We start from the raw sequence: 72,089 nt of genomic DNA on the forward strand, positions 1-72,089 counted from the left end.
ACGGGCAAAGTGATGTCATCGGCCACACAAAACTACAAAAAGAAATCTAAATCTCACGCATGCACGTTGCATGGCCTCCGATGTTTGCCGAGTCTAGAGGCCTGCACCTACCACCCACTGATGCTGCCGTCGCTCACGCCCGTTCCCGCCTGCCAACTCCCGCTGCCGCCAACAGAACTCACGCCTGACTGGCCCCAGCGGCAATGGGTGGCAAAAACTCACATTCCGCCCGGGGACCGCCAAGACACGGGTGGCCCAACGCTCGCACCAAGTTCGGGGCCATTGTTATTGTCTTCAGAAGAAGCTGAAAAAAATCTAGATTTTTTGACTGTTACTGTGTTGCTGATTCTGAATTTGGATTATGTGTGTGTCTAGTGATAAGACCAATGGCATATTAGAACTATAGATTAAAGAGAAATTGCTTTCCCAACATTAATATTGCAGTCCATACAAGGCAAACACATTGAACTTTTCTCTGAATTCATTTGTAGCAGGATGTGCAGTACATGAAAGTAATATCTGCTGAGTGTTTGGTGACTAACCTGATATCCAGTACATGATGAGGATGGAATTTCCATCTACACATTGATGAGAAAAATATTTCTCTCTGACCTCTCAAACTGATTTAACTTCCTTCCCCTTCGCAAACATCTGTGGCTTGGTTTGGTTCCAGCAATCCCAGTTTCTGGGAAGAACAAAGAGGAAAGTGAGAAGAAATGTTTTCACAAAGAGGGTTAGTAGACCATGAAGTGTTTTATCGCAAGTGGCTATTGTGGCATAGATTGTGACATTGTTTGAAAGGGAACTGGATAGATATTTGAAAAGGAAGAATGTAATCAGATGTGCGGAAAAGGTAGGAAAATAGGATTACAGGAGATAATTCCATTTGCATAGTTAGCAACACTATGTTTGTTATGGGCCCAATGGCTTCGCCCAGTACTGTAATTTCTATGGGGGACAAATTGGGCTCCTTTGCACCTCCCGTTAGTGCCTCCAGGGAGCACCAATGAGGTGCAAATGGGTTTGCGTCTGGACGAGCCGAGATCAGTGCCTCCCACTAAATTTGGCGGAAGTTTAGCAGCAACAGTACGGCGTTGCGCCCCGATCTCCTGTGCCCAGAGATCGTGATTTCATTGCTGTGAGCAGCACCCCGGTAGCACCCCAGAATAAAAATTCCTTCTCGCCCCCTGGTTGTTAACAATGACAGGTTGAGCAGTTGAGTTTCAGTCAGATGTTGGCTGAAAGAGCGCTATTTAACGGCACCAGCCTCAGGTTTAATTTTAGTCGGCCAATAATGCTTCCTTGTTAGTTTCACATAGGCAGACAGGCCTTTTGACCGATTTGAGCGATTTGCAGTTGAAGGAGTGTTCTGGCTCATGAAGATTCGTGAGTTTAATTAAGGGCAGATTTGAAAGTTCTAACATTTGGATCCTTTCATGGGGGCTGTGTTGGCACTGGATATCGCCCTCCAGTGTCACCGTCGGAAGCAACTGAGGCACAGAGAAAGAGTGAAAAATGTGGCCAGAGGTAGGAGGGCCAACAGGGCTCTCAACAGGAGACCTTACCCCACTTCAGGGTATTTTGGCAGCAGTTCTCCTGCAGGAAGGCTGCACTTCAGCAAGGATGTGGTCACAGAGCTCTGCCATCTCCTGCAACCAGACCTCGAGCCTGAGACCAGGGTGAGGACGGCTCTCTCAGTGGCAGTCAAAGTCACCATCGCACTCAATTTCGATACCAGTGGATCCTTCCAGTGTGCAACATTAATATTGCAGGAGACATATCTAACCTATCACAGTTCGCCATCCATTCCTGCATCTGTGAGGTCACAGAGGCTCTCTATGGAAGGAGAAGGGACGATATTTCCTTCCCCATCACCAGAGCGATGTAACTGGAGTGTGCTTGTGGCTTTGCCAGGATAGTGGGCTTTCCCATGACGCAGGGTGCCATTGACTGCACCCACATTGCTTTGTGGGCACCGCATAACAGTCCTGAGGTGTTCCTTTACCGTAAAGGCTACGACTCATTTAATGTGCAGTTGGTGTACACATGACGAATCCTCATCATCAATACCCGCTATCCTGGCAGCAGCCACAATGCATTCACCCAGCTCCCTTTCAGCCACCACATCAAGCTCGCGGCTAGCTGGTTGGAGACAAGGGTTATACGCTCTCCGCCTGGCTCATGACTCCTCTCCGTAACCCCAACACTTGTGCCCAGCACTCATATAATGAGAGCCATGCTGCCACCAGGAACATCATTGAGCAGAGCATTGAAGTGCTAAAGCAATGGTTCCGCTGCCTTGACTGCTCGGAAGGAATCATCCAATACTCGGCTGAGTGGGTGTCCATTTTCATCATCATCTGCTGCATGCTGCTCAACTTGGCCATCATGAGAGCACAGCAATTCCCACTCGGCATAGCTCCACCACGTCAGGAGGAGGTGAAGGAGGAGGAGGAGCCCAAGGATGAGGATGAGGAGGAGGACAAGGATGAGGAGGAGGAACAGGAGCAGGAACAGCAGCGATGGAGGAGGCAACCATTCAATCGGCCTTCTGCAAGGGCGGTCCATGACCGTCTCATCAAACTTCTGTTTCAATGAATTCCAGGCCACTTCCCAGTTGCTCAGCACGTCCCATCATTACATCAATTTTTCATTCCATACCACACCCCAAAACTGAAATGAGAGAGACAACCAAATGTATAATATTCCAATAACAAATTTATCCAAAAACATTAACCACATATATACACAACAATAACATTTACTAATAATCCTTGTGCAAACCCTTACTTCCCCACTTAACACTGCCTTTTCCTATTCTACTGGTGGAGTGTCAGTGTCAGAGACTACAGCTGGCCTTGCAGGATGCATTTGACCAGCTCTGGGCCTGGAATGCCCGGTTGTAGACTGCACTACCTCAGGCTGAGCAGCAGCAGTCTGGGTTGGCTGGAAGATAGGCAGCGACAAGTGCAATGGCGGACTGGCAGTGGTGGGATCAGGAATGCTGTCATCCTGAGAGAGGACAGCAGGTTCCTGTTCCACTGATCCACTGCCATTCCCCTGGGGCAGCACCTCAGCATCCCTACCAATCTGCTGGAGCACAGATTGGTGGCGTGCTGCGACACCATGAGAACACTGGTGGACTGTGGTGGAAAAGTGACGATGGCAGCAGTCTGAGCTCACGTGGCATCAAGCTGAAACTGTATGAGAGCAGTCTGAGTTTCGCTGCCAGCAACCATTGTCTGCATTATATCACTACGACATTGCGTTGCTTCCGCCTGTGCTGCAATGGAAGCTGTCACATTGCCCATGGCACACGTCATGAGGTCTGGTTCCCCACGGTCTCTCTGGGAGTCCATCTGCACATTGGAAATAACAGGCTCCATGGTGTGCGCAGAGCTCTGTGCAATGTTGGAGGTGGACTCCTCCATGCTCCTTATCATTGCCGAGATCCTTATCATCTCAAAGTGCATGACCATCAGCCTTCTTGAGTATGCCTCCTCATTGAGGTCCTCATCTGAATCCTGTGCAGCAGAACGCCCGTGCGAACTTGCCCTTCGAGGAGCTGGCTGCTGAAGTACCATTTCCCCTTGGCCTTGCTGCAGCCTGCTCGTTCCTGGTGTATCAGCCAGTGCAGACCCCTCTATTAAGCTTGCCTTTAACATGAAAATATGTTGGCAAGTAAAATCAAGTAAAACCCAAAGCTATTTGTAAATAGATTAAGAGTAAGAAGGTAACTAGAGAAAGAGTGGGGCCCAAAAAGGTAATCTGTATGTGGATGCGGAAGAGGTGGGTATGGTTCTGAGTGAATACTTTGCATCGGTTTTCACAAAAGAGAGGGACGATGCAGACACTGCCACCAGGGAGGAAAAATGTGAAATATTAGAGAAAGAATTGAGGGGCTTAGCAGCTTTGAGAGTGGATAAATCCCCAGGCTCTGATGAAATGTATCCCAGGCTGTTAAGAGAAGCAAAGGAGGACAATCAATTTCCAATCCTCTCTGGCTGCAGATGTGGTGCCAGAGGACTGGAGGACTGCTAAGGTTGTACCGTTGTTTAAAAAGGGAGGAAGGAATAAACCGAGTAATTACAGGCTAGTCAGTCTAACCTCGATGGAGGGAAAATTATTGGATAAAATTCTGAGGAACAGGATAAACCTTAATTAAGAAAGACATGGAGTAATCAAGGACAGCCAGCATGGATTTGTTAGGGGAAGATAATGTCTGACTAAATTGATTGAATTTTTTGAAGAGTTAAAACGGAGGGTCGATGAGGGTAGTGTGTTGATGTGGTGTATATGGATTTTAGCAAGGCTTTTGATAAGGTTCCACATGGCAGACAGGTTACGAAAGTAAAAGCCAATGGAATCCAGGGCAAAGCAGCAAGTTGGGTGCAAAATTGGCTCAGAGGCAGGAAGCAAAGTGTAATGGTTGATGGGTGTTTTTGTGACTGGAATGATGTTTCCAATGGGGTTCCACAGGGATCAGTATTAGGGGCTAGACTTTCTACTTTTGTGCAGATCGCCCAAAAATGGGCATTATTTTCAGCGTTGGCTGTAATTATGGGTTTTGAGATCACCGGATTATCGGCCATTTTCAAAATCCCAACTATCCATTCTATAAAATGGGCATTACAGCAAGCGATCTGAAATGGGTGTTAGCGTTAAAATTTTTGACCTTCTGCCGTAAAGTGTCGGCATTCATAGCAATGGCATGGCAATGGTCGTTTCCACGTTTCAGGAGGTCAGGGGTCATCATTACATGCACAGAAGAGGAGAGAGAGGGAGCAGAGAGGAACTGAAAGTGTGTGTTGGTGTGGTATGTGTTTGTTTAGCTGTTTTGGGAGGCAGGAGGGAGATTTTCCAGCAGCAAAAAGAATTCAGACGGCAAATAACGTTGTTCCTACTGAGTTTTTTGTGGAAATTTTTTTTTTTACAATGGAAGGGATGGAGGGGGCGACATAGCACGTTGTGAAGATGGACGCTGACAAAAGCAGTGAGGTGGGAGAGGAACAATCAGGAGGATAAAAAAGAGTGAGGAGATTCTCGGACGAGGCAAATGCCTCCCTCCTGCAGGAGGTCGAATCACGCTGGGGTCAACTGACCCAGGGTGTGCATGGGATGCCCACAGCAAAGGTATACCAGAGGAAATGGGCCGACATAGCTGAGGTAGTCTCGTCGCTGACCAATGAGGTGCGTGAGGGCAACCAGTGCCGCAAATGTTGGAACAACCTTGTCGGATCTGCCAGAGCATTACATTTATTTACATGTACTTATATATTTATATAATTTGAATTGTAAGTGTAACGAGTGATTAAAATCAGATGTGAGGTCTTGCACTATACCAGGAATGTTTTACTCAAAGCCTGTGTTCACGGTGTACGTCTTAGAATCATAGAAACATAGAAAATAGGTGCAGGAATAGGCCATTCAGCCCTTTGAGCCTGCACCACCATTCAATAAGATCATGGCTGATGATTCACCTCAATACCTCATTCCTGCTTTCTCTCTATACCCCTTGATCCCTTTAGCCATAAGGGCCATATCTAACTCCCTCTTGAATATATCCAACGAACTGGCATCAACAACTCTCTGCGGTAGAGAATTCCACAGGTTAACAACTCTCTGAGTGAACAAGTTTCTCCTTATCTCAGTCCTAAATGGCTTACCCCGTAGCCTTAGACTGTGTCCTCTAGTTCGGGACTTCCCCAACATCGGGAACATTCTTCCTGCATCTAACCTGTCCAGTCCCATCAGAATTTTACATGTTTCTATGAGATCCTCTCTCATCCTTCTAAACTCCAGTGAATACACGTCCAGTCGATCCAGTCTCTCCTCATATGTCAGTCCTGCCATCCCGGGAATCAGTCTGGTGAACCTTCACTGCACTCCCTCAATAGCAAGAACATCCTTCCTCAGATTAAGAGACCAAAACTGAATATAATATTCCAAGTGAGGCCTCACCAAGGCCCTGTACAACTGCAGTAAGACTTCCCTGCTCCTATACTAAAATCCACTAGCTATGAAGGTCAACATGCCATTTGCCTTCTTCACCGCCTGCTGTACCTGCATGCCAACTTTCAATGACTGATGTACCATGACACCCATTCTCGTTGTACCTCCCCTTTTCCTAATCTGCCGCCATTCAGATAATATTCTGCCTTCGTGTTTTTGCCACCAAAGTGGATAACCTCACATTTATCCACATTATACTGCATCTGCCATGCATTTGCCCACTCATTTAACCTGTCCATGTCACCTGCAGCCTCTTAGTGTTCTCTTCACAGCTCACACTGCCACCCAGCTTAGTGTCATCTGCAAACTTGGAGATATTACACTCAATTCCTTCATCTAAATAATTGATGTATCTTGTAAATAGCTGGGGTCCCAGCATTGAGCCCAGAGGCACTCCACGAGTCACTGCCTGCCATTCTGAAAAGGACCCATTTATCCCGACTCTCTGCTTCCTGAACACCAACCAGTGGCTATCAAGGGAAATCAGGGATATCATTAAAGCCAAGGAAGTGGCATACAAATTGGCCAGAAATAGCAGAGAACCCGGGGACTGGGAGAAATTTAGAACTCAGCAGAGGAGGACAAAGGGTTTGATTAGGGCAGGGAAAATGGAGTACGAGAAGAAGCTTGCAGGGAACATTAAGACGGATTGCAAAAGTTTCTATCGATATGTAAAGAGAAAAAGGTTAGTAAAGACAAACGTAGGTCCCCTGCAGTCAGAATCAGGGGAAGTCATAACGGGGAACAAAGAAATGGCGGACCAATTGAACAAGTACTTTGGTTCGGTATTCACTGAGGAGGACACAAACAACCTTCCGGATATAAAAGGGGTTGGAGGGTCTAGTAAGGAGGAGGAACTGAGGGAAATCCTTATTAGTCAGGAAATTGTGTTGGGGAAATTGATGGGATTGAAGGCCGATAAATCCCCAGGGCCTGATGGACTGCATCCCAGAGTAATTAAGGAGGTGGCCTTGGAAATAGTGGATGCATTGACAGTCATTTTCCAACATTCCATTGACTCTGGATCAGTTCCTATGGAGTGGAGGGTAGCCAATGTAACCCCACTTTTTAAAAAAGGAGAGAAGAGAGAAAACAGGGAATTACAGACCGGTCAGCCTGACATCGGTAGTGGGTAAAATGATGGAATCAATTATTAAGGATGTCATAGCAGTGCATTTGGAAAGAGGTAATATGATAGGTCCAAGTCAGCATGGATTTGTGAAAGGGAAATCATGCTTGACAAATCTTCTGGAATTTTCTGAGGATGTTTCCAGTAGAGTGGACAAGGGAGAACCAGTTGATGTGGTATATTTGGACTTTCAGAAGGCTTTCGACAAGGTCCCACACAAGAGATTAATGTGCAAAGTTAAAACACATGGGATTGGGGGTAGTGTGCTGACATGGATTGAGAACTGGTTGTCAGACAGGAAGCAAAGAGTAGGAGTAAATGGGGACTTTTCAGAATGGCAGGCAGTGACTAGTGGGGTACCGCAAGGTTCTGTGCTGGGGCCCCAGCTGTTTACACTGTACATTAATGATTTAGATGAGGGGATTAAATGTAGTATCTCCAAATTTGCGGATGACACTAAGTTGGGTGGCAGTGTGAGCTGCAAGGAGGATTCTATGAGGCTGCAGAGCGACTTGGATAGGTTAGGTGAGTGGGCAAATGCATGGCAGATGAAGTATAATGTGGATAAATGTGAGGTTATCCACTTTGGTGGTAAAAACAGAGAGACAGACTATTATCTGAATGGTGACAGATTAGGAAAAGGGCAGGTGCAAAGAGACCTGGGTGTCATGGTACATCAGTCATTGAAGGTTGGCATGCAGGTACAGCAGGCGGTTAAGAAAGCAAATGGCATGTTGGCCTTCATAGCGAGGGGATTTGAGTACAAGGGCAGGGAGGTGTTGCTACAATTGTACAGGGCCTTGGCGAGGCCACACCTGCAGTATTGTGTACAGTTTTGGTCTCCTAACCTGAGGAAAGACATTCTTGCTATTGAGGGAGTGCAGCGAAGGTTCACCAGACTGATTCCCGGGATGGCGGGACTGACCTATCAAGAAAGACTGGATCAACTGGGCTTGTATTCACTGGAGTTCAGAAGAATGAGAGGGGACCTCATAGAAACGTTTAAAATTCTGACGGGGTTAGACAGGTTAGATGCAGGAAGAATGTTCCCAATGTTGGGGAAGTCCAGAACCAGGGGACACAGTCTAAAGATAAGGGGGAAGCCATTTAGGACCGAGATGAGGAGGAATTTCTTCACCCAGAGAGTGGTGAACCTGTGGAATTCTCTACCACAGAAAGCTGTTGAGGTCAATTCACTAAATATATTCAAAAAGGAGTTAGATGAAGTCCTTACTACTAGGGGAATCAAGGGGTATGGTGAGAAAGCAGGAATGGGGTACTGAAGTTGCATGTTCAGCCATGAACTCATTGAATGGCGGTGCAGGCTAGAAGGGCCGAATGGCCTACTCCTGCACCTATTTTCTATGTTTCTATGTTTCTAGTTCTCTATCCACGTCAGTACATTACCCCCAATACCATGTGCTTTAATTTTGAACACCAATCTCTTGTGTGGAACCTTGTCAAAAGCCTTTTGAAAGTCCAATACACCACATCCACTGGTTCTCCCTTGTCCACTCTACTGGTTACATCCTCAAAAAATTCTAGAAGATTTGTCAAGCATGATTTACCTTTCCTAAATCCATGCTGTCTTGGACCGATCCTGTCACTGCTTTCCAAATGCACTGCTATTTCATCTTTAATAATTGATTCCAACATTTACCCCACTACTGATGTCTATAATTACCTGTTTTCTCTCTCCCTCCTTTCTTAAAAAGTGGTGTTACATTAGCTAACCTCCAGTCCATAGGAACTGATCCAGAGGTGATAGACTGTTTGAAAATGATCACCAATGCATCCACTATTTCTAGGGCTACTTCCTTAAGTACTCTGGGATGTAGACTATCAGGCCCTGGGGATTTATCGGCCTTCAATCCCATCAATTTCCCCAACACAATTTCCTGACTAATAAGGATTTCCTTCAGTTCCTCCTTCTCACTCGACCCTCGGTCCCCTAATATTTCCAGAAGGTTATTTGTGTCTTCCTTCGTGAAGACAGAACCAAAGTATTTGTTCAACTGATCTGCCATTTCTTTGTTCCCCATTATAAATTCACCTGATTCTGACTGCAAGGCACCTACATTTGTCTTTACTAATCTTTTTCTCTTCACATATCTACAGAAGCTTTTGCAGTCAGTTTTTATGTTCGCTGCAAGCTTCCTCTCATACTCTATTTTCTTCCTCCTAATTAAACCCTTTGTCCTCCTCTGCTGAATTCTAAATTTCTCCCAGTCCTCAGGTTTGCTGCTTTTTCTGGCCAATTTATATGCCTCTTCCTTGGATTTAACACTATCCTTAATTTGCCTTGTTAGCCACGGTTGAGACACCTTCCCCGTTTTATTTTTACTCCAGAAAGGAATGTACAATTGTTGAAGTTCATCCATGTGATCTTTAAATGTTTGTCATTGCCTATCCACCGGCAACCCTTTCAGTATCATTCGCCAGTCTATTCTAGCCAATTCACCATCAAATTTACCTTTCCTTAAGTTCAGGACCCTAGTCTGTGAATTAACTGTGTCACTCTCCATCTTAATAAAGCATTCGACCATATTATGTTCACTCTTCCCCAAGGGGCCTCGCACAACAAGATTGCTAATTAGTCCTTTCTCATTACACATCACCCAGCCTAGGTTGGGCAGCCCCCCAGTTGTTTCCTCGACATATTGGTCTTGAAAACCATCCCTAATACACTCCAGGAAATCCTCCTCCACCGTATTGCTACCAGTTTGGTTAGCCCAATCTATATGTAGATTAAAGTCGCCCATGAAAACTGCTGTATCTTTATTGCACACATCCCTAATTTCTTGTTTGATGCTGTCCCCAACCTCACTACTACTGTTTGGTGGTCGGTACACAACTCCCACTAGTGTTTTCTGCCGTTTGTTATTCCGCAGCTCTACCCATACAGATTCCACATCATCCAAGCTAATGTCCTTCCTTACTATTGCATTAATTTCCTCCTGAACCAGCAACACTACCCCACCTCCTTTTCCTTTCTGTCTATCCTTCATGAATGTTGAATACCCCTGGATGTTGAGTTCCCAGCCTTGGTTACCCTGGAGCCATGTCTCCGTAATGCCAATTGTATCATATTCGTTTATTGCTGCCTGCGCAGTTAATTCATCCACCTTATTATGAATATTCCTCGCATTGAGGCACAGAGCCTTCAGGTTTGTCTTTTCAATACACTTTGCCCCTTTAGAATTTTGCTGTAATGTGGCCCTTTTTGATTTTTGCCTTGGGTTTCTCTGCCCTCCACTTTTACTTTTCTTCTTTCTATCTTTTGCTTCTGCCCCCAATCTGCTTCCCTCTGTCTCCCTGCATAGGTTCCCATCCCCCTGCCATATTAGTTTAACCCCTCCCCAACAGCACTAGCAAACACTCCCCCTAAGACATTGGTTCCGGTCCTGCCCAGGTGCAGACCGTCCAGTTTGTATTGGTCCCATCTCCCCCAGAACCGGTTCTAATGTCCCAGGAATTTGAATCCCTCCCTCCTGCACCACTCTTCAAGCCACGTATTCATCTTAGCTATTCTGCAATTCCTACTCTGACTAACATGTGGCATTGGTAGCAATCCTGAGATTACTACCTTTGAGGTCCTACCTTTTAATTTAACTCCAAGCTCCCTAAATTCAGCTTGTAGGATCTCATCCCATTTTTTACCTATATCGTTGGTACCTATATGCACCACGTCAACTGGCTGTTCACCCTCCCCCTCCAAAATATCTTTAGGTAAAGAATGATAATTTTCATAAAAACCATGATTACATCTGTCAGTTATGTGTTGTATTAGTCTCTGTGACAGTACCTAGCAATGATCTCATACAATGATCTCATGCCATGTCATTCCGGTGTTACCTTTTACAGAAGAAACTTTCAAAGAATTAAGCCGAGCAGAGGCGAATGGGTGGCGGGCCACCAGTCATCAGCGACCTCACCGACATCGAGGAGCGGGTGCTGGCACTAGTGGGGAGCCATACCCAGTCGGCCATGCAAGCAGCTGGAGAACCTGATGTGATGCCACATGAGTAAAGTATACACCATTGCGTGACGTAAATCAATAGATGCCACACCCACTCATATCTAACCAATAATATATGATAGATGAATGATAAAAGTGTTCTCTAAATAATGATGGCCTCATGAGAATCATTGTAATGCAGAATTTGGTGATGGTCATGAAATGTGATGACTGTGATGATTTTGATAGCGGTGGTACTTTTGTCATGCATATGTTGTCTGTAGCACTGGAATCACCTTGTGACCCTCGCACCCCCTTCTCCTCTAATAACCTAATTTGTGTTTTGTAGCTCAGCCAGCAGCGTGGTCCCATGCAACACCACTGAGCTCAGAAATTGGAGGTGCGTGGCTGGACTCGCCGGATGATCTTCCACCTGGTGCTGAGGAGTCCAGATTCTTGCCTGTGGAACTGCAGGGCGCCTTCTCCACGGATGAAAGTGCCGACTTTGAGGAGCCTGCATCGCTAAGCTCCATAATGCAGTCCACACCAAAGACATCTAGTGCTCTTGCTGCCATTCCCATCTCCACCGTGGAGATACCGAGCCAAAGCACCTTGCCACAGGGCACCTGAAGTGTCTCCAGGATGGTGCCAACCAAGCGGAGGTTGGTTCAACGCGGCATGTCTGTTCCACGAGTGGCAGATCTGAGCGAGGACATGGTGGACTTGTCGAGGAGGAGTGTTGACATCGGTCAGCAGATCCTACAGACAATGGGAGGCATATCCCAAAAGCTGGCCAGCATGTCCGCCACCGTAATGGAGTACATGCCGTGGATGGCGGAGACACTGGAGGTGATAGTCAGGATCAATGATGGCAGAGGCCTCCCAGTGGTCCTGGAGTGCCGCACTGCACCCCAAAGTGCCGCACCCCCATTGCCAATGACACATGAGAGCCAGGAGAAAGATCTTGCTTCTGGCTTGGAGCACATACCCACCTCGGGACGGTCCTCTCCCGTATCCATCCAACCAGCGGTTTTGCTGCCATTCCCCCCAATGAAGCAGCATTTGAGGAGCTCCTCAGCCAAGCGGCTTGGAGTCAAGAGGGGAAGGGGAAGGTGTTGCCTTCATCATAATTTTATGTTCTGTTGCTATTTTGTTGGGAGGTTTGGGGGAGGGGAGAGGGTCTCCCTTGTTGTTTTGCATTTGTGTTCGGCATTTGTGTTCTGTGTTGTTGGAAATGTGAACATTTGATTGATCTAAATTTTCTAAATTTGTTGTGGGGTGGGGTGGGCGTGGGGTGGGGTGTTTATTTACTTATAATTATGATTTCATATAAATGTTCTCATTAAATGTTTTTTATTTCACGTAACCTTGTTGGGCATTGTCTCAGATAGCTGCACCGTTGCACACTGGTGTTTCCTTAACATGAAGCAGGATAATTAAACTTAACTTGAATCAAAAATTTTAACGATCACCAAGGTGATGCACACCACTGATGTATGAGCTGCACACACAGCAGTGCTGCAGCTTTGTAAATACCACCAACGTTATTTCAAGCAAAGCGCTCATTTATGAGCTGCTGATGTAAGAGTCTTGCAGCTATGTAGCCACCACAGGCCCTTTCCTGAGGTCTAGAGGGGGGCGGGGGCATGGTTTCAGTGTCAGCCTGATGTCTGGCCCGAGGTCAGCGTCCACTTCCTCATCCTCCTCTTCCTCTCTCTCCTGAGGTGGACCGGCAGTCCCTTCTGGCAATTCTTGTACCCTCCTGATAGCCAAGTTGTGCAGCATGGAGCACACCACCACGAATAGAGCTATCTGCTCAGGGTGGTATTGTAGCTTGCCTCCTGAGTGGTCCAGGCATCGAAAGTGCTGCTTAAGCACGCCAATGGTTTTCTCGATGATAGTGCGTGTGGCTCTGTGGCTCTCGTTGTATCACTTCTCGGCTACAGTCTGGGTGTTACATAGGAGGGTCATCAGCCAGGTGGCGAGGCCATATCCTTTGTCACCAAGCATCCAGCATTGACCTTGTGGCTGACTGGTAAACATGTCAGATACAGTGCTCTCACGCAGGATGTGAGCATCATGGATGCTGCTCTGAAATTTGTCGTTCACTGCCATAATAATTTGCTGGTGGTCGACAACGAGTTGCACATTCAAGGAATAGAATCCCTTTTGGTTCCAAAAAACCTCTGCATCCTAACAAGGTGCCCGCATGGCGATGTGCGTACAGTCTATTACTCCCTGCACTTTGGGGAAGTTAGCAATTCGGTAGAATCCTAGAGCTCTCTCAGTCTGAGCCTCCCTGGTCTTAGGGAAGCTGATAAAGTCCATCCTGTGTGCATAAAGGGCTTCAGTTACCTGTCGAATGCAGCAATGTGTGCCATGCTGAGATATGGTGCAAATTTTGCCAGCTGAGGCCTGAAAGGAACATGATGCGTAGAACGTAAGTGCTGCGATAACCTTGACCTCGACGGACAGTGCGGTCCTGATGGTGCTGGCAGGCTGCACATTTCCCCTGATGAGCTGGCATATCTCACTGATAACCTCCTTGTGGAAGCTCAGTCTCCTGAGGCACATATTATCGGACAAGTTCAGGTAAGACCGCTTCTCTCTTTCAGTGCGTGGGGTGTAAGGTCTCATCCTTCTCAGCAGTCTGGCACATCTTATATTGGGCACATAATGATGTTGAATATATCTTCTGCCATCTCTAGTCTGCTGCATGTGCGTAGTCATCAAGACAGGCTGAGAAATGACAGGCCCAATTACAAAAACTATCAGTATTATACCTGTCGTTCACAAACAATAAATTTTGCCACTAAGATACCTAAACTAAATTCCAATTGTCCACAGTATGATAAGATGTTTGTTCAGATGTTCAAATCACTTTAAAAGAACTTCACAGTACATCAAAACTCCCCAGAAGTTGAAGCAGCCTTTTAAATGAAGCGACCTGCGATTTACAAAATGGCGTCCATACCGCTGTGATTAGTTCAGATGAAAGCAACTTTTTCACAGCGGTTTTTTCGGTGATAAATATTTTCGGCGATATGTGTGCGAGGCTCCGAAAGTAACGCTCGGCGATATTTTGGGCATTAGTTTCAGCCATTCTGATCTTTATGCCAAAAAAAAGTGGGCGGGCGGTATTTTTTCTCGGCCTTAAGTACATGACGAAAGTAACGCTGGGCGATAAATGAGCGATAAGTGGGCGTTACTTTCCACTTTGTGCCGAAATGAGCGATATCTGGCCGTTATACCTCATCTCAGTGTTAAAATGGATGTTAAGTGGGCAGTATCAATGCAAAAAAAGTGGAAAATCTAGCCCTTGCTTTTATGGTATATATCAATGATGTGGACTTGAATATAGAGGGTACGATTAAGAAGTTTGCAGATTACACAAAAATAGGCTGTGTGGTTGACAATGAAGAAGAAAGCTGCAGACTGCAGGAGGATATCAATGAAGTGGTCAGGTGGGCAGAACAGTGGCAAATAGAATTCAATCCGGAGAAGTGTGAGGTAATGCATTTGGGGAGGGCTAACAGGGCAAGGGAATACCCATTAAATGGTAGGACACTGAGAAGTGTAGAGGAACAAAGGGACCTTGGAGTGCATGACTACAGATCCCTGAAGGTAGCAGGCCAGGTAAATAAGATGGTGAAGAAGGCATACGGAATACTTGCCTTTATAAGTCAAGGTATAGAATACAAGAGCAGGGAGGTTATGCTTGAACTGTATAAAACAACAGCTAGAGGACTGTGTGCCGTTCTGGTCACCTCATTACAGGAAGGATGTGGTTGCACTAGAGAGAGTACAGAGGAGATTTACGAGGATGTTGCCTGGTCTGGAAAATTTTAGCTATGAGGAAAGATTGAATAGGCTGCAGTTGTTTACCTTGGAACAGAGGACGCTGAGGGGTGACCTCATAAAATTACGAGGGACTGAGATAGAGTGGATAGGAAGGACCTATTTCCTTTGGCAGTGGGGTCAACAACCAGGGGACATCGATTTAAAGTAATTGGTAAGAGGTTTAAAGGAGAAATAAGGGGAAATTTCTTCTTCCAGAGGGTGGTGGGGGTCTGGAACTCGCTGCCTGGAAGGGTGGTAGAGGCAGAAACCCTCACCACATTTAAGGGGTGCTTGGATGTGCATTTGAAGTGCTGTAACCTGCAGGGTTATGGACCAAGAGCTGGAAAGTGGGATTAGGCTGGATAGCTGTTTGTTGGCCGGCGTGGACATGATAGGCCGAAAAGGCTTCCTGCCGTGCCGTAAATTTCTATGATGATTCTATGATTCTATATCTGTGTCAATATCTGAGGTGGTGCCTGTGGGTGAGAGATGCAGTGAAGCGGTGCTTTGCTCCTCCTTCTCTTCTCCTTCCTCACTCTCAGTGGTGGGCTCATTATCTGAAAGCATAAAGGCACAAGACTTGTGTTAAGGTGAGGGCGGGGGGAGGTGAAGGAATGGAGTAAGGGATGCAAACAGTATCAGGGGCTGGAAAGTAATAATGGCTTCTGGTGTGAGAGGGAAATGGGATGAAAAAAGCAGAGGGGATGAAGATACCGTTGCTGCCCCCAACAGGTCAACGTTGCCGCCGGCCAATGAGCCACAGCACTCACTCCTCGAGGTCTGAGAGTTGCTGCAGCTGAATTTCACCCCCGCCTGTTCTCTGCTGCTCCCTCCTATTGTGGGCCATCTTGGCCTGCAAAAGAAATGAATGTGTATGAGTCAGCATGCAGCTATGTGTCTGGGCGATATGCCTGCTGTCGTTGAATAGTTGTGATTGTCGGCAAGGTGTGAGATGTGGATGTGAGTTTGTGTAGGTGTAGATGTTTGGTGGGTCAGTGGTTGGGCAGTGGTGCTTTGCACAGTGTGCACAGACAGAGGTTCAGATGCTGCTATGTAGGACCTGTTGAAGCTTGTACACACCTTGACCACCCGACTGAATGTCACTAATGGCCAAGACCTCCACTGCCATTTCCCTCCACATTGCTCTGAAGATCTGGGGTAATGGCCTCCTTCCACTGGCCAGGAACAGCGCTTCACTCCTTTGCTCTACTCCAACCATCAATGCCTCCAATGCCACGTCTTGAAAGCAACGAGCTCTTGTAAGAGGTTTTGCCCCTGGTGGATTCGAATCACCACTCTTATAACAGTTCTAAACACAGGAATTAAAGTCGTGAACAGTAATATACAGTCATAGACAGATCTTTTTGATCCTGTCATGCATGTACTTTTGGGATCACTAGTCACTAGATGGCGTCACTGTTGGAGGCCATTGGGCCGCACGTGTGTGCAGCCCAAGTATAAAAGGCCAACCATTTTGTATATTAGTCATTTTGGGCCTTAATAAAGCAGAACCAAGGTCATACCTCTTGAAGTTAAACAGTACTCAGTCTAATAGTTATTGCATACACAACATTTAGAGACGAGGCAACAAGAACCTTTGCATGTAAAAATGAGCACAATTGGATTGTTGGAGCGATTTGTGGAAGGAGAAGATTGGGCAGACTTTGTGAGCCGTTTGAGCCAGTTCTTCGTGGCCAACAAAATGGAGGAGGTCGGCGACGCAGATCGGCGCTGGGCGGTGTTCCTCACGGTTTGCGGTCCAAAAATTTCTGGTCTGATAAAGAATCTACTCCTGCCTGTGAGTCCAGCAGAGAAGACATATGAAGAATTGTGTACACTGGTACAGGACCACCTTAAGCCAGACGAAGGCATTATCATCTCGAGATACAGATTTTACACGCACGTTCGCTCAGAGGGCCAGAATGCGGCAGATTTCGTTGCTGACCTGAGACATCTAGCGGGACCGTATAAGTTCGGGGCTGTGTTGGCAGACATGCTGCGGGACTTCTTTGTACACAGAGAGTTTACTGAAGTCCGTTCCCAGAACCGCGATGTTCCAAGATGACATACTGATCACAGGTTGTGATCCGAGGAACATCTGAACAACCTGGAAGAGGTTCTACATCATCGAGACAAAGTGGGACTCCGACTGAAATGCTCAAAATGCATCTTCATGGCACCAGAGGTCAAATTCCTGGGGAGAAAAATTGCTGCTGACGGCATCAGGCCCACGGACGCGAAATACAAGACCATCAAGAATGCACACAAACCGCAGAATGTGACGAAGCTGCATTCGTTCCTGGGTCTACTTCGGTAACTTCCAACCTAACTTGAGCACCTTATTAGAACCACTGCACATGCTGCTAAGAAAAGGTGACAAATGGGTGTGGGGTGCGTCTCAAGACAGAACTTTTGAGGAAGCCACTAATCTGCTTTGCTCGAATACACAGCATGTAAACGTTTAGTATTGGCCTGTGATGCTTCGTCATACGGAGTTAGTTGCGTATTCCAACAAGCTAATGAGTCGGATAAACTTGGTAGAATTCTTTATTAAGATGGAGAGTGACACAGTTAATTTCCTGAACTTAAGGAAAGGCAACTTTGATGGTATGAGACGTGAATTGGCTAGAATAGACTGGCGAATGATACTTAAAGGGTTGACGGTGGATAGGCAATGGCAGACATTTAAATATCACATGGATGAGCTACAACAATTGTACATCCTTGTCTGGAGTAAAAATAAAATGGGGAATGTGACTCAACCGTGGCTAACAAGGGAAATTAAGGATAGTGTTAAATCCAAGGAAGAGGCATATAAATTGGCCAGAAAAAGCAGCAAACCTGAGGACTGGGAGAAATTTAGGATTCAGCAGAGGAGGACAAAGGGTTTAATTAGAAGAGGGAAAATAGAGCATGAGAGGAATCTTGCTGGGAACATAAAAACTGACTGAAAAAGCTTCGATAGATATGTGAAGAGAAAAAGATTAGTGAAGACAAACGTAAGTCCCTTGCAGTCAGATTCAGTTGAATTTATACTGGGGAACAAAGTAATGGCAGACCAGTTGAACAAATACTTTGGTTCTGTCTTCACGAAGGAAGACACAAATAACCTTCCGGAAATACTCAGGGATCGAGGGTCTGGTGAGAAGTCTGATCGACTCTGGATCAGTTCCTATGGACTGGAGGGTAGCTAATGTAACACCACTTTTTAAAAAAGGAGGGAGAGAGAAAACGGATAGTTATAGTCCAGTTAGCCTGACATCAGTAATGGGGAAAATGTTGGAATCAATTATTAAAGATGAAATAGCAGCGCATTTGAAAAGCAGTGACAGGATCGGTCCAAGTCAACATGAATTTATGAAAGGGAAATCATGTTTGACTAAGCTTCAGGAATTTTTTGAGGATGTAACTAGTAGAGTGGACAAGGGAGAACCAGTGGATGTGGTGTATTTGGATTTTCAAAAGGCTTTTGACAAGGTCTCACACATGAGATTGGTGTGCAAAATTAAAGCACATGGAATTGGGGGTAATGTACTGATGTGGATAGAGAAATGGTTGGCAGACAGGAAGCAGAGAGTCGGGATAAATGGGTCATAGACACATAGCAATATAGAAAATAGGTGCAGGAGTAGGCCATTCAGCCCTTCAGGCCTGCACCGCCATTCAATGAGTTCATGGCTGAACATGCAAATTCAGTACCCCATTCCTGCTTTCTCGCCATACCCCTTGATCCCCCCGAGTAGTAAGGATTACATCTAACTCCTTTTTGAATATATTTAATGAATTGGCCTGAACAACTTACTGTGGTAGAGAATTCCACAGGTTCACCACTCTCTGGGTGAAGAAGTTTCTCCTCATCTCGGTCCTAAATGGCTTACCCCTTATCCTTAGACTGTGACCCCTGGTTCTGGACTTCCCCAACATTGGGAACATTCTTCCTGCATCCAACCTGTCTAAACCCATCAGCATTTTAAACGTTTCTATGAGATCCCCTCTCATTCTTCTGAACTTCAGTGAATACAAGCCCAGTTGATCAAGTCTTTCTTGATATGTCAGTCCCGCCATCCCAGGAATCAGTCTGATGAACCTTCGCTGCACTCCCTCAATAGCAAGAATGTCCTTCCACAAGTTAGGGGACCAAAACTGCACACAATACTCCAGGTGTGGCCTCACCAAGGCCCTGTACAACTGTAGCAACACCTCTCTGCCCCTGTACTCAAATCCCCTCGCTATGAAGGCCAACATGCCATTTGCCTTCCATCCGCCTGCTGTACCTGCATGTCAACCTTCAATGACTGATGCACCATGACACCCAGGTCTCATTTCACCTCCCCTTTTCATAATCTGTCACCATTCAGATAATAGTCTGTCTCTCTGTTTTTATCACCAAAGTGGATAACCTCACATTTATCCGCATTATACTTCATCTGCCATGCGTTTTCCCACTCACCGAACCTATCCAAGTCACTCTGCAGCCTTATAGCATCCTCCTCACAGCTAACACTGCCACCCAAATTAGAGTCATCCGCAAATTTGGAGATACTGCATTTAATCCTCTCGTCTAAATCATTAATATACAATGTAAACAGCTGAGGCCCCAGCACAGAACCTTGCGGTACCCCACTAGTCATTGCCTGCCATTCTGAAAAGTACCCATTTACTCCTACTCTTTGCTTCCTGTCTGACAACCAGTTAAAGCACATGGGATTTGGGGTAGTGTGTTGTCATCCACGTCAGCACACTACCCCCAATCCCATGTGCTTTAACTTTGCACATTAATCTCTTGTGTGGGACCTTGTCGAAAGCCTTCTGAAAGTCCAAATACACCACATCAACTGGTTCTCCCTTGTCCACTCTACTGGAAACATCCTCAAAAAATTACAGAAGATTTGTCAAGCATAATTTCCCTTTCACAAATCCATGCTGACTTGGGCCTATCATGTCATCTCTTTCCAAATGCGCTGCTATGACATCCTTAATTATTGATTCCATCATTTTACCCACTACCGATGTCAGGCTGACCGGTCTATAATTCCCTGTTTTCTCTCCCCCTTCTTTTTTAAAAAGTGGGGTTACATTGGCTACCCTCCACTCCATAGGAACTGATCCAGAGTCTATGGAATGTTGGAAAATAACTGTCAATGCATCCGCTATTTCCAGGGCCACCTCCTTAAGTACTCTGGGATACAGACCATTAGGCCCTGGGGATTTATCGGCCTTCAATCCCATCAATTTCCCCAACACAATTTCCTGACTAATAAGGATTTCCCTCAGTTCCTCCTTCTTACTAGACCCTCTGACCCCTTTTATATCCAGAAGGTTGTTTGTGTCCTCCTTAGTGAATACCGAACCAAAGTACTTGTTCAATTGGTCTACCATTTCTTTGTTCCCCTGATTCTGACTGCAGGAGACCTATGTTTGTCTTTACTAACCTTTTTCTCTTTACATATCTATAGAAGCTTTTGCAGTCTATTTTAATGTTCCCTGCAAGCTTCCTCTCGTACTCTATTTTCCCTGCCATAATCAAAATCTTTGTCCTCCTCTGCTGAGTTCTAAATTTCTCCCAGTCCCCGGGTTCACTGCTATTTCTGGCCAACTTGTATGCCACTTCCTTGGCTTTAACACTATCCCTGATTTCCCTCGATAGCCACGGTTGAGCCACCTACCCTTTTTTATTTTTACGCCAGACAGGGATGTACAATTATTGTAGTTCATCCATGCGGTCTCTAAATGTCTGTCATTGCCCATCCACAGTCAACCCCTTCAGTATCATTCGCCAATCTATCCTAGCCAATTCACGCCTCATACCTTCAAAGTTACCCTTCTTTAAGTTCTGGACCATGGTCTCTGAATTAACTGTTTCATTCTCCATCCTAATATAGAATTCCACCATATTATGGTCACTCTTCCCCAAGGGGCCTCGCACAACGAGATTGCTAATTAATCCTCTCTCATTACACAACACCCAGTCTAAGATGGCCTCCCCCCCTAGTTGCTTCCTCAACATATTGGTCTCGAAAACCAGCCCTTATGCACTCCAGGAAATCCTCCTCCACCGTATTGCTTCCAGTTTGGTTAGCCCAATCTATATGCATATTAAAGTCACCCATGACAACTGCTGGACCTTTATTGCATGCACCCCTAATTTCCTGTTTGATGCCCTCCCCATCATCACTACTACTGTTTGGAGGTCTGTACACAACTCCCACCAACGTTTTTTACCCTTTGGTGTTCTGCAGCTCTACCCATATAGATTCCACATCATCCAAGCTAATGTTCTTCCGAACTATTGCATTAATCTGCTCTTTAACCATCCTTTTCAGAATGGCAGGCAGTGACTAGTGGGGTGCCGCAGGGCTCAGTGCTGGGACCCCAGCTATTTACAATATACATGAATGATTTAGATGAAGGAATTGAGTGTAATATCTCCAAGTTTGCAGATGACACGAAGCTGAGTGGCGGTGTGAGCTGTGAGAAGGACGCTAAGAGGCTGAAGGGTGACTTGGACAGGTTAGGTGAATGGGCAAATGCATGGCAGATGCAGTATAATGTGGATAAATGTGAGGTTATCCACTTTGGTGACAAAAACACGAAGGCAGAATATTTTCTCAATGGTGGCAGATTAGGAAAAGGGAAGGTGCAACGAGTCCTGGGTATCATGGTACATCAATCAATGAAAGTTGGCATGCAGGTACAGCAGGCAGTGAAGAAGACAAATGGAATATTGACCTTCATAACTAGGGGATTTGAATATAGGAGCAGGGAGATCTTACTGCAGTTGTACATGGCCTTGGTGAGGCCTCACCTGGAATATTGTGTTCAGTTTCGGTCTCCTAATCTGAGGATGGACATTCTTGCTATTGAGGGAGTGCAGCGAAGGTTCACCAGACTGATTCCCGGGATGGCAGGACTGACACATGAGGAGAGACTGGATCGACTGGGCCTGTATTCAATGGAGTTTAGAAGGATGAGAGAGGATCTCATAGAAACATATAAAATTCTGACCGGACTGGACAGATTAGATGCAGGAAGAATGTTCCCGATGTTGGGGAAGTCCAGAACCAGGGGACACAGTCTAAGGATAAAGGGTAGGCTATTTAGGACTGAGATGAGGAGAAACTTCTTCACTCAGAGAGTTGTCAACCTGTGGAATTCCCTACTGCAGAGAGTTGTTGATGCCATTTCATTGGATATATTCAAGAGAGAGTTTCATATGGCCCTTATGGCTAAAGGGATCAAGGGGTATGGAGAGAAAGCAGGAAAGGGATACTGACATGAATCATCAGCCATGATCTTATTGAATGGTGGTGCGGGCTCAAAGGGCTGAATGGCCTACTCCTGCACCTATTTTCTATGTTTCTATGTTTCTGTGTTAAACGTCAACCAGTCACGTATGCTTCCAATAGTTTGTATAAAGCGGAAAGAGCCTACAGCATAGAGAAAGAACCACTACCCTGTGTGTATGGAGTTAAAAAGATGCATTGTACCTATTTGGTCTTCGGTTTGAACTGGAGACAGATCACAAGCCGCTCATTGCACTGTTTTCTGAAGACAAAGGTATCAATACCAATGCTTCATCCCGCATCCAGAGGTGGGCGCTGACATTATCCGCTTTTGATTATGTCATTTGCCACAGACCTGGCACCAAGAATTGTGCTGATGCTTTGAGCCGTCTGCCGTTGCCCACACCAGAGGTGGAAGCACCACAACCGGCGGACCTATTGGTAATTATGGATGCTTTTGAGAGTGAAAGAACTCCTGTCACGGCTCAACAAGTTAAGACCTGGACCAGCCAGGACCCGATTTTATCAGTGGTGAAGAGTTGCATCCTCAAAGGTGATTGGTCTGCAATACCCAAGCAAATGTGCGAGGAGACCAAACCTTACATTTGTCACAAAGACGAACTGTCTATTCAGTTGGATTGTAGACTTTGGGGCAATCACGTTATTATGCCCAAGAAAGGGAGAGAGAAATTTGTACGTGAGCTACATAACACACATCCCAACATTGTAATGATGAAAGCGATCATCAGGTCTCATATATGGTGGCCAGGAACTGACTCTGAGCTGGAATCATATGTGCATCAGTGCAACACTTGCATGCAGCTCAGCAAAGCACCAGTGGAATCGCCGCTGAGTCTGTGGTCGTGGCTGTCCAAACCATGGTCCAGGATCCACATCGACTTTGCAGGTTCCTTCCTGGGGAAGATGCTTTTAGTTGTGGTGGATGCATATTCAAAGTGCATAGAGTGTATAATCATGTCATCCAGCATATCCACAGCTACCATTGAGAATCTCAGTGTCATGTTCGCGACACATGGTCTGCCTGACATCGTTGTTAGCGACAACGGATCGTGCTTCACCAGTCAGGAGTTTCAAGAGTTCATGTAACTCAATGGTATCAAACATGTAAGGTCAGCACCATTCAAACCTGCATCCAATGAGCAAGCAGAACGTGCTGTCCAAATCATAAAGCAGAGTATGAAGCGAGTAACCCAAGGGTCACTGCAGATCCGCCTGTGATGCATACTGCTAAGTTACAGGACTAGACCACACACGCTTACCGGGGTCTCGCCTGCTGAACTAATGATGAAGGGAGGTCTTAAGACCAAGCTATCTCTTGTACAACTTGAATAATCATGTTGAATATAGAAGACAAAGTCAGCAAGAGTATCACGATCGCACAGCTGTGTCACACGATATTACTGTAAATGATCCTGTACATGTTCTGAATTATGGTCAGGGTCCCAAGTGGATTGCTGGTACTGTCATGGCCAAGGAGGGCAGCAGAGTATTTATTATCAAGCTCAAAAATGGGCAAACATGTAGGAAACATATGGATCAGACAAAGCTGCGGCACACAGATGAACCGGAACAGTCGGAGGAAGTCACAATCGACGACCAACCAACCTACCCCCAGTCATCAGAGGACTCAGTGGTCATCAGTGAATCGATACTTTCAATCACTGACATGTTCAATGAAAATGGACTTTCAATCCCTGACATGGCCATTGCCACTCCCACCAGGTCAGCCACCCAGCCACCAGTCACAATAGACTCTGAACACTTACCCTAGGCTGGAGTTGAACTAAGATGGTCAACCCGGGAGTGTAAAACACTGGACCATCTCAATTTGTAAAGATTGTGTTAATATCTCAGAGTGGGGTATTGTTATGTATGTACTTTTGGGATCACTAGTTACTAGATGGTGTCACTGTTGGAGGCCATTGGGCTGCACGCACGTCTGTGCAGCCCAAGTATAAAAGGCCAGCCATTTTTTATATTAGTCAATTTGGGCCTTAATAAAGCAGAGCTAAGGTCATACCTCTTGGAGTTAAATAGTACTCAGTCTAACAGTAATTGCATACACAACAGGTCCCAACCGTCACAATGCTTTTATTCAAGTTAAAGCACACGTCTGCCCCCAGTAAAAACACACCCTGGTAGTGTTATACAAACAAACACAGTACAACACACTGTCTAGTCTGTCTAAACAGGCCCCTAATGCGAAGTACTCACATCTAAAACAACCTTGCTCGGATTCAAAATTGTACCACTGAAATCTGTCCAATCGAATGTGCGTATGCTTATGATCCATGAAAAAACCTTCCCACTAAAAGCCCTAAGGCTTGGTTGGGACACACAACACTCTTTCACACTCTGTGTTGGTCTTAAAGATCTGTGGGCTGTGTTAAATGCTCATCAATTACCCCTCTCACTTGTTCTCCCGATGAAGCGTATCTTCTGGGTCTTCAAGTCGAATCGCAAGGTCAGCTTCCCAGTCGAAGTAGCAAGGCTTGCTGGTGTTTCTTCCCTTCATCCCAAATGGAGTGCTCAGTCCTTGTGTGTTGAACGAATCAAGCGGGGGTAGAAGAGGGGAGGGAGAGAGAGATAGCAGCCAAAACTGCCTCTCTTATACTTGCAAAAATGCTTCTTCTCGCACCAAAAGTCCAACTGTCCTTCTCCTGAGGCTGTCCAACTCAAAAGCAAAATCAAGTCTTAGGCCTGTTCCTTTGTCAACTGGGCTGTACCTCGATGTGTGGCTCCGACAAGCCTGTGGTCAAATAGCTTTCCTTTATCTTTCGATGGCCTGAAACTCCGGCTACTTTACTTAATGTCTCACTGATTGCAAGACAAAAGGCCTGTCCATCAATCATTCCTGCCATTGATTCCTTGTCCACCTGATGATGTTTGGACCTGCCCCACGTCAGTGCTGTCTGCTCTCTGCAGTAACAGAAAATGTGTCCAAGCAATGTCCAAAACTTTACGTTTTTGCTGTCGATGTTTTTGCCGAATCTTACACTCTCTCCCTGGGAATGGGATTGGGATCAGCCATTGCCATTGGGGGATTCATTTCCACACAGTTCGCCTTCTGATCCAGGAAAGCTGAAAATGAGCAGCTGCACAATGATACAACCTCTCCTTTAAGAGCTGGAATGAGCCAGTGTGTAGGATAGAAAGATCATTGCACCTGAAATTCGGTAGTGCTCTGGTGTTAGCACCCCTATCGTATCACACTGAGGTTATTCGCGCTTGATTTAGCACTCCACTTCTTTCCTGGGATGCTAAAGCCTACTTTCAAAATTTTAAAACATAACACCCAAAACAGAAGCTGCTGAATTTCTCCCCCTCTGAGTCTATGAAATCCAATAATAGGTCACAAATCTGACATACCTCAAGTTTGGATCACAAATGTGCTGAGTTAGCTATTTTCAGCTGGGGCAGCATTGGGTTTCTCATATCGGCCTCAGCTTGTGTGCTTCTGTGGATTGGATTGAATTTGCTTGAGGTGGCCTCCACGATGAATCACTTGCTGATGCTCACTGTTTGTGCTACCAATGGCCACTTCAGAAGTGGAAGGGAGATGAGGAGAGAAGATTGAACAAAATCATTGAGCATCGGCCAAGCTGGATTGGAAATTGGGGTCGGCGAGCGGAACAGATGCTGAACTTCATGAATGAAATTACTCTTATGTTTAAGGGGGTGGAGGCTCAATTGGGATGAAGATTAGGAAAAGTGGAGTGGAGAAAGGAGGGACAGAGGGGAATGCCGAGCCAGATGATTTGATATTTGGAAATAAATAAGACTTTGAGCATCCTACTTCTGGAATCAGTTGGAGCACTGCTACTGGCCTCAAAACCCTTGGGCTAGAGGACAAACATCAGAAAAGTTGATGCAGAGGTTTGGGATTGTCTCTTAGAATGATAATTGATTTCAGCTGTGAAGCTCCCTGTTAGCATTTCCCCCCTGCTAGGCTAAACACACATTGGGGGAAAAATTGATTGGGGGCGTCAACAGCTGCGAGGCGAGACTTCCTGCGCCAGGCTAAGAAGTCCTGCCCCGACAGCTAAAGTGGGCTTACAACCCCCGAGAGGTAGTGGAGTGCAAAGTCTCATGCTCCACTTCCTCCCGGGGGCGAGACCAGGGCGCTAACTTTCACGACTTTTCCAGTGCTATGCGAAGAGGCGTGTAGCGCTGGTGGGAACACAGGGCACCCACCCTTCAATTAAAGGGGAGGGTACGCAGCGAACTCTGCATTAGGGAGAAGGGGGCACCATTACACCACTAGGGAACGAGGTGCCGTGACAACAGCCCGGCACGGAAGCGAAGTGCTGGGCTGCAATATGAAGATCAAAAGGCTAAATCGGGTATTTTTAACATTTTGAGCGCTGCACGTCCCCTTTAATTTTCGCCCCGCGAGCGGACTAAAGCCCAGTACACTCCCCTCGAAACTGTTATCAAATTTTCACTCCGGGGCGAAAACAGATCGCTACCGGCAGGAGCGGGGTGTTAGCGATGAGCGCTGCTGCTAAACTCCCGTGGAATTTCTCTGAAGTCGGTAGCAGAGCCGCGTCCGGGTGAAAAGTAATTTGTGCCCTGTTAGCTATTTGCCATTTGGCCCTCGAGGCTAACGGGAGGAGCAAACGCCCCAAATTTCTCCCTCATTAGGTTTTTACAGGAAAATCTATAGTCAGACCCCTTTAAGCATGCTCGTAAACTAGGCACTGGAGGCCTTGGTGCAAGATGTGGAGAGAAGGAGAGATATCTTGTACTGCAGGGGGGCAGGAGCCCCACCAAATAGATGTGTAGGCGGCATTGGGAAGAAGCAGCTGCGGAGGTCAATGCCAGGAGTGTAGCTCCAGGAACATGGATGCAGAGCAGGAAAGCATTTAACGATCTGACATGAGCTGTCAAAATGAGTGAATTCAAACTTCAAATGCCATATCCTTTCAGGTACAACACTAGCCTCATCCATGCCTCGATTCACCACACCCTCATCATCCACCTATCAACAATCTCTATCAATCTGTACTCAACCCGTCAATTCATATGCTTTATCTCATCATCACACTTAGCACTGTGACAAGCCTCCCAACCATAATTCACAGCTTGCACACACTGGCAACTACTCAACCATGACAGCCATATCACCCAAACATACACTCACTGATGCACTTCACTCTCTCTTGCAGGAGAAGGTGACGCATAACAGGAAGCAGCAAGAAAGAACTGGAGAAGGATAAGTGAATCTTGTGAAGGACAAGTGAACATACCAATAGTGGATAATCAAGGGGCTATAGGTAGGGAGGAACTTAATACAATCACTATCACTAATGAAGTAGTATTACGTGAAATAATGGGACTAAAGGCCCTGGACCTGATGGCTTACATCCTAGGGTCTTAAGAGAAGTGACTGCAGAGATAGTGGATGCATCTATCAAAATTCCCTGGATTCTGGGGTGGTCCCAGCAGATTTGAAAACTACAAATGTAATGCCCCTATTTAAAAAAGGAGGCAGACAAAAATCAGGAAACTATAGACCAGTTAGCCTAACATCTGTCATTTGGGAAAATGCTGGAGTCCATTATTAAGGAAGCAGTGGCGGGACATTTGGAAAAGCAGAATCAGCATGGTTTTATGAAAGGGAAATCATGTTTGACAAATTTGCTGGAGTTCTTTGAGGATGTAACGAGCAGGGTGGATAAGGGGGAACCAGTGGTATATTTGGATTTTCAGAAGGTATTTGATAAGGTGCCACATAAGAGGTTACTGCACAAGATAAAAGTTCACGGAGCTGGGGGTAATATATTAGCATGAATTGAGGATTGGCTAACTAACAGAAAACAGAGAGTCGGGATAAATGGGTCAATTTCCAGTTGGCAAACATTGACTAGTGGGGTGCCGCAGGGATTGGTGCTGGGTCCTCAACTATTTACAATCTATATTAATGACTTGGATAAAAGGACCGAGTGTAATGTAGGCAAGTTTGCTGATGATACAAAGATGGGTGGGAAAGCAAATTGTGAGGAGGACGCAAAAAATCTGCAAAGGGATTTAGGCAGGCTAAGTGAGTGGGCAAAAATTTGGCAACTGGAGTATAATGTGGGAAAATGTGAGGTTATCCATTTTGGCAGAAATAATAGAAAAGCAAAATTTAATTTAAATGGAGAAAAATTGCAAAATGCTGCAATACAGAGAGACCTGGGAGTCTTTGTGCACGAAACACAAAAGGTTAGTATGCAGGTACAGCAAGTAATCAGGAAGGCAAATGGAATGTTAGCCTTTATTGCAAGGGAGATAGAGTATAAAAGCAGAGAAGTCCTGTTACAACTATATTCGTGAGGCCACACCTGGAGTACTGCATGCAGTTTTGGTCTCCGTATTTAAGGAAGGATATACTTGCATTGGAGACTGTTCAGAGAAGGTTCACTAGGTTGATTCCGGAGATGAGAGGTTTGACTTATGACGATAGGTTGAATAAGTTTAGCTTATACACATTGGAGTTCAGAAGAATGAGAAGTGATCTTATTGAAACTTATAAGATAATGAGGGGTACAACAAGGTGGATGCAACGAGGATATTTCCACTCATAGTCTTAGAATAAGGGGCCGCCCATTTAAAACTGAGTTGAGGAGAAATTTCTTCTCTCAGAGAGTTGTAAATCTATGGAATTCTCTGCCCCAGACAGCTGGGTCATTGGATATATTTAAGACGGAGGTAGACAGGTTTTTGAGTGATAATTGAATAAAGCATTATGGGGAGTGGGCAGGGAAGTGGAGATGAGTCCATGATCAGATCAGCCATGATCTCATTGAATGGCAGAGCAGACTCAAGGGGCCAAATGGCCTACTCCTGCTCCTATTTCTTATGTTTTTATGTTCTTAATCTGCACATTTCAACCCAATGGAGGAAAAGGTGCTGGCCATCATGGGAATCACTGAGGCTGTGGCAGAAAAACTGTGCTCAATGTCAAGAAGAATGGAGGAGTCCAGCATGAACTTGGCACAGGGTTTTGCACAGAGCTTGGAGCTCATCCTGTCTAACATGGAACAGGTGGTCATCTCCATCAGCACACCTGTGGAACCCACCTTGGTGAAGCATCTGATGGACAATGTCGCAGCTTGCATTGCAGCACAAACAGCTTCCATCAAAGGTCACTAAGATCGCCTTTTTCCACCGCCGTTACTAATGCTGCCTATTACCATCTCCATAATATCGCCCGACTCCGACCCTGCCCCAGCTCATCTGCTGTTGAAACCCTCATCCATGCCATTGTTACCTCTAAACTTGACTATTCCAATGCACTCCTGACCGGCCTCCCGCATTCTACCCTCCGTAAACGTGAAGTCATCTAAAACTCTGCTGCCCGTGTCCTAACTCGCACCAAGTTACATTCAACCATCACCCCTGTGCTCGCTGACCTAAATTGGCTCCTAGTTAAGCAACGCCTCGATTTTAAAATTCTCACCTTTGTTTTCAAATCCCTCATGGCCTCGCCCACTCCCTATCTCTGTAATCTCCTCCAGCCCTACAACCCTCTGCACGCCTCCAAATCTGGTCTCTTTAACATACCCAATTATAATCGCTCCACCATTGTCAGCCGTGCCTTCAGCTTCCAACGTCCTAAGATTTGGAATTCCCTCCCTAAACCTCTCTGACTCTCTACCTCTCTTTCGTCCTTTAAGACATACATTAAAACCTACTTCTTTGTCCAAGCTTTTGGTTATCTGCCCTAATATCTCCTTATATGGTGTCCAATTTTGTTTGATAATGCTCCTGTGAAGCAGCTTGGAACGTTTTACGACATTAAAGGTGCTTTATAAATACAAGTTGTTGTTGTTTTTTGTTGTCTGAGTGCTGCAATGGAATCTCAGACTGCTGATATGCAAGTTCAGACTGATATCCTCATGGCTCTGGATACTACTGTTCAAAGTGGCTTCCAGGGCATCACAGTAGTCTGTTCTCCAGCAGACCTGTCCTCTCTCCGGATTGCAACATTTCTGCACCCACCACTGCCACTCCACCAGTGCCCTTGCTGTTGCCTGTCAGCCAGCCAGACTGCTGCAGCCGAGGCTGAGATGATGCAGTATGAAGCCAGGCCATTTCAGCCCAGAGCTGCTGGAGGTCGCCCTGCAAGGCCATCTGCAGTCTCCTCAACTGAAGGTCAGCAGCATTCTACCAGCCATGTTGCAGCCACTGGGGAAGCACTGCAGTTTAATTTTGTATGCCTAATCTAATGAGTGAATTCATAAAATTGGTTTGAATTAGCATTTTCTGGTGGTTTTAATTTTTGTGTTGTCAGAACGAGAATGATGTGATAGTCAGTGATAGAAGAAAAGTAAGTAGTGTGGGACAGTTGGTGAATGCGGAGGTGGAGTTGAGGTCATGAATAATCTAATCCCATAGAGCCCGGGATGAAAGGGATTGTCTATGTTGCCGCCTCCCTTCCCCTTCCTGTTCCTCCGCTTCCACTGGCACTTCCACCTCCTCCTCCTCCTCCTTGTCTGATAGCTGGTGGAAAGGGCTGTTCCTCATAATGACCAGGTTGCGCAGCATGCAGCATGCTACCACAAATCTTGATACCCGCTCAGCGGAAGCGTTGCTTGAGAATGCTGATGGTGTGTTCTATAATGTTCCTTGTGGTAGCATGGCTCTCATTGTATGTCTGCTATGCATGGGTGTGGGTGGGTTCCGGATCAGAGTAATGAGCAATGTGATCTGTGGATAATCCTTGTCGCCCAGTAGCCAGCCTTTGACTTGCCATGGTGGTTCAAATACAGCTGGCAGAGAGGTCTGCCGCAGAATGAAAGAATCGTGACTGCTGCCAGGAAAACGGGCATTCATCTGCATGATGTGCTGCCTGTGGTGACACACCAGCTGTACATTGAGGGTGTGTAATCCCTTTAGGGTCACGAAAATGGCAGAGTTCACATGAGGCGTACGCAAGGCAATGTGCGGCAGTCTATGGCACCCTGCACCATAGGGAAGCCTGCAATCCGAGCAAACCCTTGGGCTCGCTCCACCTCCTTGTCTCTGGCAAGAGGGAATGAGATGAAGCTGTCTCTCTTTGTACAGAGAGCCTCAGTGACCTCCCTTATGCAGCAGTGTACTGCAAAGTGTGAGATGTTGCTTATATCTCCAGCAGCAGCCTGGAAGGAGCCAGATGCATAAAAATTCAAAGCCACGGTCACCTTGGTAGCCAGAGGCAATCCGGTCCTTGCCCTGCTTTGAGGTTGGAGTTGTGGCTGCAGCAGTTGGCAGATTTCAGTCACAACCTCTTTTGTGAAGATAAGGCATCTCAAGCATGTGTTCTCACTGAAGTTGAGATAAGAGAATTACTCCCAAAAGACCCTGGGTGGATATGGCCTCCCGCTCAGAGCCCTTCTTTTCCCCTCCTCCTCCTCCTCCTCTTTTAGCAGCTTGTACTGCTCTGTGTGGCCTCTCTTCATTCTCCGTGATGTTCAATTCCAAGAGGAAGCCCTACCAGTCCACCCATGATTGGAAGCAACTTCTTTCAGCACAATATTTTATATAACAACAACTTGTATTTATATAGCACCTTTAACATAGTGAAACATCCCAAGGTGCTTCATAGGAGTATTTTGAGATAAAATATTTGACACCGAGCCACATAAGTAGAAATTAGTGCAGGTGAGCAAAAGCTTGGTCAAAGAGGTAGGTTTTAAAGAGCATCTTGAAGGAGGAAAGAGAGATAGAGAGGCGACAAGGTTTAGACAGGGAGTTCCAGAGCTTGGGGCCTAGGCGCAACTACCAATGGTTGAGTGATTATCGTCAGGGATGCTCAAGAGGGAAGTATTAGAACAGCGCAGACATCTCAGGGGGGTTGTGGAGCTGGAGGAGATTACAGAGATGGGGAAAGGTGAGGCCATGGAGGGATTTGAAAATAAGGATGAGAATTTGGAAATTGAGCCATTGCTTAACCGGAAGTCAATGTAGGTCAGCGAGCACAGGGTTCATGGGTGAGCAGGACTTGGTACGAGTTTGAACACGGGCAGCCGAGTTTTGGATCACCTCTCATTTATGTAGGGTAGAATGTGGGAGGCCAGCCAGGAGTGTGCTGGAATAGTCAAGCCTACAGATAAAAAAGGCAAGGATGAGGGTTTCAGCAGCGGATGAGCTGAGGCAAGGGCAGAGACGGGCGATGTTACAGAGGTGGAAATAGATGGTCTTAGTTATGCTGCGGATATGTGGTTGAAAGCTCATTTCAGGGTCATGTATGACACCAAGGTTGCGAACAGTTTGGTCCAGCCTCAGACAGAAATTGGAGAGAGTGATGGAGTCAGTAGCTAGGGAACAGAGTTTCTGGTGGGGACCGAAAACAATGGCTTTGGCCTTCCCAATATTCAATTGTAGTAGTGGAAGACCAGCTAGACCACTCACTGTAGAGTATTCAGACTTTAGTCAAGTATAGGAAAACTCCAAAACTGACTACAATTCCACCACCAGCTGAAGAAATAATCAGCAACTAACCTGTAAGTAGTTCATGATTCCTTTAAGTAATGCTGGAGGAGGTGGCAGGGCGGGGGGTGGGGGGGTTCCTTCATGCCGTTTAAGATTGTGTTCAGCTGTGTGATGCTAAGACAGGGCACAGGCTGGAGCGTGGCATTCAAAAATGGCAGCACTGGCATCAAATCAGCGTTACACACTCATTCACATCATCATCTTGCTGCTCTGCATGTTGCCGGCGGTCATTAGGCGCATGCGTGCAAACCCCTTTGCCAAAAGGTGTCCTGCGTACTTCCCGTCGAAAGTGTGCATGTACATCTCAGAACTCATTTTCAAATCTTATGTGGTCGTGTAGCACCTAATAAACGGGCACCACGTGTCCCAATTTACCCCCCCCCCCTCACCATGTTCAAATCTTATCCTGAATTTGACCTCTTAGAACCTGCTTATATTTGTAGATTCTTAATTTAGAAATGTGTAAGTGCCTTTAATATTGAGAAATCATAGAATCATAGAAATTTACAGTACAGAAGGAGGCATTTCAGTCCATAGTGTCCATGCCGGCCAACAAAGTGCTATCCAGCCTAATCACACTTTCCAGCTCTTGGTCCATAGCCCTGTAGATTATGGCATTTCAAGTGCACATTCAAGTACTTTTTAAATGTGGTGAGGGTTTCTGCCTCTACCACCCTTCCAGGCAGTGAATCCTAGACCCCCACCACCCTCTGGGTGAAGAAATTTCCCCTCAAAGCCCATCTGAACTTCCTACCAATTACTTTAAATCTACGTCCCCTGGTTGTTGACCCTTCTGCTAAGGGAAATAGGCCCTTCCTATTCAATCCACCTCGGCCCCTCATAATTTTTTGCACTTCAATTAAGTCTCCCCTGTAAGGTTTACACATTTTCACAAAAGGCACAGGAAGAGGCCAGGAACTAAAAATTGTTTAAAGAAGCCTTTGGGACTGCTTGGGCAGGAGAAACAGGGTGCCAGCCTGGGGCAGGTGGTGACTCATCACTAATTAATGCAATTTCTGCTGTCAGGAGCTAGACCTGATCAAACATCGAGCCAAAGGGTTTGATACAATCAAGCTGAGGAGCCCCTGGATTGATTAGCCGGGGTGGGGGGGGGGGGGGGGGCGGGGGGGGGGAAACAAGTTCCTTATGGAGACTACAAGTCAATGAAAAATCAGGAGAACAAAGGATCCCACAAGGCGTGCATTTTTGGATAATGGGGCACTTGGGCCAAACTTTCCACAATGGCCCTCAACGCCCGATTGCCCACTGAGAAGGATCGCTAGCGCTCGGTGAAAAAAACGGGCGAGAATTTCCATTTTGAGGGTAAAGGTGAGTGGAACTGATTGCCCGGCGAAAAAATAGGCATTGCACACTCATTCTTGGCGGTTTTCTCGGCGGGTAAGTGCAAAGTTAGCCAAATGGGCGGTCGTTACCGGAATGGACGGTAAGTACAAAAATTTAAGCCGAGGCTACGGTTGGGCCTACGGAGGGGGGAAAACTTAAAGAAAAAAATTATCATATAAAAAAAAAACACATACAAAACATTCCCAAGACAGTTTTAACCCAAATCACAGTGGTAAAATTTTAAAAAAGTAATTAAATGACCTTTTACTTACCTTTCACAGCTTTTACAGGGCAGGTCTCTCGGCGATCTGGATGTCGGCGGTTGAGCCCAAACTTACGCCCTGGTGGTTATTCTCAGCATTGCACGTGGGCGGTTTGGTCCCGACGGGCAACTTCAGATGTGGGCGATACCAAGGAAATAACTTATGTGCAAACTCTCGCCAGGTGAAAAACCAGCTGTAACGCCGAAAAAATTGGCGACAATGAAGCCGAAAGTCTGGCCCAAATTGTGCCTATCCAAACCCATCACCACAGCCATTCAAACAGATCACTACAAAACAGGAAGACTGATCCAGACGCATTAACGGAAAAGCAGCCCAGCAGGAGATATAGTCGTAAAATGGATATATAGGTAAGAGCTGGAAACAACAGCTCAGAGAACACGAGAAGGAAAAAGATCAAGAAGACCAAGAAGGAAGACTATGGTCAGCCAGCAGGGCGAGAAGGAGGGAACGTCGGACAGGAATAACCGGTCAAAGAACAACGACCACAAGCCTACGATCGACAAACAGCAGCAACTGGCTGGATGGGTGATTGTATGTCTTCAGTCAATTCTCTCAGAAGTCTTGTTCTGTAATTTTTAGTTGGTTTTTGTACAATAAAACTAACAGTTGGGTTAAGCCTAAATGTTGCGTTATATGGAGTCCTTTCCTGTAATTCCCGAGGTCTATGAATCAAAGTAGAGTGGAAAACAAACACCTTACACCCCTCAGCCTCCTCTGTTCCAAAGAAAACAAACCTAACCTATCCAATCTTTCCTCATAGCAAAAAATCTCCAGTCCAGGCAACATCCTTGTAAATCTCCTCTGTACCCTCTCGAGTGCAATCACATCTTTCCTGTAATGTGGTGACCAGAACTGCATGCAGTACTCTAGCTGTGGTCCATCTAGTGTTTTATACAGTTCAAGCATAACCTTCTGGCTCTTGTATTCTATGCTTCGGCTAATAAAGGAAAGTAGTCCGTATGCTTTCTTAACCATCTTATCTACCTGGCCGGCTACCTTCAGGGATCTGTGGACATGAACTCCAAGGTCCCTTTGTTCCTCTACACTTCTCAGTGTCCTACCATTTAATGTGTATCCCCCATGCCATGTTCGCCCTCCCCAAATGCATTACCTCACACCTCTCTGGATTGAATTCCATTTGCCACTGTTCTGCCCACCTGACCAGTACATTGATATATTGAAATGTTTAATGAAGTTAAATAGAATTATGAGGATCTTCCCCACCTGGCCTACCTCTAGCTATATTTGACGCTCTTTTGATGCCACCAACTCCACCCCACCTCTTTATCCAATCCAGTTTGATTCATCCTTGCTGATATTGTCTAGCTTGCTCCTCTTTTGTCCCGCATTTTCCTTTCATGTCTGTATGTCCCGGCAATCAAATCTTTGCTCGATGTCCACAGATACAAGCCGCTGGATAATGTTCAAGAGCATCAACATTGGCAGCTTTTTCACATCCTTTTGGGAGATTCAACTGTTGCCCCAGCTATGAAAAAACAATTCTGCATTTAGGAGGATTTGGCTGTGGAGGTGGACAGGCTGTCCTGCTTGAGGTGGTAAAGCATACAAGAATTGTTCCATTTTGTCGAGCACCCTGAGCAATGTGAGCAAGTGTATTAACATGGATTTCTCTCTCAGTCTGAACTAGTAGCAGGAGAGAGACAGGAGTTAACAGCTGAATGGCACTCTAGGGTATTCTAGCCCACTAACCTTACACCACCCATCTGAAAATAACCTCCACAGTTTCTTTGAATTCATATAAAATAGCGGTACTGTACTAACAGAAGTATTTTCCAAAGTGGGGAATGTCTTTATTGTGCAATAGCACTGATGCAGAGCCACTTAAGAGTTATTCATTAAACCATTTGGCAGGCAATAAACAATCAGCTTACACAGAGATGTGAGTCTTGAGCGGAAGAATAAAAAGGCTGTTTGTTTGGAAGCCATTAGAAAGACTGAGGCCCAGGATGTTTGATTAGCCCCAACATTTGGAGCAAAACGATTTAAAACATTAAAACATCCCTTGAACAACTGAGACCCTGACAATCATCAACCCAGCCATCCCCTAATCTAGGGAGATAAGGACACACATCCTTCATAGCTGGACACCAGCGTGCAGATAAAGTCATTCCCGCTCCGGGATCCGGTTACCGTGGGAGCCGTGGGGACAGGAATTTGAGAATTCCATCCCAATCCCCAGCCACACCTTCTGCCTCCTCTCTGCACACATTTGGAATCAGTACAATGCCAGCTGTCTGCTTCACATACCATGAAAGCCAAACTAACAAACAAGTTACGCACAGTTGAGTGCGTCTCGAATGTCTCTGTATCTACAGAGGTGTATCAGGTTCACTCGTGTCTAAGTATTGCCCTTTGTCACTCCGGGGGGAGGGTGGGGAGGGGTGGGGGAACTTTTCAGTTATTAACTTCAGCAGTTTTACTATTTGCTTGCTCATCTATCAGTCTTCAGAACAATTAGAAAAAGACGCAATAAAGAAAATGCATTATTTTATATGCTGATGTGAGAGGCTCATAAACAGTCTGAAAGTAGGCTCTGAGTGACAAGGGTGAGTAACACCAGAGAGAGCCTGTTGTTCTTCAGACAAATAAGCTGTCTGCAAACAGTGCATGCTGAGCGAGGAGGAAGTTACTGACAGTATCTCAGGCCTGGAGTGCCATCGTATCATCAAACATTCTAATGAAGAACCATCCCCCCCTCACCAACAACACTTTACATACTGGTGATAAATCACAGCACAGTCAACAGACATCACATAGTTCAGCAACTGACTGTTGAATTTACAGCACTTCATGCTTTTGGTTTTCATCTGCAAAGGGTGCCTTTCGTTAAAAGGTAACTGTTTTATTAGTGACTAAAGAAGTGATTAAAAAAGTGAATAGAATCAATATGTTATGGTGGCCTTGAAGGCTGATGAAGCAAATGCCTCAAGCATTTTCCCCTCAATAACATCTCCCTCTCTGCCTGCAAAGCTACCAACACTCTGCAAAACCTAGGCATGGCATTTACAGTCACAGGTCATGGACTGCAGCTATTGCATTAACATAAAAGTGGTTAAAAGCAACAAACTGCATTCATCACATTCATACTTTGCAATATCCCACATTTCACACGGGCTGGAGTATTTTGGGAGCAAGGTCCGTGTGTCACAGTGCCATGGTGAATGGGGCAGAGAGATCGCGGGGTGGGGGGGGGGGGTGCGGGAGGGGAGATGGAAGTGAATGGGAGAGAGGGGAAATCAATGACAATGAGGTGAAAAAAGGGGAGGAACATGGTAATGAACAGACGAGTAAAAGGAAAGGCAGCCACACCATTCTGTGCGTAAGACAGAGGGGGGCCTCAAGCAGCAGACAGGCACATCAAGCCTGCACACAACATAGAAACATAGAAACAGAGAAAATAGGTGCAGGAGTAGGGCATTCGGCCCTTCAAGCCTGCACCACCATTCAATAAGGTCATGGCTGATCATTCACCTCAGTACCCCTTTCCTGCTTTCGCTCCAGACCACTTGATCCCTTTAGCCGTAAGGGCCATATCTAACTCCCTCTTGAATATATCCAATGAACTGGCATCAACAACTCTCTGCAGTAGGGAATTCCACAGGTTAACAACTCTCTGAGTGAAGAAGTTTCTCCTCATCTCAGTACTAAATGGCCTACCCCTTATCCTTAGACTGTGTCCCCTGGTTCTGGACTTCCCCAACATCGGGGACATTCTTCCCACATCTAACCTGCCCAGTCCCGTCAGAATCTTATACGTTTCTATTACATCCCCTCTCATCCTTCTAAACTCCAGTGGATAAAGGCCCAGTTGATCCAGTCTTCCTCATATGTCAGTCCTGCCATCCCTGGAATCAGTCTGGTGAACCTTCGCTGCACTCCCTCAATAGCAAGAACATCCTTCCTCAGATTAGGAGACCAAAACTGAACACAATATTCCAGGTGAGGCCTCACTAAGGCACTGTACAACTGCAGTAAGACCTCCCTGTTCCTATACTCAAATCCCCTAGCTATGATGGCCAACATACCATTTGCCTTTATCAGGCTCCTGCTGCACCTGCATGCCCACTTTCAGTGACTGATGAACCATGACACCCAGGTCTCGTTGCACCTCCCCTTCTCAACACGATCTTTCAAATCGGAATGAACAAGAGAGAGCTTAGTCTTGAGATTTCCCTTCATCAGTAGTTCAGCAGGGGAGACCCCAGTAAGCGTATGAGGTCTGGTCCTGTAACTGAGCAGTATACAAGAGAAGCAAGACTGCAGTGATCCCTGAGTTACACGTTTCATACTCTGCTTGATGGTTTGAGCAGCACACTCTGCTTGACCATTAGAAGCAGGTTTGAATGGGGCTGACCTCACATGTCTAATACCATTGAGTTTCATGAACTCTTGAAACTCCAGACTTGTGAAGCAAGATCTATTGTCGCTCACAACAATGTCAGGCAAAACATGAGTAGCAAATATGACATGAAGGCTCTCAATAGTAGCTGTAGATGTACCGGATGACATGATAATACACTCTATCCACTTTGAATATGCACCACAACAAAAAACATCTTTCCCATGAAAGGGCCCGCAAAATCGAAGTGGATCCTCGACCATGGTTTCGATGGCCATGACCAAAGAGTCAACGGAGAATCCGCTGGTACTTTACTGAGCTGTATGCAAGTATTGCACTGATGCACACGTGATTCCAGATCAGAGTCAATTCCAGGCCACCATATATGAGCCCTAGCAATGGCTTTCATCATGACAATACCAGGATGAGTGCTATGTAGTTCACGTACAAATTTTTCTCTATCTTTCTCATGGATAACAACACAATCACATAGAAACATGGAACCATAGAAAATAGGTGCAGGAGTAGGTCATTCCGTCCTTCAAGCCTGCACCACCATTTAATAAGATCATGGCTGATCATTCACCTCAGTACCCCTTTCCTGCTTTCTCTCCATACCCCTTGATCCCTTTAGCCATAAGGGCCATATCTAACTCCCTCTTGAATATATCCAATGAACTGGCATCAACGACTCTCTGCGGCAGGGAATTCCATAGATTAACAACTCTCTGAGTGAAGAAGTTTCTCCTTATTTCAGTCCTAAATGGCTTACCCCTTATCGTTAGACTGTGTCCCCTGGTTCTGGACTTCCCCAACATCGTGAACATTCTTCCTGCATCTAACCTGTCCAGTCCCGTCAGAATTTTACATTTCTATGAGATCCCCTCTCATCTTTCTGAACTCCAGGGAATACAGGCCCAGTCGATCCAATCTCTCCTCATATGTCAGTCCTGCCATCCCGGGAATCAGTCTGGTGAACCTTCGCTGCAATCCCTCCATATCAAGAACGTCCTTCCTCAGATTAGGAGACCAAAACTGAACACAATATTCCAGATGAGGCCTCACCAAGGCCCTATACAACAGCAGTAAGACCTCCCTGCTCACTTACTCAAATCCCCTAGCTATGAAGGCCAACATACCATTTGCCTTCTTCACCGCCTGCTGTACCTGCATGCCCACTTTCAGTGACTCATGAACCATTAAAGCCAGGTCTCATTGCACCTCCCTTTTCCTAACCTGCTGCCATCCAGATAATATTCTGCCTTCGTGTTTTTGCCACCAAAATGAATAACCTCACATTTATCCACATTATACTGCATCTGCCATGCATTTGCCCACTCACCTAACCTGTCCAAGTCACCCTGCAGCCTCTTAGCGTCCTCCTCACAGCTCACACTGCCACCCAGCTTAGTGTCATCCACAAACTTGGAGATATTACACTCAATTCCTTCATCTAAATCGTTAATGTATATTGTAAAGAGCTGGGGTCCCAGCACTGAGCCCTGCGGCACTCCGCCCGTTTATTCTGACTCTCTACTTCCTGTCTGCCAAGCAGTTCTCTATCCACATCAGTACATTACCCCCAATACCATGTGCTTTGATTTTATACACCAATCTCTTGTGTGGGACCTTGTCAAAAGCCTTTTGAAAGTCCAAATACACCACATCCACTTGTTCTTCCTTGTCCACTCTGCTAGTTACATCCTCAAAAATTCCAGAAGAGTAGTCAAACATGATTTCCCTTTCATAAATCTATGCTGACTTGGACCGATCCTGTCACTGATTTCCAAATGCGCTGCTATTTCATCTTTAATAATTGATTCCAACATTTTCCCCACTACTGATGTCAGGCTAACCGGTCTATAATTGCCCGTTTTCTCTCTCCCTCCTTTTTTAAAAAGTGGTGTTACATTAGCTACCCTCCAGTCCATAGGAACTGATCCAGAGTCGATAGACTGTTGGAAAATGATCACCAATGCATCCACTATTTCTAGGACCACTACTTCCTTAAGTACTCTGAGATGCAGACTATCAGGCCCCGGGGATTTATCGGCCTTCAATCCTATCAATTTTCCCAACACAATTTCCCGCCTAATAAGGATTTCCTTCAGTTCCTCCTTCTCACTAGACCCTCGGTCCCCTAGTATTTCCGGAAGATTATTTGTGTCTTCCTTCGTGAAGACAGAACCGAAGTATTTGTTCAATTGGTCTGCCATTTCTTTGTTCCCCATTCACCTGAATCTGACTGCAAGGGACCTACGTTTGTCTTAACTAATCTTTTTCTCTTCACATATCCATAGAAGCTTTTGCAGTCAGTTTTTATGTTCCCAGCTAGCTTCCTCTCATACTCTATTTTCCTCCTCCTAATTAAACCCTTTGTCTTTCTCTGCTGATTTCTAAATTTCTCCCAGTCCTCAGGTTTTCTGCTCTTCTGGCGAATTTATATGCCTCTTCCTTGGATTTAACACTATCCTTAATTTCCCTTGTTAGCCATGGTTGAGCCACCTTCCTCGTTTTATTTTTATTCCAGACAGGGATGTATAATTGTTGAAGTTCATCCATGTGATCTTTAAATGTTTGCCATTGCCTATCCACCGTCAACCCTTCAAGTATCATTCGCCAATCTATTCTAGACAATTCACGTCTCATACCATCGAAGTTATCTTTTCTTAAGCTCAGGACCGTAGTCTGTGAATTAACTGTGTCACTCTCCATCTTAATAAAGAATTCTACCATATTATGGTCACTCTTCCCCAAGGGGCCTCGCACAACAAGATTGCTAGTTAGTTCTTTCTTATTACACATCACCCACTCTAGGATGGCCAGCCCTCGAGTTGGTTCCTCGACATATTGGTCTAGAAAACCATCCATAATACATTCCAGGAAATTCTCCACCATTGTATTACTACCAGTTTGGTTAGCCTAATCTATATGTAGATTAAAGTCATCCATGATAACTGCTGTACCTTTATTGCACGCATCCCTAATTTCTTGTTTGATTCTGTCCCCAACCTCACTACTACTGTTTGGTGGTGTGTGCACAACTCTCACTCGCATTTTCTGCCCTTTGCTATTCCACAGCTCCACCAATACAGATTCCACATCATCCAAGCTAATGACCTACTTTACATTTGTGTTAATTTCCTCTTTAACCAGCAATGCTACCCACCTCCTTTTCCTTCCTGTCTATCCTTCCTGAATGTTGAATACCCCTGGATGTTGAGTTCCCAGCCTTGGTCACCCTGCAGCCATGTCTCCGTGATGCCAATTATATCATATTCATTAGTTGCTGCCTGTGCAGTTAATTCGTCCACCTTATTATGAATACTCCTCGCATTGAGGCACAGAGCCTTCAATTTTGTCTTTTTAACAAACTTTGCCCCTTTAGAGTTTTACTGTACTGTGGCCATTTTTGATTTTTGCCTTGGGTTTCTCTGCCCTCCAATTTTACTTTTCTTCTTTCTATGTTTTGCTTCTGACCCCATTCTACTTCCCTCTGTCTCCCTGCATAGGTTCCCATCCCCTGCCACATTCATTTAACCCCTCCCCAACAGCAATAGCAAACACTCCCCCTAGGACATTGGTTCCAGTCCTGCCCAGGTGCAGACTGTCCGGTTTGTACTGGTCCCACCTCCCCCAGAACCGGTTCCAATGTCCCAGGAATTTGAATGCCTCCCTTCTGCACCACTCCTCAAGCCACATATTCATCTGAGCTATCCTGTGATTCCTGCTCTGACTTGCATGTGGCACTGGTTGCAATCCTGAGATTACTACCTTTGAGGTCCTACTTTTAATTTAACTCCTAGCTCCCTAAATTCACCTTGTCGGACCTCATCGCATTTTTATTTATATCGTTGGTACCTATATGCACCATGACAACTGGGTGTTCATCATCCCCCTCCAAAATATCCTGCAACCGCTCCAAGACATCCTTGACCCTTGCACCAGGGAGGCAACATACCATCCTGGGGGTTTCAATTGCAGCCGCAGAAACATCTGTCTATTCCCCTTACAATAGAATCCCCTACCACTATAGCTCTCCTACTCTTTTTCCTGCCTTCCTGTGCAGCAGAGCCACCCACAGTGCCATGGTCTTGGCTGCTGCTGCCCTCCCCCGGTGAGTCATCCCCCCAGCAGTACCCAAAACTGTGTATCTGTTTTGGAGGGGATAACCTCTGCACTACCTTCCTTCTACTACTCTTCCTGTTGGTCACCCATCCCCTATCTGCCTGTGTAACCTTTACCTGCGGTTGACCAACTCACTAAACATGCTGTTCATGGCATCCTCAGTATCACGGATGCTCCAGAGTGAATCCACCCGCAGTTCCAGTAAACGCCACAGTGAATATTCTGACTGAATGGATAGTTTATCTTTGCGATGGTTGTAAGGTTTGGTCTCATCACACATTTCCATGGGTATTGCAGACCAATCACCACTGAGGACACAATGTTTCACAACCGATAAAATAGGGTCATGGTTGGTCCAGATCCTAATTTGTTGAGCAGTGACAGGAGTTCCTTCACTCTCAAAAGCATCCATTACTAACAGTAAATCTGCAGGTTGAGGCGTCTCCACCTCTGGTGTGGGCAACGGCAGATGTCTCAGTGCATCGGCACAATTCTCAGTGCTAGGTCTATGATGAATAATTGAATCATAGGCAGACAATGTCAACGCCCACTTCTGGATACAAGACAATGCTTTGGTATTAATACCTTTGTTTTCCCAAAACAATGAAATGAGTGGCTTGTGATCCGTTTTGAGTTAAAAACAAAGACCAAACAGGTACCGATGCATCTTTTTGACCCCATACACACATGCCAAAGCTTCTTTTTCTACCATGCTGTAAGCTCTTTCCGCCTTTGATAAATTTCTCGAAGCATACGCAACAGGTTGTAGCTTACCCGACTCATTTGCTTGTTGGAGTACACAGCCAACCGCATATGATGAAGCATCACAGGCCAATACAAAACGCTTACACGGATCATAGTGAACAAGCAGCTTGTTTGAACAGAGCAGATTCTTAGCTTTCTCAAAGGCTCTGTCTTGAGACACACCCCAGAACTAATTGTCGCCTTTTCTGAGTAGCACGTGCAGTGGCTCTAACAAAGTGCTCAATCTGAGTAAGAAATTACCAAAGTAGTTGAATAGCCCAAGGAATGAATGCAGCTCCATCATATTCTGAGGCCTGGGTGCATTTTTGATGGCCTTGGTTTTCGAATCAGTAGGCCTGATGCCATCAGCAGCAATCTTCCTCCCCAGAAATTCAACACATGAAGACACACTTCGAACATTTCAGCCTGAGTCCCACTTTGTCCAGACGATGTAGGACTTCGTCAAGGTTGTTCAGATGTTCAGTAGTGTCGCGACCTGTGACCAGAATGTCATCTTGAAACATGACAGTTCTAGGAACAGACTTCAGTAGACTCTCCATATTCCTCTGAAATATGGCTGCAGCTGAACAAATTCCAAAAGGATACCTGTTGTAGACAAACAGTCCTTTATGGGTGTTGATGCAGGTGAGTTTCTTCACAGTGTCAACAAGCTCCTGTGTCATATAGGCCGACATCACATCCAGTTTAGTGAACGACTTTCCACCAGCTAGCATGGTGAACAGGTCATCAGTCTTCGGTAACGGGTACTGATCCTGTTTTGAAAATTGGTTAATAGTAACCTTGCAGTCACCACAAATCCTGACAGTGCCATCACTCTTCAACAAAGGAACAATTGGACTGGCCCACTCGTTAAACTCAACCAGTGATATGACCTCTTCACGTTGGAGTCTGTCAAGCTCAATTTCAACCTTCTACCTCATCATATACGGAATAGACCGAGCTTTATGATCGACAGGTCTTGTATCAGAATCCAGTTGAATCTGCACCTTGGTTCCAGTAAAATTGCCAATGCTCGGTTCAAACAAAGAAGGAAGCTTCTTCAACACTTGAGCACTCGAACTTTCATCCACCAATGACAACAGTTTGATATCATTCCAATTCCACTTGATTTTCTCAAGCCAATTCCTGCCGAACAGCATTGGACCATTCCCTGGGACGATCCATAATGGTAGACCATGAACCACATCATCATATGACACCTTGACTACTGCACTACCAATCACTTGTATGTGTTTCTTAGTGTAAGTATACAAATTGGCATTGACTGGACCCAGCTTTGGCTTCACAGCCTCAGTGTCCCACAGCTTGTCGAATGTCCTTTGGTTCATTATCGACTGACTCGCACCCGTGTCCAGTTCCATTGTTACAGGCACGCCATTCAGCTTCACATTAACGATTATTGGCTGGCTCTTTCCCAAGAATGAATACAGACCATACACTTCCTCCTCGGGTTGTGTATTCGGGCCAGCACTGGACTGGTCATCATCAGCAATGTGATGAGCGGCAGCATGCCTGCTCAGTTTTGGGCACATTCTCTGAAGATACCCCACTTTCGAACAGCCATTATAGGCGTACTGTTTAAACCGACACTGATGAGGCCGATAATTGCCCCCATAATACCAACAGAGTGAAATCGGATTTGTATCAGTTGGTGGACTTGGAGCAGCTACAGGTTTCACATAAACAGTCGAGTAGGCCCTGCCATGAGCAGCTCTGCCAGGCGACAACACAATCTTGTTTACAGTACTTGCCGTGGAGCTCCAACTCTTCGATGATATCTGCCACAAATTATCATCAGTCGTCATGCATGCCTGGGCAGTCGCGGTGGCCTTGCTCAAATCCAGCTTCTCTTTGGCCAATAACTTCTGAAGAATCACATCATGGTTGATGTCTATTACGAAGAAATCTCGCAGCATGTCTTCCAACATGTGCCCAAACTTACACGGCTCAGCAAGACGTTGTAGGTCGGCGACGAATCCCGACACATCCTGGCCCTCAGCACAAACATGCATGTAGAAGCAATAGCGTGAGATGATGATCCCCTCTTTTGGCTTAAGATGGTCACACATGAAAGCACACAAATCCCCATATTCTTTGTCCGTTGGACGTAAAGGCGAGAGAAAATTCTTCATGAGGCCACAAATTTTCGGACCACAAACAGTGAGGAAAACCGCGCTATGCTGAACTGCTTCAGCATCTCCATCCATTTTGTTGGCTACAAAATACTGATCCAGGTGGTCGATAAAATCCGCCAAATCCTCGCCATCAGCGAATCTCTCCAGAATTCTAATAGTGCCCATTGTACATGCGAAGGTTCGTAAGTTACCTCGTCGCCAAATGTAATGAATCTAATGACTCACAAGACTTGTTACTGTAAACTACCTCAGGTGCAAACCTGATTCAACTTTATTCGCGCCCAAAGTAACCCGCGTGACATGTTACCCACGCTTATATACCAGTGACCGCGCACACGCACGTACAGACCTCCGACAGTGGCGCCCCCCCCTGGTGTCTGGTGACCCCAAGCATAAATACATAACAGGTTCAGATCCCTTTGCTCACTCTTCTCCTGGGAAGCTTCGATGTTCCTAAGCTGCAACAACATTCTTAAATACAAATTAAAGCTTAAAGAAATCCAAACTGGACAGCTTCTGGTCATGAGGTAATAGGAATTCCTCTGGTTGTTAGATATCCTGATGTGGTAAATGAGTTTGTAAAGATTTCCTTTGGCATGTGTTACTACTGAAATCGTAAATCCGCTTTTAAGAGACACCCAAAAGAGGCAGTCTTCACTAGAGTGATCAGAAAAATGCAGAAGCCAGAGTCAGAATTGGCTTCATTAGAACAAATTCAAATTTGAATTGACTTCCTTCACCATTTTGTATAAATCCAAAAGCAGAGTGTGAGCTAATAAATCCAGGCCCCAGCAGCTCACTTTATTCAGATTGGATTATTATTGAAATCACCAGTCACATCAGCCTGTGGGATTTGATTTCTATTTTTTAGCCTGATAAAACAATAGATCATTTGAGGTAGCAGCAGCTAGAAGCAGCCACGTTTATCTCACACTTCCCCATAGGCCTCCTTGTATTTGAGCAGATATAAATTCATTTTTCTTAATGATCAATTACATGGTGATTTCAGTTCTACCTTGTGGAATAGAAAAGCATGCATTGGGGGAATTTTCCTATCCTAATGTCTCCTTCTTTGGTTCAGTGTCAATTTTCTTATAAATCTTCTTCTTAGGCAGTCCCTCGGAGTCGAGGATGACTTGCTTCCACACTAATATGAGTTTTCAGGTGATTGATGAGTCCAATGTGGGACCTACAGTTCTTAGTCACAGATGGTAGTTTAAGGGGGCAGGTGGGTGGGGTGCTTGGGTTGGCGATTGTAGGGGAGGACGAAAACCCCCTTATTTTACCCAGAAGAAAAAGGGCTGTGGGATCGGTCTGTTCTGTGAATTGAAACCAAGACGGTTTGACCTTGGCAGAGCAGTGATTGGAGACCGGAGGGCCAATGGTGGGACAGAGTCAGCCCGAAGCATGGGGCTTTCAAGCCAATGGGAGAGCACTTGCTCGAAAACTGTGGGACTGACTCATACTATTGTCTTCCCCATGTTTACACTATGGAAGGAAATTATGCAGACCTTCAGAAAACTAGAGAACCCAAAACAAACCAAGGGCCTACACAATGGCTACAGGAGGCCAACCCAATTAACACTGACTCAAACCTTGAGTAGGTTAGAAAAACTGAATTTGAGGAAAATTATGCAAACCTTCAGAAACCAGGGAACCCAAAACAACCCAAGGGCCTATACAATGGCTACAGGAGGCCAACGCAATCAACACCCACTCAAACCTTGAGTAGGTTAACATCAGTGGAAAAAACCCGCAATAATCTAAAACTGCTGCATTTTTCAAAATTACAAAGCCCACCAATGGGAAGAATCGATTTCAGCAGGAGAAGCGGACTGGATAATCTGGCTATAAAAAGGGGTTTCTGACGTAGTGTGGGCGGTTCACTGCCCTCGTGATCCAACAACCAGCAAGCCTCTCGACACTGAAGGAAAACCAGTGTCCGAAGACACCAAAGATAGAAGAAACAACCCACCAGACTGCAGAAGGCACAGTAGTGAGTATAATCTCTGGTCCCTGGAACTCCCAACTCAGTTAGGCCAGGAAAGGTGGGAGGTTGGGCATTATACTGCTAAATGTGTGTAAAGATTTTCGTTGTGTCCGTTTAGTGGGATTTGGGGGATTGTTTTGTTGGTGTATTGCTGTTTGTTGAGATACACTTTGTCAAATAAATTGGAAGCCTAAGTTCCTCTTGGAATCACCTTGTCTCAGTTCTATTGTATTACATCTCCTGATCATGAGTCTTATGTCAGAACAGTGTAAGGGAAGCTAGGAGCACCTCGAAAACGCTCAACTGTGTGTCACAGGCTAGGGAAGAAGGGGTTAGGAGTATTTGACACTCACAGGTGCCTCACAGGCTAGGCATAAGCTGTGGGGACGCACGAGTCTCAAAACCCCCTTCATAAGCTGTGGACACAGTCTCTCCAGGGGTGCTCTTGCAGCACACAGGGTACCTCACAGGCCAGGCATAAGCTGTGAGGGCAGAAGCCCAGAGAGAGATACCCAAGGCACAACAACACTCCCTGAGAACTCCTTACAGAACATGGTGATCGCGGCAGGACATAAGCAAACAGAAGATGTTAATATAACAGATGAGGTGATAAGAGAGGAAACTAAAATGGAGGAGAGAATGCCCTCATGCATTTTTGGCAAGGTGAACCTCACCAAACCTTGGGTGCAAGCCCTCACTCGGGCAGAGCGCCCAGTGGATGCTGCTGCTTAGTGGACAGCAGGGAAGGACCACAACCACAGGGTGGAAAAGGCCATCTGGCTGATCTGCTTCACCCGCCAAGTCCGAAAGCTCGACCAGCGGGTGAAGGACTTGGAACAGAGTCTTCAGAAATCAGAGGAGCTCTCTGCTATCCGGGCTGTGGTTGGGGACAACCTGCTGGTCGAATTAGCTGGGAAGCAGCAAAGGAACCGGCAGTTGGAGGAGACCTTCCGAAATAGCCGGGACTATTTTCAGTGTCAGGTCACTGAGGCCAAGGGTAGTGAGGGGTCCCTCCGGGAACAGAACTCTCGGTACACCCAGAAAATTTAGGAACTAGAGAATAAATTAAAAGACGTACAGGCAGCCTATAAAGTGGCCAGTAGCAGTGAGTTTGCAGATCACGGTCCCTGCCAGGAGAGGATTAAAACTCTCACCCACGCTCTATCCCAGGCAAAGGGGATGGTCGCCCTGATAGGACCTGGAGGGTCCACAGGGGACAAAGGAGAGTATTGGGGGGTAGAGGAGAATCCAAAGGCAAGAGACGCCCGACCACCTCCTGAGGCACCGGTGGTTTGTCCGGTGGGGTACCAGGAGGGGCGGGGCACGCAGGTAGTAGCATACCCAGGGCTGGGGGCAGAACCAATGTGTCCCACTCGGCAGCAGAGATGTGAGGCTCCCGCCGAGGGTCAGTTAAGGACTAAATCAGGTGACCAGGCACTGTCTACTGCACCGGGTATGGTGAGACAGCCGGAGGTAGAGGGACCAGCACAGAAAGATCCTGAACCAGGGCGGATGTGCCCGGTCAGGCAGCGCAAGTACGGTCCTCCACACGGAGGTGGCCAAGGTCAGGGAGCGCTGGAGAGCGACTTTATTACTCCCCATGGAGTTCAATCACTCAGGGCCATGGTGGCCCATTTGCCCAAACTCACTCGCAGCGGGGACCCGTCTATCCACTTCATGGAGGTGATGCAGGCAGGGGAAATTAATGGGTGCGACGAGGAAGAGACAGCCAAGCTGCTGCTCTTCTCTCTCGACAACAAATTGTACCAGGCCCTACCGGCAGAATGCCGGAGGGGACAGCGTACATTTACTGAGGTCCAAAGGGCCGTCCTTGAGGCGATGGGCTTCGATGACGGCAGTCCTTTCGAACGGGTCGAAAGGACAAGGCAGCTCGCAGGGGAAACCCCGCAGGAGTTTGCAGACAGGCTGTGGGTGGTATACCACGCAGCCTGTGGGGAGCTCCTGACCGGGCGAATCTTTCCGCAGTACAGACTGGCCGCTGGCTGAGGATGCTGGTGGCAAACTGCTTGCCCCGGCTCAAGGCCAGGGCAGAACTGTGGTTCGATTCCCGGGATCCCAACCTCACCGGGGAAGCAGTGGTCAGGCAACTGGCACTGGTCCAACGGAATGGAGGAGGGGAGGAGGAGAAAACCTCCAAAGGTCGGGTAAATTCCCTTCAAAAGGGAATGGCACCAGGAGGGTGGCCGCTCATCTGATAAAGGAGGGAGTGTGCTATGGGTGCGGGAAAGCTGGGCATTTTAAAAGGGATTGCAGGAGCCCAGTAAAGAGATATGGGGGAGAAGTCCTTCAGGAGCTGCCCAGAGTGGGGGAAGTGGAGCGAGCTCCTCACCATCCCTTGACCAGATAGTAGCTGCAGTGAGGACAGCGCTGGAGGGGACTGGAAAGATAGCCACGGCAACAGGCAGGGAAGCACCAGCAACCCTGCCAGTACAGCGGCCATGACTAGCCCAGACCCAGCCTGCATACCTGTGCCCACTAGAATACGACCCCTGGGGACGACCCTGGGTCAAGATGGAGGTTGAGGGTGTATTGTGTACTTACCTTTTGGACACTGGTGCTTCCAGCACGATAGTCCATGCGGAGGACCCCGCAACCTCACCTCTATCAAACAGGGTGACGTATCAATTAGTTGGGTTCACAAGAAATGAGAAGGCTGGGTTTTTCTCAGTCCCGCTCGCAGTTCGTTTAGGAGCACTCCAAACACAATGTAAGTGTGTCCTGATGAACTGGGAGAAGGTGGGAAAAGGGATCTTGGGGGCTGATTTCATCATCGCTCGCCAGATCCTAGTAGACTTGAGGAATCACTGTCTATGGGGCACCGTAGGCATGGGAGCAGAGGGAGAAGTCATGGTTATTGATAAGAAACAGGGAAAAGGGACTCTGTGTACAATGAAGCCAAAAGTGGGTTACGACCTGAAGGTTCTGGTTGGTAACACCCCGGCTGAGTACCGGGCCTATGTGCAAGCAAATCTTGCAGCAGTTGCCACCCATAAACACGATTGTGGGAGAGTCACAGGAGTGGAGGTTAGAATAGATGGGGATCCCATGTCCCGCCCGCAAAAGCAATATGGCTTTCCCCGAGAGGCAGAAGCAGACTTGGAGACAGCTTTAAGCTCGCTTGTTGAGCAGGGTGTTTTGAGACCCATAGCCACCCATGTCAACTCTCCGCTTTGGCCGGTTAGGAAATCAGACAATTCTTGGAGGGCTACAGTGGATTATAGGGTGCTCAATAAAAACATCCCAGCTTGTGCTCCCACATTATTAGCGGTGGTTGCGGATCTGATAGGGGAAATCCCTGCATCCACAACCACGTTCACAGTGTTGGACATATCCAACGGGTTCTGGTCTATCCCTGTACGGAGGGAAGACCAGTACAAGTTTGCCTTCACCTTCCAGGAACAGCAGTATACATGGAGCTGCCTCCCACAGGGCTTTCATAATAGTCCCAGCATCTTTCACCAATGCATGGCGAACTGCTTAAAAGGCTTCAGCCAACCACACCAGCTGGTCCAGTATGTGGACGACCTGTTGTTGTTCACAGACAGCAGTGAGGAACACGGTCCACTGCTGGCCGAACTGCTGGTCTTACTGAAGGAAGGGGGTTTTAAAGTTAACACCAAGAAAGTCCAGATAGGTCAAGGAGAAGTAAAATTCCTGGGCCTGATGATAAGGGCAGGAGAAAGGGCCATTGATGAGGCTAGAAGAAAGGTGGTGCAGGAACTCTCTGTCCCTAGGGATGTGTCGGGGGTAAGGTCTTTCCTGGGAATCACTGGCTACTTTAGGGACTTCATCGAGGACTATGCAGCCACTGCTGCCCCTCTGCTCAGACTCCGACATAAGGGGGTCGAGTGGGAATGGGACGAGGGCTGTGAGGCAGCATTTGTCCGTCTTAAGAGAGACCTGCAGGTAGCACCAGCCCTAGGGGCAATTGATGGGAGGGAGGAATTCTTCCTGGAGGTGGCAGCCAGTGGCGACAGCTTAAGTGCAGTGTTGCTCCAGGAGCGAAACGGTCAGCTGAGACCAGTGGTGTACTCCTCCAGGGTCCTCACGGAGGTAGAAAGGGATACTCCAATTGTGAGAGGCACTTGCTTGCCACCCACTGGGCATTAAGGAGAGCTCAGATCTTTACCGGAATATCCCGCATTACACTCCTCACCCATCATACCCTGACGCAGATGCTGTTGGATGGGAGGATTAAGGACGGACAGTGAGCAGTGCTAGAATCACTCGCTGGACCCTCCCCCTCTCCCAAATGACTTTAAAGGTCAAGGGTCTCTGCGAGCTCAGGCTCGCAGCAAATTTAATCTATCCAGGGCAGCCGCATTGATGGAGGGAGTATGGGACATTAACTTTGGATTTCGGACAGGGATACACCCCACAGGCCGCGAGATCTACGTTGATGGCTCCAGTTCAGTGTCCGCGGGTACAAGGCTCACGGGCTGTGGAGTTTGGGATCCCAAGGCAGGGATTGCCTTGGCTCTTAAACTCCCATGCACCCTGAGCGCCCAGCCGGCGGAACTCTCGGCGGTGATGTATGTGGTCACACACCCCAAGGAATTCCTTACCCCATACACGATTTGCTCGGACAGAATGTTCACTTGCAATTCGTGTACAGAGTATCTGGCGATTTGGCCACGCCGGGGGTACAGCTCTGCGGATGGGAAGCCCCTTGTGACCAAACCCCTGCTAGAAAAGATCGTGGCTGCAGACCTGCTGGCAAGGGAAGGTGCTCGTACAGGTCGCCCATGGGACCCATACGAGGCAGGCAGGATAGCAGCAGCAAGAAGCAAGCCAGGGACACAAGGGAGCATAGGGGCGGCTGCGGCCCCGGACCTTAAAGTAGTCCAGATGCAGGATCCAATCCTGAAGGCTGCCTTGGCTGCTATCAAAAAGGGGGCAAAAGCGGAGGGCCCATACAGTGCTGCAGATATTGCTGTGCGGGAAGGCATGTTGTTTAAAGAGGACAAATGGGTAGTGCCGCCACAACACTGGAGGGAATTCCTTCAGCTGGCCCATGAGGGTCCAGGTGCGGGACACCTAGGGCCGGAATCTACCTGGCAACTGGTAGAAAAGGCAGGGTGGTGGCCAGGCCTCCAGAAAAACGTCCGCAACTTCTGTGCGGACTGTCTGGTTTGCGCTGCAAATAACCCAGACCCTCAGAAAAGGAAGGTGTCTATGGGACATGTCAGGCGGGTAGAGGGACCGTGGCAGTAGATCCAGATCGACTCCATCGGACCCCTACCGCCCACCCAGGGAGGTTATAAATACTGCCTCGTCCTGGTGGATGTGTTTTCCAAGTGGGTGGAAGCCTTCCCTTGCCGAACAGCTACCGCGGTGGGGACTGCAAAAATCCTGGTGAAGGAGGTGTTCTCTCGGTGGGGTCTACCTCAAATCGTGGAGTCCGACCGGGGAAGCCACTTCACCCACCAGGTGATGCAGGCCACCCTAAAGGTGCTGGGGATAAGAGCCAAATGGCATGTCGCCTACAACCCTCAGTCCTCAGGCCCCGTAGAATGCCTGAACCGGACCCTAAAGGAAAGGCTGCGCAAGGAGATGGGAGCCTCACCGAACAAGTGGGTGGAGGTCTTACCGTTGGTCCTCATGGGAATCCGGGCCAGTCAGTCAAAGAGCACAGGGTACTCACCCCATGAGCTGATGACGGGCGGATCATGAGAACCCCAGTGCATGTGTTGGCGCCGGTTCTCACCGAAGGGCAGCTCAGAGAGGTGAACCGGGACCGCTTCATCAGGAATCTTTTGAACAGCTTCAACAGATTCACTGGCAGGCGGCCAACAACATGGGTAAACAGCATCGTGTCAATCGGCTGTTGCCGGAACCCCGCAGTCACCATGATTGGGAGGTGGGCGACCAGGTGATGGTGAGAAGCTTCGTCCGGGTCGGGGTATTTGTATATGGGACCATACAGCATAATCGACAAGGCTAGCCCTATGGTCTATGCGGTTCAATTGCCTCGCCGGGTGAAGTGGTATCACATTAATCAGTGTAAATTGTTTGACCCCAAAAGAGGTAAAAAGCAGAGGGGACAAGCAAGGGAAGGGAATCAGGCACTGGGGGAAGAACAGGCCCCGGTGGATTTGGCGGCTCCTTAGGAGGCAACGGGCCCTGAAGCTCTACAGCCGGAGATGGTTCACTGCTCCAGTAAGGCTATCCCACCACTGGGTAGAGGTTCCCAGCCCACTAACAGAAGTAGGGAGAAAGGCTCTACCATTAGCAAGGTCCAAGGGGAAGCTGAACCTCCCATGGTGGATCAGCTGGGGCTAGCCCAAGAGGTGGAGGAGATAGCATTGCAGCCCATAACGTGGGGCTCTGCACCAATAGTAAGGAGGAGTGACAGAGTGCCACAACCCAGGGCAACGTGGTCCCCTGTTTACTTAGCTCACCACCCCAGACCGAGAAGGCGAAAGACAACAGGGAGGGTGCTCTGTTGTGCAAGCAAGGGTCTCCCACTGATTATCCGGGGCTCGGGAGGGCCATGGAGGGCAGCACAAGACTCATACGAGCCCCTCAGCGGAGGGCATCCTGGTCCCCAGGGTACGGTCAGCCGAGTGGTCGACGACGCCTGCACAGTGACAGGATGAAGCCTAGCCACCCGGGGACGGGTGGCGGTGTATATATTTTCCCTTCCTGTTTTGTTACTTTGTGTTGTGTGCATATGTGTTTAGGTAAGGCAGTGACGATTGGGTACAGCATTTTTGTGTTTGGAACATGTTACGTGGGCCGAGCCTGGAGAGGTCTCTCAAGGCAAGGCCATGTTCTTCTTGCCTTTCAGATGTCAACACCTCCCTACTGGGCGTTAGTGATGCTGGTATCGCTAAGGATCTGCACCGGGCACCGAGGGGACACCGAGGACTCCCTGGTTTTCGGATGCTCCGGGGGCAGAGCGCCGACAGTGACCACAGGAGAAGGGACTCCGGCGGTGGATGGCCGGGTCACCTACTCCCACGAGGGGAGATGGGCTGGGTGGTTGGGATCGAACTCCACCAAGTACTCCAACCATAAGGACTTTACCTACGGAGAGGCCTCCATCCCCTGCCCGGAGATCACTGTGGCCACTTCCAGAGTGAGAGTGACAGAAGGCAGGAAGGTATGCCTAACTTGCCAAGGGGACATACCTCTGGGACGGTGGTGGTGGCTCAGATAGCTCAAGAGGGACGTGGGAGACCGACACTCTGACTGGGAACGTCTGGATAATGATACCTACCGAACCATCATGGGGTCATCTGGCGGGGTCACGGTGTGCTGGGAGAAATGGTGGGCATACGACCAGGAATTTATTTGTGTATGTGGGGATCCACTCGCGTGTGTTCAGAGGGGGTCTCCATTGCTTTCTATAGGTGGTGGTCAGGATGCCCGTGATGGGGGCGTCCCCACAGCCAGCACCTCTGTACCGAGTGGAGAATGTGGGAGTCATTCGTGGAGGGGTGCATGTTCGATTCCAAGAGGTCCCACCTTATGTCACAATGTGGGAGCACACTGTGACAGGTACAGACCTCTCGGGTTGTCGGAGTAGGGGAGCACAGGTAATCCTGTGGCCCCAGCACTTGAATGCTTTTGCAAGGCCACAATGCTGGTTCAGCACTGCTGGGGCAGAGCCTATCAATTGCACAATGGAGGTAATGGCCCCTAACCGCATGCCTCCACAGGTAGCATATGTAGGCGGTGGGACATATTGTGTCACCACAAGTGCCCAACGGTATGAACACGGACCGGGAAGGTGGTGTCCAATACCATACAGCAGCTTTTGCTTTAAACCCAGGGCAGAGGTTCAAGTGGCACACAGCAGAATCACACCCATCCCTGAACCTTCCACGATTCACCTCACAGTACAAAACAACCTCAGGCACCTACAACAATATGTCGCCCAGTTTGGCTATCCCATTGCCCCACTACCTGAGAAACTTACAGCCCTCCTCCAGGCAGTGGATTTGTCTCAAAAACATTTTTTCACCATGGAGCAGAAAACTGAAATTCTAGCAGGGGAGATTGCCCAGATTAAACCCCCAATATGGTGGGATTTGGGGATACGGGCAGGCATACCTGTGTGGATCCGGGTGGGAATGCATGCCTTAATCGGCCAGCTCCTGATTGTAGCTTATTTGCTGGTTACAAGCTGTAAGCTCAGGAGAAAAGAAAAAGAAAGCAGTTCCTCAGGCTACTACACAGACAGGAGAGCCGTTGCTAAACACTCAAGGCGTGTAAACAAAGCTTGACTGCGACACTTAGGCGGTTTTGTTATTCCCAGGGATGACTGCGTTTTCATACATGGCCCCTGGGGAGTTTGCAGGGCAGGTTTCTTTGTTTTACGGTTAAGACTGAAATGAGACTCAATGTACAATTGCTGCTATAACCTTAAGTACATATATGTATATTGCTGTCGTATATTGTAACCTGTTGGATTCTGTGTTTTGTACCGCGTTAAAAGGAATTATGCTATATATCGACGGGATCAGTTTAGAGTTAAACTGGGGAAAGTTGGGCAATTTGGGACACCGAGGGTTTTCTCACCACTCTGAACTTTGACACACTGGAGTGGTGTCTGACTGTGTCAGATGGGGGATTATGTAGGGGAGGACGAAAACCCCCTCATTTTACCCAGAAGGAAAAGGGCTGTGGGATCGGTCTGTTCTGTGAATTGAAACCAAGATGGTTTGACCTTGGCAGAGCAGTGATTGGACGGGGGAGGACACCGGAGGGCCAATGGTGGGACAGAGTCAGCCCAAAGCATGGGGCTTTCAAGCCAATGGGAGAGCACTTGCTCGAAAACTGTGGGACTGACTCATACTATTGTCTTCCCCATGTTTACACTATGGAAGGAAATTATGCAGACCTTCAGAAAACTATGGAACCCAAAAAAAAACAAGGGCCTACACAATGGCTACAGGAGGCCAATGCAATCAACACCCACTCAAACCTTGCGTAGGTTAGAAAAACTGAATTGGAGGAAAATTATGCAGACCTTCAGAAACCAGGGAATCCAAAACAACTCAAGGGCCTACACAATGGCTACAGGAGGCAAACGCAATCAACACCCACTCAAACCTTGAGTAGGTTAACATCCGTGGAAAAAACCCGCAATAATCTAAAACTGCTGCATTTTTCAAAATTACAAAGCCCACCAATGGGAAGAATCGATTTCAGCAGGAGAGGCGGACTGGATAATCTGGCTATAAAAAGGGGTTTCTGACGTAGTGTGGGTGGTTCCCTGCCCTCGTGATCCAACAACCAGCAAGCCTCTCAACACTGAAGGAAAACCAGTGTCCGAAGACACCGAAGATAGAAGAAACAACCCACCAGACTGAAGAAGGCACAGTAGTGAGTTTAACTTCTGGTCCCCGGAACTCCCAACTCAGTTAGTCCAGGAAAGGTGGGAGGTTGGACATTGTACTGCTAAACTTGTGTAAAGATTTTCATTGTGTCCGTTTAATGGGATTTGGGGGATTGTTTTGTTGGTGTATTGCTGTTTGTTGAGATACACTTTGTCAAATAAATTGGAAGCCTAAGTTCCTCTTGGAATCACCTTGTCTCAGTTCTATTGTATTACATCTCCTGATCGTGAGTCTTATGTCAGAACAGCGTAAGGGAAGCTAGGAGTGCCTCGAAAATGCTCAACTGTGTGTCACAGGCTAGGGAAGAAGGGGTTAGGAGTGTTTGACACTCACAGGTGCCTCACAGGCTAGGCATAAGCTGTGGGGATGCATGAGTCTCAAAACCCCCTTCATAAGCTGTGGACACAGTCTCTCCAAGGATGCTCTTGCAGCACTCAGGGTACCTCACAGGCCAGGCATAAGCTGTGAGGGCAGAAGCCCAGAGAGAGACACCCAAGGCACAACAGCACTCCCTGAGAACCCCTTACATGATACTTCCATTGTTTGTGCTTGGCTTCCACATGCTCCCAGTGAAGAGACTTGAGGTGTTCGGCGCCTTCCCAGATGCTTCTCCTTTTTGAGTGGTCTTGGGCCAGGGACTCCCATGTGTCAGTGGGGATGTTGCACTTTTTCAAGGAGGCTTTGAGGGTGTCCTTAAAATGTTTCCTCTGCCCACCTAGTGATCGCTTGCCAGAGCTCTGAGTAGAGTGCTTGCTTATGGAGTCTCGTGTCAGGCATGCGGACGATATGGCCTGCCCATCGGAGCTGATCGAGCGTGGTCAGTTCTTCGATGCTGAGGATGTTGGCCTGAGCGAGAACACTAACGTTGGTGCGCCTATCCTGCCAATGGATTTGCAGGATCTTGTGGAGGCAGCATTGGTGGTACTTTTCCAGTGCTTTGAGATGCCTGCTGTATATAATCCATGGGGCCAAAATTCATCACTCACTGCCCACTGCCGCCAACTGCCGCCGGCATTCCACCTGAAGATCCGCCCAGTGCCACTTTGGAGGTGGCCTGGAGTGGGCAGAAGGAGAGAGCCGCCGGGAACCGCCCGCTGACGTCAACGGATGGCCGAGTGGCGCAATTGAGCTCCCGGCCGCTGAGCTCTAAGATTCCTGTGGGCGGGACTCGGCAGGACTCGGCGGCAGGGCGGGGGTGGTCCGCTGGCTGGAGGCTGGTCTGTCCCCAACGGTAAGTAGGAAGAACCTGAAAAAAAGGTAAGTGAACATTTTTTTAAAAAATTTCAACAGTGACTTACCTGCATCAGGTCCCCTGAAGATCTTCGGATAGTTTCTTTAGTTTTTAGTCCTGATTTATTTTTCAGCTCTTCCACCCTCTGTGGGCCTGACTCCATCCTTGCCGGCATTTGGGTGGCAAGCGCCTCTGCCACCGAGAATGAGACCTTCTGCCTGCTGCCGCCCAGACTGGCGGCGTACATCGTCCATTTGCCGCCTGCCGACCTTCGAGGGACCTCGGCCAGGAATATCCCGCCCAAAGTATTGTCTGGTACCTCGGCGGCCATCAGCGGCATTTTGGGTGGCACATGTCTCTGAAGCATATAGGAGGGCGGGTATCACTACTGCCCTCCAGACCATGGTTTGAGGTCCTGGTCTTCAAACATCCTTTTCCTCAGGCGATTGAAGGCTGTGCTGGCACACTGAAGGTGGTGTTGTACTTCATCATCAATGTCTGCCCTTGTTGACAGTAGGCTCCTGAGGTATGGGGAGCAGTACTCTGTGGCAGGGGTAAGGTGGTAGAAGACCTTTGTCTTACAGATGTTTAGTGTAAGGCCCATACTCTTGTACGCTTCAGTGAAGGTGTTAACGATGGTTTGGAGTTTCACCTCCGAGTGTGCGCAAACGCAAGCATTGGCTGCATACAATAATTCAATGACAGAGGATAGAGTGACCTTGGATCTGGCCTGGAGGCAATGGAGGTTGAACAGTTTCCCGTTTGTTCTGTAGATTAGCTCTATTCCAGCGGGGAGCTTATTGAGGAGCATTGCAGCAATGAAGATCGAGAAGATCGTTGGTGCGATGACACAGCCTTGCTTGACGCCGGTCTGTAGTGAATTGGGTCTGTGGTGGATCCATTGGTCAGGATCAAGGCTTGCATGTCATCATCAAGCAGGCGGACAATGGTGACGAATTTTTGAGTGCAGCCGAATTTGAGGAGGACACTCCATAATCCCTCACGGTTGACAGTGTCGTAGGCCTTGGGACATTTTACAAGCCTATATAATGCAAGTTGTTGTTATTGTTATCGATAAATACATAGACAGATAGAGATAGGTAGAAAGATAATGGATATCAATAGATGGATACACATAAATATTAATAGATGCTTGTGAGTTACAGGCTGTAATACAATTGAGAGGTTCAGGTAGTATGAATAATGAATACCAAGGAGTGAGTCATAGAATATCATTAAACCGACAGATTCAGACTGTTAATACGCAGATAATGGATACCCGGGAGTAGGTTATAGGTGGGACTCTAATCGAGAGTTAAGGTGGTTTATATTTATAACTGGCCGATCATCTTCGTTTTAAAAAGAAAATCAGTTTCACCTGCTTAAAAAAAACAGAATTACCAAAGCTGTGTTTTTGAAAACATATATACAGGAGAGTGAGGCTGGAGCAGGAATAACAGACTCATGGAAATGATGCTGTGAGATACAGGGAGGAGCCAGTACCTGTGTCTGTCAGGAGAGTACGCAGCTTTGGCTGGAGTGAGATGCTGGCCTGGGAGTGAAGGATGTGCAGAGTGTACCTAGTGGGGAAGTGGCCGATCTCTGGGCTGTGAGTTAGCGGCCTGGGAGTGAGTAACAGGTTGGAATCTAATTGAGCGGTTCTGATGGTTCATATCCAGAATTACAGATACCTGGGAGTGAAGTACAGACCAAGGACTTCACATGGTTTCTACAAGAAATGATGGGCATCCGGGAGTAAGTTTTGGGCTGGAATCTAACTGAGTGTTAAGATCATATTATAACTCACATCATCCTTTCCCTGTCACGAAAGCTTTGTTTCTCCCCTCCTTCATCTGACTCTCACCCTTCCAATCTCCAATCACTGGTGGAGGGAGGGAGGGAGAAGAAGAGGTTTAGTTTCAAACCAGTCGACCACTTCCTAAAATTTGCTGCAAGAGCATGATGTGGAATTAACCTCCCATTCTCAAACCTCGCACTACTCCTTCACAAGCTAAGGGATTTCACAACAGACAGGAAGAGAGACTGCACTCTCAAACAACTCTCCAAACTGATGAAAGTGCTCTCTACGAGTCTCCTAAAGCTCTGTGAATTATCTCGACAATTATGGATATTTGAGACTGACGAATCAAACTGCAGTTTAATCAAAGGGATTAACTGAAGTCATAAACCACAAAAGTGAACCTTAAGCAGTTTATGGATGTAATTTGAACTCAAAGATGAAATAAAACCCACTTACTCACTCCCTACCCTCCATTATGTTGAATAATATATACTTTGTCTTCAATAAAATTAAAGGGATGTTCATGACAGGGATTGAATACTACAAGAGTTCATTGTTGTATCATCACAGCAGAAGAATACTGCAATGGGACTGACAGGGTCCTTCAATAAGGACATTATTGTAGAACGAGAATAGTAAATTATAGGTGAGCAGTTCATTAACAATCTTTATTTAAAATTCCTTGTGTCTGTCATTTATATCGTGACTGTCAGGTTCTTTGCGGTTTTCTTTCCTTTTCTCCTTTCTAGATGGTTTTCTGCATTTTGTCAAACATATTATAGAAAGTCTTGCTGCCCAATTTAAAATTTATACCAATCACCTTCCAGCAGAAAAACATTCCCCAAGATACAGCCTCCATAACATTCCCCACCCAGGCTCAGACTGTGCGAAAATCTATTTACAACATTGTCACTTTAAATATTAGGAATTCTGAGCTGAGTGGATAATCAGATGCCCCGAGGACTAAAATGGAATCACCTATATAAAGATACAACTCCAAATACAACAGGCTGACGTAGAAATGCCTACGTCTCCATAAACCTCAGATTTGATTTGAGAAGCCTCTGACAGTCTTCTGCTCTCTACCAGCCCTAAGCCCCCAGTTTATTTTTCATTTGCATACATTGAAGCTTTCAGATGTGCTGATACCAGTTGTGCCACTGTAATATATTCAATGTGACATCACAAACACACACATACACAAGATGGCTCTACAGGAACTTGTCATGTGACTTTATCACATGACCTTTTATTGTATTTACATCAGCAGTTGCATTACCATAGTAGCCCACTAGTTGGAGCAGTAGTCCACTAGATGGAGCTCTATTACACTTCTCCCTCCTTAATGAAAAAGTAATCATAGCAAAGTCATCATACATAAATTGCATAGAAACATAGAAACATAGAAAATAGGTGCAGGAGTAGGCCATTCGGCCCTTCTAGCCTGCACCGCCATTCAATGAGTTCATGGCTGAACATTCAACTTCAGTACCCCATTCCTGCTTTCTCGCCATACCCCTTGATCCCCCTAGCAGTAAGGACCTCATCTAACTCCTTTTTGAATATATTTAGTGAATTGGCCTCAACAACTTTCTGTGGTAGAGAATTCCACAGGTTCACCACTCTCTGGGTGAAGAAGTTCCTCCGCATCTCGGTCCTAAATGGCTTACCCCTTATCCTTAGACTGTGACCCCTGGTTCTGGACTTCCCCAACATTGGGAACATTCTTCCTGCATCTAACCTGTCTAACCCCGTCAGAATTTTATATGTTTCTATGAGGTCCCCTCTCATTCTTCTGAACTCCAGTGAATACAAGCCCAGTTGATCCAGTCTTTCTTGATAGGTCAGTCCCGCCATCCCGGGAATCAGTCTGGTGAACCTTCGCTGCACTCCCTCAATAGCAAGAATGTCCTTCCTCAGGTTAGGAGACCAAAACTGTACACAATACTCCAGGTGTGGCCTCACCAATGCCCTGTACAACTGTAGCAACACCTCCCTGCCCCTGTACTCAAATCCCCTTGCTATGAAGGCCAACATGCCATTTGCTTTCTTAACCGCCTGCTGCACCTGCATGCCAACCTTCAATGACTGATGTACCATGACACCCAGGTCTCTTTGCACCTCCCCTTTTCCTAATATGGTTTCCTAACATGGTTATACACAACAAAAGATAAAGACTTATTTTTCCATATTTACAAATCAAACTTAACCACTGGTTTTCTGTTTTAAAGAGGATACCTTTGCTCTCGAACAGAACTTTCCAAACTTTGTGTCAAACATAGACTCATTCTAGGCTGAGCCTGAGGAGAGTTTTTCTCCAAGGGCAACTCTTGATCTATATTTTGACTCTTTACAACTTCAGACTGTTAGTCTGCCTGACTCGGACTCAGACTTCTGACTTACTAGAGGATTGGCAAACTGACAGGGAACAGAGAGTCGGGATAAATGGTTCATTCTCTGGTTGGCAACCAGTAATTAGTGGGGTGCCACTGGGATCAGTTCTGGGACCCCAACTATTTACAATCTACATTAACGACTTGAAAGAAGGGACTGAGTGTAACGTAGCCAAGTTTGCTGACGATACAAAGAAGGGAGGAAAAGCAATGTGTGAGGAGGGCACAACAAATCTGCAAAAGGCTAAGTGAGTGGGCAAAAGTTTGGCAGATGGAATATAATGTCGGAAAGTGTGAGGTCATGTACTTTGGCAGAAAAAATAAAAGAGCAAGTTATTATTTAAATAGAGAAAGATTGCAAAGTGCCACAGTACAGTGGGACCTGGGGGTACTTGTGCATGAAACACAAAAGGATAGTATGCAGGTACAGCAAGTGATCAGGAAGGCCAATGGTATCTTGGCCTTTATTGCAAAGGGGATGGAATATAAAAGCAGGGAAGTCTTGCTGCAGCTATATAAGGTATTGGTGAGGCCACACCTGGAATACTGTGTGCAGTTTTGGTTTCCATATTTACGAAAGGATATATTTGCTTTGGAGACAGTTCAAAGAAGGTTCACTAGGTTGATTCTGGGGATGAGGGGGTTGATTTATGAGGAAAGGTTGAGCAGGTTTTGCCTCTACTCATTGGAATTCAGAAGAATGAGAGGTGATCTTATCGAAACGTATAAGATTATGAGGGGGCTTGACAAGGTGGATGCAGAGAGGATGTTTCCACTGATGGGGGAGACTAGAACTAGAGGGCATGATCTTAGAATAAGGGGCTGCCATTTAAAGCAGAGATGAGGAGAAATTTCTTCTCTCAGAGGGTTGTAAGTCTGTGGAATTCGCTGCCTCAGAGAGCTGTGGAAGCTGGGACATTGAATAAATTTAAGACAGAAATAGACAGCTTCTTAAATGACAAAGAGATAAGGGGTTATGGGGAGCGAGCGGGGAAGTGGAGCTGAGTCCATGATCAGATCAACCATGATCTTATTGAATGGCGGAGCAGGCTCGAAGGGCCATATGGCCTACTCCTGTTCCTATTTCTTATGTTCTTATGTTCTTATTACACCTGGACTTGTTTCTAGTACATCTGATGTAGGATTTTCTACTGGTACTCTACTTGTAATAAGACTATCTGATCATTAGAAGTAATCAAATCATTCCAACTCTCATCTTCCACATCTTTTGGTAAAATATGATCAATGTGAAAAAACCTAACCTTTCCATGATCAAACAACTTGACTAAATATGCGCGAGGGCCACATATCTTCACTACTCTTCCTGGTAACCACTTTACCCATTTATGGTGATGGTTCTTCACTCTAACCTTCTGATTCAATTTCACACTTCTCTCTCTTACTCTGCCTCTATCATGATTCTCCTTCTGTCTTAATTGTTTCTCTTCTACTGACTGTGCCAAGTTCGGTTTTAACAACAAGAACCTGGTTCGTGGCTGTCGTTTGATGTTCTACCAGTAATTGTGTGAGGAGTATTACCACCTACAGCCCAAGCACTCATCCTATCCCACTGAGAGCCAAGAGCAGAGAGGTGCTCATCAAGGACAGAGAGGCAGTCAGTACCCGCTGGAAGGAGCACTTCAAAGATCTCCTCAACCAAGACACTGTCTTTGACACTGTGAGTGTCCTGGACTCCATCCCACAGCATGCTACCCATCGAAACCTCGGCATAATCCCAGCCTGGCATGAGGTTGAAACTGGCATCTGACAACTAAAAAGCAACAATGCCTCAGGAGCAGATGTAATCCCCGTCGAAATACTAAAGCATGGTGGAGAAGTACTCTTGGCATGAATTCATGACCTCATTTCTTTTATCTGGAAGGAAGAGAGCATGCCAGGGGATCTCAGAGACAGCGTAATCATGGCCATCTTCAAGAAAGGTGACAAGTCCGACTGCAATAATTACAGAGGAGTTTCCCTATTGTTTGCCACAGGAAAATCATCGCAAGAATCCTCCTCAATCGTCTCCTCCCAGTGGCTGAAGAGCTCCTCCCAGAGTCGCAGTGCAGATTCCGCCTACTAAGGGGCACAACGGACATGATCTTCACCACACGACAAATCGAAGAAAAATGTAGGCAGCAGCATCAACCTCTGTACATGGCTTTCTTTGCCCTCATGAAGGCCTTTGACACTGTCAACCATGAGGGATTATGGAGTGTCCTTCTCAAATATGCCCGTCCTCAAAAATTTGTCACCATCCTCTGCCTGCTTCATGATGACATGCAAGCCATGATTCTTACCAACGGACCCAATACAAGTGCAGACCGCGGTCAAGCAAGGCTGTGTCATCACACCAACGCTCTTCTCAATATTCCATGCTACAATGCTTCATCTCATTTTTAACAAGCTCCCCGCTGGAGTGGAGTTAATCTACAGTACAAGCGGGAAATTGTTCAACTTCCGATGCCCCCTGTCCAGATCCAAAGTTGTTCCAACCTCTGTGATTGAATTACAATATGCAGATAACGCTTGCATTTGTGCACACTTGGAGTCCGAACTCCAAACCATTGTTGACACATTCACTGAAGCGTACGAGCGTCTGGGCCTTACACTAAACATCAGTAAAACAAAGGTTCTCTACCAACCTGCCCCCACCACACAGTACTGCTCCCTGATTATCAAGATACATAACAAGACCTTGGACAAAGTGGACCACTTCCCATACCATGGGAGCCTACTATCAGCAAGGACAGACATCGATGACAAAGCCGAACACTGCCTTCAGTGTACCAGTGCAGCCTTCAACCACCTGAGGTAAAGAGTGTTCGAAGACCAGGACCTCAAACTTGGCACCAAGCTCATTGTCAACAGTGCAGTAGTGAAACGCGCCCTCCTATATGCTTCAGAGACATGGACTGTGTACAGTAGACACCTCAAAGTACTGGAGAAGTATCACGAAAGCTGCCTCTGCAAAATCCTGCAAATTCCTTGCCAGGATAGGCATACAAACGTCAGCGTTCTCTCTCAGGCCAACATCCCCAGCATCGAGTCATTGACCACACTCGATCAGCTTCGATGGGCAGGCCACATTGTCCGCATGCCCGATACTAAACTCCCGAAACAAGCACTCTACTCCGAGCTATGTCACTGCAGGCGAGCCCCAGGAGGGCTGAGAAAAGGCTTCAAGGACACCCTCAAAACCTCCTTTAAAAAACATAACATCCCCACCGACTCTTAGAAAAACCTGGCCCAAGACCACTCAAAGTGGATGAGAAGCATCCGAGAAGGCGCTAAACATTTTGTGTCTCTTCGGCAGGAGCACACGGAAGCCAAGTACAAAGAGCAGAAGGAGCATAGGACAAAACAAGCACCCCACCCACCCGTCCCTCCAAGCACTCTCTGCTCCATCTGTGAAAGAGACTGTGGATCCCGCACTGGTTCCATCAGTCACCTTAGAACTCATTTTAGTGTGGAAGCAAGTCATCCTTGACTTTGGGGGCCTGCCTATGAAAGATTATGAGAAGTAATTTGAAAATTTGCTAGTTTGTGATGCAACAACTGCTGTTTCTTTGGATATGGATCTAACAGTTGCTTAATGAGGGCATGTTTTACAATTTGTACTGTACACTCTGCTGCACCATTTGAAGCAGAGTGGTATGGTGGAATTTTAGTATGTTTCACACTATTTCTGCTCATGAATTGTGCAAATTCATCTGAACAAACTCGTGGCCCATTATCGGTCACAATTTCTTCTGACATGAAGAAAACAATCTTTGCAAACGTCTAGTGTTGCTATCTTTGCTATGTAATCGTATACCTTTGACATAACTGGGTCATGTTTGGTTGCTCTACCAACCTCTTCAGCAGTGACTGGCAGTTTATCAATGTATGAAAAATAGAACACTTCTTCCCTATTGGGTGTAACTTGTGATGGGGATGGCAACCTAAACATAGCATCAGCATTACTATGATCAACTAATCATCTGTACTCAATGTCATACGTATATGCTCACAAAATCAAAACCCATTTCTGCATTCAGGCTGCAGCTAAGGTTGAAACTGGGGACTTTGGATGAAGGGTTGCTGCCAGGGGGCTTATGGTCTTTAATGATGGTAAACTTATGACCATATAAGTATTTGTGGACTTTTTTCACCCCAAAAATTAATGTCAAAGCTTCTCTTTCAATCTGCGCATAATTATGCTCACTGGCACTGACAGTTCGTAAAGCAAAAGCAATTAGTCTATCCTCCCCACTGTAGTACATGAGAGATCGCTGCCCCAACTCTATACAGAGAGGCATCATATGCTAGATTGATCTCCTTTGATACATCATAGTGAACTAACATGGTACTGTCTACTAACAGGCATTTACACTCCTTGATGCTGCGTCGCATTCTTCTGACCACTTCCAATGGACCTGTTATTTTTAACAACTCATTCAATGGATGTAATAGTGTAGCTGACTTTGACAGGAACTTCCCACAATAGTTCAAAAGACCCAAAAATAATCAAAGATCAGTGACATTATTGGGAGTGGGTGCATTTCTGATTGCATCCAGCTTTCCTTTGTTTGGATGTAAACCATCTTTGTCTACTCTGTGCCCTAATACTCTATTGAATTTTGAAATAACTCACACTTGTGAGAAGTCACTCATACTTTATGCTTCTCTAGCCATTTGAGCACTTCATTCAATACATTATTATGGATTTGCCTGTTTGGTGCTGAAATGAGTATCATCTAAATAACATACTACCCCTTCAATACCTTGCAAAATCTGGTTCATCGTCCCTTGGAATATGGCAGGGGCTGAAGACACTTCAACTGGTAGCCTATTAAACTGGTATAGGCCGAGATGAGTATTTATAGTCAAGCATAATTTGGACTGCTCATCTAGCTCAAGTTGTAAGTAGGCATTTGTCAGATCTAACTTTAAGAAGATCTGGCCACCTGTCAGTGTTGTGAACAAATCTTCTACATTTGGCAATGTATTGGGTAGATTACTCTGTGGAACCTGGTTTACGGTAACTTTATAATCACCACACAACCTTACCTTACCATCTGACTTTGGTACAACAACAATGGTTGTAGCGCAATTAATTAGATCTACCATAGAGATAATGTTCTCAGTTTCTAGTCTTTAGAGTTCTTCCTCAACTTTTTTCTTGACTGCGTATGGTACGGGACGTGGCTGCAGTAAACTGTCTAGCATCCTTCTGCACTCTGACACCCACCATGAAGTCTTGGAGCGGACTGCCTGTTTCACAGAACACCTTCGGATACTGTTTGATGATGTCATCTTTTGATGCAAATTTCATTTCCACATGAAAAATCTCAATCCAATCCAGCTTCAGTGATCCCAACCAATTTCCACCTATCAAGGCAGGCTTGTCTCTTGCCATTACTATGAGAGACAAGCACTGAAACTGATCCTTGTACTTCACCGGTACAGTGATACATCCTACAACAGGGATTTTCTCTCCTGAGCAGCCATGCTGCTCTATTTTCGATTTCTCCCGTCGAAATTCAAGCAAATTCTTGAGATATAACGATTCCGGTAATAAGCTTATGAATGCTCCAGTGTCAATTTTCATGGGCATCCTGGTTCCTGCAACGTCTACTTGAATGACAATACTTCGTGAATCGCTGTTAGATACCTTTGTGCTCCTGATGACATGTATCTTCAGAACCTCCTTGTCCTGTTGCTTCTCTTCAATGCTATGTAGTCTCTGGTGTTTGCTACTTTTAGCATTGAACATAGGTTTACTCTTCAGTCGGCATACCTTTGCAAGATGCCCTGTTTACTTGCAGAAGCAACACTCTGCCTTCACATATGACAGCTTTGAGCAATGTGTTGTCCCAGGATCTGATAGCATGACTTCAATGCACTACCTTAGCCAGTTGCTGAGGCCTTGGGACCCAACTGCCTTTTACTTTTAGCCTGCAGGAGATTTACCTCAGTTGTCTGATGACTGGAAATGGTGCAAAAGTCTCGAGAGTATTGGATGGCCATATCCTGTCTGACCAGCTAAATCAAAAGTCAAGTTAGGGATTGTCAATAACTTTCTTCTGATTGCTTCATTTTGCATCCCACAAAGAAAGCGGTCACGCAATGCTCAGTCCTATAATTTTCTGAAATGACAGAATGGATAGCTTTTTTAATGCTACAATGTACTCACTGATACTCTCATCAATTAATTGATCTTGTATTCCAAAATGATAACTGTCAGCAATTTCCAGGGACTCAGGATTGTGTTGCTTAGAATCTTCATCAGTGGCGTTATCTTCGGCTTGATGGGAACAAGCACATTTTTCAGGGTTTCATATGCCTCGGGGCCTACTTCACTCAAGAAAATAGCCCATTTTTTTTCTAACACCACCCAGTTACGGTTTTCATCACCGGGGACTTAACTGTACACATATGCTCCAAAAGTCTCTCGGTCGCGATGGAACTCAGCCAAGCGCCTTATTATTCCCATAGGCGTAACCATCTAGACTCTTCTGTCCAGCCAAGTGTGCTCATAATTTACCTTGGATTTTTAGCTGTGCTGTAAAACAAAGAACCTCTCAATGCCTCTCTGTTGGTTGGCTGGAATCATCCAAATCATGAAAATTTCATCGAGGGAATCCAGAAATCTGATCCTACGTCGGCAATGTAATATGGGCTAGACTTTCCACTTCACCTTGCCCATCTATGGCCCATATGTCACTCAAAACGGACCTCTATCGACCAGCATCGGAGGTGCGTGGAGAGGCCTATAAAAGGCCGCGAGGTCAGGTGGTGCGTTGCTGAGTCGGGAGCAGCGTGAGTCCGTTGGAGAGGCGAGCTTGTGCAGCTACAGGGAGAAGGCAAAAAAGAAGTAGAAAGAAATAGAAAGGTGACGTCACGGCCAAGGGGGTAAGTGATTGGCTGGTGATTGGTGAGTATTTTTTCTGTTTTCTCGACTATAACAGTGAGTAAACTTTAGCATTGTTGTTGCCAATTTAAGTGTATCTAAGGGTTAAGTCATGGCAGGAGAGCTCGGACACATGTTATGCTCCTCCTGTACTATGTGGGAACTCAGGGACACTTCCGATGTCCCTGACGACTACGTGTGCGGGAAGTGTATTCACCTCCAGCTCCTGACGGTCCGCGTTGCGGAATTGGAGCTGAGGGTGGATTCACTCTGGAGCATCCACGATGCTGAGAATGACGAGAGTAGCACATGTAGCGAGTTGGTCTTAGCGCAGGTGAAGGGTCGACAGACAGATAAGGAATGGAAGGCCAGCAGGAAGAGCAGTGCAAGGAAGGTAGTGCAGTGGTCCCCTGCGGTCATCCCCCTGCAAAGCAGATACACCACTTTGGGTACTGTTGAGGGGGATGACTCATCAGGGGAGGGCAGCAGCAGCCAAGTTCAAGGCACCGTGGCTGGCTCTGCTGCACAGGAGGGCAGGAAAAAGTGTGGGAGAGCGATAGTGATAGGGGATTCAATTGGAAGGGGAATAGTTAGGTGTTTCTGCGGCCGCAATCAAGACTTCAGGATGGTATGTTGCCTCCCTGGTGCAAGGGTCAAGGATTTCTCGGAGCAGGTGCAGGACATTCTGAAAAGGGAGGGTGAACAGCCAGTTGTCGTGGTGCACATTGGTACCAACGAAATAGGTAAAAAAAGGGAGACAGAAGCAAAAGACAGAAAGGAGATGAGTAAAAGTGGAGGGCAGAGAAACCCAAGGCAAAAAACAAAAAAGGCCACTGTACAGCAAAATTCTAAAGGGTCAAAGTATCATAAAAAGGCAAGCATGAAAGCTCGGTGCCTCAATGCAAGGAGTATTGAGGAACCCAGGAGCGGGTCTGAGCTAGTTAGAGTGGGTGAGAGCTCAGATGATCAGGACCCCAAGAAAGAATGTAAAAGGCAGGAGGCAACAGAGCAGAGTAGTAGTGGGGTAAGTGTAAACCACAAGGTAATAGGAAGGGACAATATGTATGAATATAAAGGGGCTGCAGGAGGGGTCAAAACTAAAAATCATGGTTTAAAAACTAGTATTAAAACACTCTACCGAAACGCACGCAGCATTCGAAATAAAGTAAATGAGTTGACGACATAAATCATTACAAATGGGTATGATTTGGTAGCCGTTACAGAAACATGGTTGCAGGGTGGCCAAGACTGGGAATTAAACATACAGGGGTGTCTTACAATTCGGAAAGATAGACAAGAAGGGAAAGGAGGTGGGGTAGCTCTGTTAATAAAGGATGATATCAGGGCAGTTGTGAGAGATGACATTGGCCCTAATAAACAAAATGTTGAATCATTGTGGGTGGAAATTAAAGATAGTAAGGGGAAAAAGTCACTGGTGGGCGTAGTTTATAGGCCCCCAAATAATAACTTCACGGTGGGACGGACAATAATCAAGGGAATAATGGAGGCATGTGAAAAAGGAACGGCAGTAATCATGGGGGATTTTAACCTACATATCGATTGGTCAAATCAAATCGCATGGGGTAGCCTTGAGGAGGAATTCATAGAATGTATATGGGATTGTTTCTTAGAACAGTATGCTACAGAACCTACAAGGGAGCAAGCTATCCTAGATCTGGTCCAGTGTAATGAGACAGGAATAATAAACGATCTCCTCGTAAAAGATCCTCTCGGAATGAGTGATCATAGCATGGTTCAATTTATAATACAGACTGAGGGTGAGGAAATAGTGTCTCAAACGAGCGTACTATGCTTAAACAAAGGGAACTACAGACAGGAAAAATAAACGATCTCCTTGTAAAATATCCTCTCGGAATGAGTGATCACAATATGGTTGAATTTGTAATACAGATTGAGGATGAGGAAGTTGTGTCAGAAACGAGCGTACTATGCTTAAACAAAGGGGACTACAGTGGGATGAGGGCAGAGTTGGCTAAAGTAGACTGGAAACAAGGACTAAACGGTGGCACAATTGAGGAACAGTGAAGGACTTTTAAGGAGCTCTTTCATAATGCGCAACAAAAATATATTCTAGTGAAAAAGAAGGGCGGCAAAAGAAGAGATAACCAGCCGTGGATAACCAAGGAAATAAAGGAAAGTATCAAATCAAAGACCAATGCATTTAAGGTGGCCAAGGTTAGTGGGAAACTAGAGGATTGGGAAAATTTTAAGCAACAGCAAAGAATGACTAAAAAAGCAATAAAGAAAGGGAAGAAAGATTACGAAGGTAAACTTGCGCAAAACATAAAAACAGATAGTAAAAGCTTTTACAGATATATAAAACGGAAAAGAGTGACTAAAGTAAATGTTGGTCCCTTAGAAGATGAAAAGGGGGATTTAATAATGGAAAATGTGGAAATGGCTGAGACCTTAAACAATTATTTTGCTTCCATCTTCACAGTGGAAGACACAAAAACCATGCCAAAAATTGCTGGTCACGGGAATGTGGGAAGGGAGGACCTTGAGATAATCACTATCACTAGCGGGGGTAGTGCTGGACAGGCTAATGGGACTCAAGGTAGACAAGTCCCCTGGTCCGGATGAAATGCATCCCAGGGTATTAAAAGAGATGGCGGAAGTTACAGCAGATGCATTCGTTATAATCTACCAAAATTCTCTGGACTCTGGGAAGGT

Source organism: Pristiophorus japonicus, chromosome 3 (assembly GCF_044704955.1).
Source record: "Pristiophorus japonicus isolate sPriJap1 chromosome 3, sPriJap1.hap1, whole genome shotgun sequence".
Classification (NCBI taxonomy): Eukaryota; Metazoa; Chordata; class Chondrichthyes; family Pristiophoridae; genus Pristiophorus; species Pristiophorus japonicus.